Here is a 71,034-nt window from a genome sequence, read left to right as displayed (position 1 = left end):
TCATCAAAGTATGAGCAGTGATTATATTAAACTCTTTTGAGAATAGGAAAGGAGCTATAGGGGGGAGGGGTAAAGTGGGAGGGGGCAGCATGAGCCCAATGTCCCTGCGTGGCTACCATTGTGTTCATCAGCAACCAGGCCACTCTAGAGGAAAATCACCAACCACTGGAAAAGGGATATTTTTTCCATCTTCATAATGAGAGAGACTAATCAAACCCAGCTTCAAATCTGAAGTGTATTAAGGACCCAATTAATAACTTGGATTCAAGCAATTGCTTCAAATTGGAATCTGCTAAGTGAGGAAAATGAAACATTTATTAGCAATGGTGAGCATTACCTGGAAGGGAGAGGAAATCCGGGAGGTGGAGAGAGATGTGGACGGACCTCCCTCTGCAGGGAGGGGAGACTGCTGATAACCCAACCAGGGCCAGGATCGGCAGTGCAATGTCCAATGGGGAAACTACTTCCAGTGTGAGTCTCAGGTTTAGGAAGACTGTGCACTGGGTCTTTAATTTTTGGTTGAACATATTGGTTTGGTCTCCTCACCCCACCCCCACTCCACCACACCCTCCTAAACACACCAAGAGGAAGGCCCTGAGACAAGTCTTCAAGGGCAAGAAGGGGCAGGCACAAAAAGGTGTGTTGTTAAAGCAGCCACCACAGGGGCGAGACGTCAGGCAGAACACCTAACGCAGAGTGAGCCACATCGTCACCTTGATCTTAGCCACATCTGGAACCTGTGATTGTTGTGCGCAGAGTGGTGAAGGGAAATTAAAATTGCATGGGTCATTACAGTTGCTAACCGGTTGATCTTTTTTTTAATTTATTTATTAATTAAGCACAAATTTTTTGACAAGGTATTGTGCAAAAAGGGTACAGTTACATAGTAGGGCAGTGTGTACATTTCTTGTGATATATTACACCCTGTTTTTCTTTCCCTTCCCTAGGTCAGGTAGACATATATACAATACACAATGTACCAAGAATAACCGGTTGATCTTGAGATGCAGAATGTTCTGAACTATTCAGGTTGGTCCAAGATGATTACTAGGGAGAAGAGAAGGGGGAGTGCTGAGATGTGTGAAAGACTCAGCTGGCCATTGCTGGCTTTGGAGATGGAAGGGGAAACCATAAGCCAGGAAAAGTTGGCAGCCCCAGACAGCTGGAAATGGCAGTGAAAAAGTCTCCCCAAAAAGCCCTGACAACAACTCCATCTTGGCTCAGCAAAACCTGCTCCAGGCTTTTTCTTTCTTTTTTTTTTTTTGTTTGTTTGTTTGTTTGTCAAGGGTCTTGAAATCACAGCCTAGGTCCTGTCCCTGAGCTCTTTTTGCTCAAGGCTAGCACTCTACCACTCGGAGCCACAGCACCACTTCTGGTTTTCTGGTGGTTAATTCAAGATAAGAGTCTCAGGGACTTTCCTTCCTGGGCTAGCTTCAGACCGCATCCTCAGATCTCAGCCTCCTGAATAGCTAGGATGACAGGTGTGAGCCAGAGGAGCCTAGTTGTTCCAGACGTTCGACCTCAGGAACCTCAGGTATTGTCGGTCATTAGGTCTGCCAGATGTGTCACCTTAGCAGTAGAAACTAGATGCTGATGGCTTCAGGAGACTCTGAGAAGTGGCACACGCCCACCCAGACTTAAAGCGGCCTGCGTGGAGAGGGATGGCTATTCAGACACACAGCAGGGTATAAAGAGGACAGAAAGCCCACTACTGAGGGCTTGCAGTATTCTGGACACTGCTCTAAATCCTCCTTTAGGCATTGCCTCAGAGTCAAGGCTTCTATGTTTTCTAAATAATAACCTGAAGGCCCAGAGAGATCAATCAACTTGCTCAAGGTCACACAGATGCCACGTGGCAGGGCCAGGGTTTGCCTTACCCTAGGATGGAATCAAGGCTTTCCTAGCACTGTGAGAAGCAGGCCCAGGGACAGGAGTAGGAGCTAGGACTCAGGTGAGGTTCAGGCTGCCTCCAGATCTCCAGCCCCCTCCCAGCCACCCCTCCTTGCCAGGGGAGGGGTCACAGGGCCTCGTTTTTACCTAATAGATAAGAGAGTGCTTTAGGGGTTCCCTGAAAATGCCACCCTGAGCTGGAGAGACTCCTGCAGAACATTTGCTGCCCAGAAGGGGGCTCATGAGAGGACCCCCCCTCCCCGAGTGGGCATGAGGAGGTTGCGCTAGGGCAGAGCTAGCACCAGTGGGTGATGGTAACAGTTCAGTGTGAACTCCAGAGAGCTCTGGAACTAGGGTGGCCCCTCTGAATTATCCTAAACTGAGGCAGGATTGTGGGCAGGTCTTTACAACTGCCTCTGCCCGCCCCCCACCCCCTTGCAATCAACCAGTCTTTGGGTATGAGAACAGGCTCAGCCTTGGAGCAGGCAGCTTTCTGGCAAATTCCAGGGCAGGATGTAGCTGGGAGCTGTTCCAACACCTACAGTCAGGCATGAGGTCCTGAAAATGGAGTCTGTGCAGAGGCCAGAACATAGGACCTAGTGGAGGGGGCAGGGTCTCCTTGTCACTCTTGGTTCTAATTGGCTGGTCCATAGGGCCCTCCTGCCCACCACCACCCCCCCGATACACACCTCCCTGGAATGGTACAGGAGCACTGGCTGCCAGTGCTCAGGCCCTAGGCCACCTGAGTGAGCAGGCCTATCCCCTGCAGAGAAGCTAAGAGAAACATCAAAGCAGCAGCTTCCAACTTTCAAGAGGCTTTGAAAGGCATTTCTCAGAGGAAGGTACCCAGGAAGATGAAAAGTCCTCCTATTGAAGAATTCGAGGGTCTCAGCATCAGAAACAGAGTGGGTGGGCGCAGGGATGGGGAAAAGTCGAGTGCTTTATGTAGCCTGGCAGTAGAATAGAAAAGCCAGAAATGGGACCACACAGAATAAAAACACATTGCTGCAAATCCAAGCAGTTAAAAAAAAAATCTTAGTTCCGGGGTCTGTAAGGCTGCCTGTGGAGAGAAGGAAGTGCACAGGGCCCCAGCTGAAGTCTGAGTAAAGATTAAGGAAAAGATTAAGGAGCTCCTACTTACCAAGGCCTGGGTGCCACCGCAGTCCAGGTGTAAAGAGGGGATGGGCGGGACCTGCCTCTGCCCTTGGTGCTGAAAGCCTGGTGGGCGGAGCCAGGCAAGGCTGCAGGGGGAAATGCTTGGGCTGAATTGGGGCAGTTTGCCATCTAGGGAGCCTTATTTATATTTTATTACATCTTTGTTGGATGTTTTCTTGTAGATTACCTCAGACCCTTTGGGGAATAGTGCAAAGCAAAATGAGTAAATACTTTGAATTAAAGCACTGGGGAGACCACATCCAGAGACAACGGGAGTGTTCGAGTAGTCTGAAGGGATTAAGAGGATCGAGGTTCAACGCCAGGGCAGGCAAAAAAAAAAAAAAAAAAAAAAGTCTGTAAGTACCCCCAGGAAAGTGATAACAGGGGTGTGAAGCTGTCATCCTCACAGCGCCTGAAATGTAAAGAGGGGGATCACAGTCCAGGTCGGGCCCCTGGCAGAAACAGCATCCAGTCCAAAAAATAACCAAAGGATAAAAGGGTTGGAAGAATGGCTCAAGAGACAAGGCACCTGCCTAGAAAGTATGAGAATCTGAGTTCAAAACCCTGTCCTGCTGAGAGAGACAGACAGAGAGAGGTCTCCAGGTGTATCTATCACTTAGATCATCATCTTCCTCAGCTCCTCTGAGCCTGGCACTGTGCCTTAGAGAAGTATTCAATTCTTCCTATGTCTTCCTGCTGTGGAACCCTGGACATGCTGCTTACTATCTTGAAGCTGAAGGGAGACGAGCAAGGGGGATGTGTATAAAACCTCTTCTTTCTTCCAGAGCTCCATCCACCACTACTACACACTCAAACCAACCCTCTCAATGGTGTGCAGTCATCAAGCACCTGCTGTATGCTAGCTCCTTGGCGTGTGTGATCTCTCGGTGGTCCTCGTAGCTCTTCCTGTTGTGCCAAGTCGCAAGACCACCACCAAGAAGACCACCGAGACTCAGACATTCCAAAATGCAATAGCAAGGCAAGACTTTATTCAAGCGGGCCGTGGCCTGGGGCCTTGTCCTACCCACCGACACAGTGGAGGTTAGGAGGGAGCCCCAAGCTGTGATAACACAGGGCTTATAAAGGCAAAGAACAAAGTTACAACAATCAGGTGTTCAAGCAAGCAAGATTAGGACACAGGTACAAATCTGATTGGCCCAGGGTTCGAGGCACCCCAAGGGTGGTCAGAGTTAAGCATTCCCAGCGGTTAGAGTTCTAGACCGACTGGGCCCTAATGGGCTTATCTTGGGTCTGCTCACAGGGCCTGCTTATCTCAGGTTCACGTGGTAAAGTGGGGTTCACGTGGTAAAGTGGGGCCTGACTTCAAAGTCTGGCACTTCATTCCTAGCTACATCTGCCTGAGAAAGGGTTATTAGGCCCATTCAGAGATGGGGAAAGCTGAAGTTCAAAGGTCACAAGGCCGAAGACAAAGGAGGAGACAAAGCCAGGATGGCCAAAGGCTGTGCTCTCAACACCTCTCCAGCCCAACAGGTTTTCATGCGTGCAGGCATTTTTACCATAGTCATGTATCATCGCACTAGTGTTTACAACTGTAACTCTAGCACTTAGAAGGCTGAAGCAGGAAGATCGAGAGTTCAAGACTAGCCTGGGAATCATAGTGAGACCCAGTCCGGAAGGGCAGGAAGGGAAAAGAAAAAAAGAGGAAAGGAAAGGGGAAGCAGGAGGAGGGGGAGAGGGAAGAAAGGGAGGGTTGGAGGTAGGGAAGTGGACAGAGTAGGGGGAGGAGAGGAAGGGGGAGGAGAGTGAGGGGGAGGGGAAGGAGGAGGAAGAAGAAAAAGAAAAAGAACCTGATCAGCAAAGCCACAGATAGGGAATCATTTCCCAGCGCTTTACCTGCTGGGAGAGAAGCCTTTTGCAGGGAACCCTGGCTCCCCCTAGTGGCCATGAAGGTCATCCGCACCGGGCTAAGATGGTTCCCAGCCAGAAGGGAGGTCTCAGGCCAGAGGAAGGTCAAGTCCCTCCAGCCAGAACAGCCTGGGCACTGCTCCTGAGCCAAGCACCAGGCTGCGTATCAAACAACAAGCGGTGCTGGTGGCAGAATCTGTATAGCGCCCACGATGGCCACGGGAATTTCATTAGTTCAGAATGTGAACGCTTATCAAATTTCCTTAACCCCTAAGGACTTTGGTAACCAGGTTTAAATATGATCTTGGAGCTGGAAATTAATAATATTGCTATTGACATTATATGGGGCCTTAAAAGTGCCCTTAAAAGCTTTTCCCCCAGTTTCCCATGTCTAAATAATTGATAGTTTTTAATAGCTATTGTTGAGCACTAGCAGCCCCTTATTAAGGCACTTAGCAGAGTTTTCTGCCTCATTTTGCCTGGGAGGGAAGGGAGAGTTTTCTGCATTTTCAGTAATCACAATGATTTTCGGCAGTCCTGGTGTAATTCACCAGCCCGGAGCCAACCACCACCCCATAGACAGGGAGGGAAATACAGTCACAACCTCATCTCCAGCTGTTTTAGATCTCCAAGCCACGATGCTCTATTCTCTGTGGTTCAAGGTGCCTTCCGGGGGGGGGGGGGGCGGGCAAGTCTCATGGCATGTGAAGAATGGAGATAGGACATGGCTGGGCAGAGGTTCCGTGCTCCTTAGAGACAAACCATGTTGGAGCCACAGCTTAGAAAACCTACCAGAGGGTGATATTCATTTAACTAGAGCTGCCATAGGAAGGACTGACTTGAAAGAGGTAAGAAAATTCTCACCAAGGGCTGGGAATGTGGCCTAGTGATAGAGTGCTTTCCTACCATGAAACTCTGCCTGGGTTCGATTCCTCAGTACCACAGAAACAGAAAAAGCCAGAAGTGGTGCTGTGACTCAAGTGGTAGAGGGCTAGCCTTGAGCAAGAAGTTCAAGGACAGTGCTCAGGCCCTGAGTTCAAGCCCCATGACTGGCAAAAAAAAAAATCTTGCCAAGACCCAACCTGGGCCCAGTTACTGCTGGGTATCACAGGAGAGAGAGTGCCAGCAACTGGGGGTCCAGAGGAGCAGCCCTGGGTCTGTGTGAGGCACTAACTGGCTGCCCCACAGCTGCTTTGGGACAAGAGTAGGCGAGGAGCTGTGATCAGAGGCTACTACCACAGGCATCTCAAACACCCACCGCTAACGAAAGGGAGAAGCAAATTGTGGTCTGTGGTCTATTTATTCAATGGAATACAACTCAACACTAAAAGCAAGTTATGGATCTGTGTGACAGAAGACATATTACAACAGTTCTACCAAATCCAAGAACAAACAGCATGTATGATGCCAGCGAACAGTGGGTGCCTCCACATGGGAGACAGAAACTGGTTGAGAAGGAGCCGGGCTGGAGTGGCTCACGCCTGTAATCCTAACTACAGGAGGCTGAGATCCGGAGGCTCTCGGTTCTAGGTAGAGGAGTTGGGCAGAAAAGTTCACTGGAGTCCATGTCCAAAATAGCCTTCAAAACTCAGGGATGGAGTTGTAAGCTCAAGTATTAGAGCAACAGCCAAGCAAGTGAACGGATCAAGCCTGAGGCCCATGAACTGAAAAAGAAAACAAAATGAAAAGGAAAGAAAGTTTTCCTACAGCCAGCTCTACACAGCCTCCTTGTCTATACATGGGAATAATAATGGCTCTTAGCTGGTACATCAAGGCTATAGGCAGTGTGAAAATTCATGGGTGTGAAGAGTCTGCTTCCCCACTAGACTTAAGAAAGCCTTGCAAGTGTTGATTGTGTGGAGATCAAGAGTGGCAAGGACAAAAAATAAAAAAATAAAAACCTTCAATGGCCTGGCACAGACAGAAGCAGAGGGCCCAAGCCAGACACCCTGCTGGCACAGAAAGACACAGGAGGATCACCCAGTGATTGAGGTTAGACAGTGTAGCCCTGGCCAGCCAGGAGGCAGATGGACAGACAGACAGATGGACAGACAAACAGACATGAAAACCAAGTGGAAGACTATGTAGCAAATCAAGCAAATGTCCATGCCAGACATCAGAATGGAGTTTTCCTACAACGGCCTCTGCACACCCTCTTTGGAACTCTGGGGTGTCCTGAGTGTGACTGAGTCCCACCCCACTCTGCCAAGCATGCAGGGCCCCTCCCAGGCTCTGGGTTCCTGACAGCCCCCGGGAGCTCTGCCCCCTGCTGGCCCTGGCTGGGATCACCCCTCTACGGAGCAGCCAGGACCCAGGTCAGACTTTTGCACGAGCCTTGGTCATCCCCATCAAACGTGCCGAAGGCCCTCCTCCTCCACAGATGACACTAATTAATTTGTGATCCCTGGCAGGGGGTCCGGCACATCCTGCATCTGCCAAGCTAATTATGAAATCGCTCTTCCAGGCGGCCTTACGGCTCCGGGTGATCCCAGCACAGGTACCAACAGCTGGAGGGAATGACTACCAAAAAAATGAAACCTCAGGGCTGCTAATGATGATAACAATAATTGTGCCAGCCAGTGTTTAGGGAGCTCCTGTGAGGTGCCAGGCCCTCACAGAAGTTATTCTCCACCTTTGCAACCCGGAGCATCATTTCCCAAACCAGGAGGCTAAGTAAGGTTCAGAGAGGGCAAGGGATCTGTCTGAGGTCACACAGCCAGTTCGTAGCAGATCTAAGATAGGAAAAGAAAGATGGCTACTTCCAAAGCTCATGTGCTGACAATACAGCACACTTCCTGAGGGGATCCTTGCCCTACTGTGGGGAACTTCAGTGTTCCCACAACCAAGTGATGTTAAGCCTGGTGCTTCAGCCCACGGTCCAGCTTATCATCCAGGCCCTTGGCTAGTTGGGCCTCAGTCATCAAGGATCCGCCTCATAGGGAAAGAAGCTGGGGCCAGGCACTAAGGCGAAGAGGAAACAGACTCTTGTGTTACCACCAAGGCCAAGAGGAAGGTTTTAGGGGGAGGGGACTAGCGGGGGGTATTTAGGTCTTTGGGATTGTGTCTTTAAAGGGGATACTGAGACTCTGGTCACTTCCCCCTTGTCTTTTACTCCTTGGCTTTTGCTGTAAGCAGTTTTGCTCGGCCACACCTGCCCACCAGGATGTGCTACCTCACCCAAACAAGCAGGCAACCATAGCCTGAAACCTCCTAAACTGAGCACTAAAATACACCTTTGGTTTTCAGTGCGAACCACCTCATCTATTTCATTATGGAGACAGGAAGCTGATGCACACAGCTGGAGGCCTGAGCTACCACCCCAAGGCCAGCCAGGACCAGGACCAGGTATGAAATCCTCCCTTCCTAATTTCTCTTAGTTATGGCTTTTGTTTTCCTCCACTTGTATCTTCAGCCTGGAAAGGAGAAGCCCATGGAGAAAGCAGAACAGAAGAACTTGTAAGGCACTCCTAGAAAAACTAGGCCAAGCTAATAGCCCTCCAGAGGCAGGCTGGAGGGAAAGCTATGATTATCCACATTTCTCCATGGGCAGCCCTATCACCTGACCTTCCCCAGCCCCACAATGCATTGCGCCATGACGTCTGTGGATCACGAGATCCCCAGCCCCAGGCCAATTGTATCGAAATCTGAAATGTAGACTACCAAGTTCTCCAAGGTCATCCCAAATAACCCACACACTCAGCCCTTCTCTCCTAATCAGAGGGGTTGCCTTCTCCCACCCACCCCCACCCCCCCACATACACATCATTCCAACAGTCCCTCTGCAGATGAGACCCCAAGCCCCATTCCCCCTTCCAAATCAACTGGCCCCATAGGCAGAGAGCGCCTCAGCTGGGCATCCCAGCTCTCTGGCCCGACTCCCATTATTTCTTGTTAGTTGTGTGTGATGAGAGTAATAGGTAGAAATTTCATACCACCTTATTGCAGAGCCAGGAATACCTTATTACATTTTTAATAGCCAATTATATCCATCTCTAGACCCTACATCCCATGGCTGTAAGAAACTTCGTCTCAATTTCTTGGGATGGGTGAGGTGTGTTTTGGGGCAACCTAAGTGGTAATAGCTCTGGTCTACAGGGTGCTCTGATTACCTTGGCTTTATAGCCCACTATTGCAGAACCATCTTCCCTTCTTGGAGAGGCTGAGTCCAGGCCCCTTAGGATCCCCAAGGTCAGAACTTTTAGAGGACGCACAAAGGCAGCTCCCCTGTGCCTTTCCCCATGTCCCCAGTCTGCCTTCTCCACAGCCCCCCTTCCTGAGCATGCCCACTTCCAGCCCCTCTTCTCTTTCCTGGACATGGGAGTGGGGAAAGGAGACAGTAAAATTGATCTACCTAGTCTTGTTAACTCATTCCATACGTGGGCATGCTTACAATTCTTCTATTCCATACTGTTTTATGAATGAGGGAGGGAGTGATTTTTGCTGGTCCTGGGGCTTGAACTCTGGGCCTGGGCACTGTCCCCAAGCTTCTTTTGCTCAAGGCTAGCACTCTACCACTTGAGCCACAGTGCCACTTCCAGCTTTTTCTGAGTAGTTTATTGGAGATAAGGCTCTCATGAACTATCCTGCCTGTTCTGGCTTTGAACTGTGGATCCTCAGATTTCAGCCTTCTGAGTAGCTAGGATTACAGGCATGAGCCACCCACACCAACACCAGCTTGTAATCTTGAAGTAGTTGTACAAAGGGTTTCAACTCAACACTCAGTTTGTGAGCACAATGCATCCTGACCAATATCACCTCTTTCATCCATTGGTCTCCCCATCTCTTCCCAACCCCACCTATCCCCTCAATTTATCTGGTTCCATTTTCTTTGTTTTTATTTGAAGTGTGTGTGTGTGTGTGTGTGTGTGTGTGTGTGTGTGTATCTTTTTTAGAACCTAGGCAAGCTCCTGCCACTGAGCTGCATCCCAGCCCACTGGCTTCATTCTCACACAGGTACACGGAACATCATTATGGCTACACTCACCTGCCCTTCGTCTCCCCATTGATCTGCCCCACTCATTTCCCTCTACTCTACTCTGCATTTTTTTAATTAATGAAGTGCTTCTTAGTCCACTGGCTTCAACAAATGAGTAGCATAACATGTAATGCCATTTAATACCTTTAACACAATAAACAATAGTGAAGCAGGGACTGTCATTTGTCAGACACTGGTGCTATGCCAGGCCATGCAACTAGAAACTTCCACCCAGGAGTGATTCTCATTCTCAGCTGGGCACCACAGTGGCCAAGAAGGTGTTTTCAAGAGCTGACATCCAGACTTCTCTCCCTAGACATTCTGGTGAAATTGAAACTGTTAGGACTCAGGATGGTCTAATCACCCTTAAATAAACCACCAGGTCTGAACACCACTATTAATTCTCCCCAGAGTCCTGTAAGATGGCTATTATCAGTGTCTCCACTCAGGTAAATGGGGAAACTGAGGTCCAGAGCTCTTAGAAAGAGGCAAAAGGAGAGGATGTAGAGGCAGGGGATGTCCAGGCTGAGGCCGGAAGTAAGAACAAAAGTCAGACAGGACTGAATTCTGCAATTTAAAAAAAAAAAAGAAAAGACAAAGCTGTTGCCCTATGAATAAAATATCATCTGGGGGTAGAGAAAGGTAGCTCTCCTGGCCCTGGATCATCCTGCTTTTAATTCCCACAACTGGAGGTGGAGTGAGAGCGGGGATGTATAATTAGCAGCTGTTATTACATTAGTGTGTGTGATACATGCTGATTAGATGCCATTAACTCAGAAAGAATTGGGATGACTTACACCCTAACCTCAGGCTGGGGGAAGCCCCACATCAGCAAGGCACAGCAAAGATGGGGTAGGGGTAGCGGATCCCTGGCTGAGCCTCTGGACCTCTGAGTGGCCAAAGCCCGCTGGAGACATCCCATAGCCCACCTGCCACTCCTCCTGTCCCCAAAAAAGAGTGGTTTTCCTCTCTTGTCAGGAGCTATGGCCCCCCTCGGCCTGCCAGATCCGCCTCCCCTCTAAGCATCATTCCAGGGCAGCCGCCATCTTTAATTTTCCCCACAGGGATCTCATTAGGAAGACATTCCATGTGTTCATAAATTCAGGACACTTTGGGGTTCTGAGCAGCTGGTGATTGCAAAGCAGCATTTCCCGGGGCACAGCAGGCCAGCCCTGTCCAACATTGAGAGCAGGGAGGAGCTCGGGTCTCCTAGCTGCTCCCCCTTTAAAGAGTTAAGTCTGGGGCAGGGGGTGGGGGTGGGGGGTATCTCCCTTAGGGGTGTCTAAGCCAGCCATGATTCTGTGCTCCTTACAGTGTCTGAAAGGCCAGATTTCAGCTGGGCTCTGGTGGCTCACTCCTGTATTCCTAGCTATTCAGAAGGCCGAGATCTGAGAATTGTGGTTCGAAGCCAGACTGGGCAGGAAAGTCCTTGAGACTCTTATCTCCAATTAACCACTAAAAAAGCCAGAAGTAGAGCTGTGGCTGAAGTGGTAGAGCTCTAGCCTTGAGTGAAAAAGCCTAGGGTCAGTGTCCAGGTGCTGAGTTCAAGTCACAGTTCACACACACACACACACACACACACACACACACACAGATTCCAAGGCCCTGCCCACAGCCCTGCTGAATCACTGTGGGAAAGGATGTGAGCCTAAGGGCCTACATTCTTGACATTCTTCCTCTGCTTCCTAGACTGGACTCGAACCCTGCACTCAAGGGAACTCCACCGCCAGCTTAAAGGAACCTACATCCTTAACAAGCTTCTCAGACGATTTTTTAAATTCATACATTGGTTTGAAAAGCCTGCCAAGGAAAGGTCCCACTCTGAGCAAGACTTTAGTAGCACTGCCTGATGGAGGAGCTGGTTGAAACACAAAACCAGGCAGGCAGAGTCACCATTCCCCATTTTGTGAGTTGAGGGAGCTGATCCCCAAACGTGATCTGATGAACTCCAAACGAATGCTGTGCCCTTACAGTCTCCACCTCCCTCTGTCCTAGGGAGGAATTCATCTTCCCCCATTTGCACCGTAGAGGGCAAAGCCCCAGGTGGACCCAGGTCAGCACACCCCTCAAGCTCCCAGGATTCTGGAAGGGTCTCCAGGCCCAGGCAGGGCTGAATGGAATGCGGGCAAACCTCCCAGTCACGTCCACGGGGCCAAAGACAATTGCAGTCGAGCCTCTTTCTGGGAGAGACTAATATTTATTCTGCATGTTAAGTAGCTGCGGCAGCTGGTCCACAGCGAGCGCGCAAGCCCTGCCACCCGCCCGGCGCCTGATCCAGCCAGAAAATGGACTTTTAACAGTCAGCAAATGAATGTGTCAAGCCCAATCATTCCACAGCCTGCAGGAGGGGAGGGGGGACGGGGGAGGGATGGCTGACCTGGTGGCACAGCTGTTCCCCACAGCACCCGGCTCTTTCCTGGGCATGGTAAATCTGCTCGGCCTGAGACCCTTGGCCTCTAATCTCCATACCTCTTGAGGCCTGGCAGAGGCCTCAGTGGCGTAGAGGAGACGTTGTCAGGGGAGAGTGGGGATGACAACGATGGGGACCGGGTGGGCCAGTTGGCCTTGTACTTGACTTGTCTGCTGGACCCTGGGGTAGAGGAAAGGGGAAAGTACAGATCTCCACAGGTAAATGAGTGGGGGGAGGGGGTGCACTTCCAATCCTGCCGGAGACACCACTGCACTCCAGCTGTCCCGGGAGCACTAACACTCAGAAGACTCCTGGCTGGCTTAAAAACTCAAGCCCAGGGGCTGGGGATATGGCCTAGTGGCAAGAGTGCCTGCCTCGGATACACGAGGCCCTAGGTTCGATTCCCCAGCACCACATATACAGAAAACGGCCAGAAGCGGCGCTGTGGCTCAAGTGGCAGAGTGCTAGCCTTGAGCGGGAAGAAGCCAGGGACAGTGCTCAGGCCCTGAGTCCAAGGCCCAGGACTGGCAAAAAAAAAAAAAAAAAAAAAAAAAAAAAAAAAACAACTCAAGCGCAGCTGGAGGCTCTTTGTGACACACCCACTTTACCAGCTCAGTCACACCTGCTTGTAATCCTAGCTACTCAAGAGGCTGAGAGCTGAGGACGGCGGTTCAAACCCAGCTGGGGCAGGAAAGTTCGTGAGACTCAAACCCAGCTGGGGCAGGAAAGTTTGTGAGACTCATCTCCAACTAGCCACTAAAAGCCAGAAGTGAAGTGGTAGAGCACTCGCCTTGAGCACTGAAGCTCAAGGACAGTGCTCCAGCCCTGAGTTCAAGTCCCAAGACCTGCATACACACACACACACACACACACACACACACACACACACACACAAAGGTTACTGATAAATGTCAGAGCCCACTGACGAAGCCATCTCTCTCTCCCTCTCTCTGTCTCTCTGTCTCTCTGTCTCCCTCTTCCTCTCTCTCTCTCTCTCTCTCTCTCTCTCACACACACACACACACACACACACACACACATACTTGTCCTCAACCTCTGACATCCATCAACTCTCCCCTGACCTGGCCTCCCACAGCCCCGGCTACCCTGGCCTCAAACAGACCAGGTATATGTCCCCTCACCTGAGCAGACCAAGAGCTCCCCACTTCTGTCGGGCTACCCCATCTGGGGGCCGCTAGAGATTTGGAAGTTGGAGTCTCTCCCCTGGCAAGAAGATGACACGAATGCCATAAAGAGAGTAGAGCCACAAAGTCCCTGAACTGAACTGCCACCATCTCCCTCAGCAAGACCTGTCACCTGGTGGAGAAGTTCCTCAAGCAGAACTCCAGGAAGCTTGTTCACATGCATCCTCTCCACACCGGAGGCTAGAGAGAGCATGGCATCCGCGCGAGGGGCCCCGTCTAGTGCTTTGCTCTGTCCCACTTGGGGCCAGTCATTAGCACAGTCAAGGCGGTTCTGCAGGTGTAGCCTGGCCCTCTGGCCGAGGACCAGCCAGGGAGCTCCCTCTGCCCCCACCCTTGGAATATGCAAAGCAGGGAACTCCACCTGGCCCAGATCATGGGAGAGACTCCATTTGTGCTTCCATGCTTTCAGAGGACCGGACACTTGAGCCCAGGGCCTTGAGCAAGACAGACCTAGCTCACCACTGGGAGGAAGCTGACAACATCTGCTTCTTATTATAGGCTTAGCCTCCTACTCTGGCAGCTTAGGGCAAGAGATGGTGACTGTCCCTGTCTGTGGATGGCCTAGGGGTCTCCCAGCCCAGCCAAGCTTTCCCTTGCCTGCTCAGACCCAGAGTCACCATCTCCACATGCTCACCCATGTGCATACATGTACAAACACTGTGCACACTCAGTTACACCCGCTTGCACGCCCAGCCATATGCACATTGATACAAACCTTGCACACAGGCACATATGCTTGTGCATGCCAGTCCTGTGTACTGGAAAAACCTTGAACTAGCATTCACAGATTTATACACACGCCCAGAGCGCACGCTCACAATGCCTGACTTCCCAATTGCACCCATGGCTTATATTTAAGGCATTTTCCTGGCTCACTGGTGAAAAATAAATTTTGTTTCTCACTTTCCAGATCTGCTATCATCAACCTGGTGGCAATTTCCATTTTTTAAAAATGATACCCAAGAAAGAGCAAGAAGCCAGAAAGAAAATGAATCTCAGTCCCAATAGGTGAACAGGAGCCAGGGCCTCCCCAGTGCACCTGACCACAAAACAGCCTTGTCTTTGTGGCTGGGATGCAAGGTCATGAGCTGAAAGAGACATTTGAATGGCTGTGTTGGGCTAGGGCTGCGATCAATGAGCAGGAGAAATACCAGGGGTGGGAGGTGAGGGGGGTATGGCCCATAGGAAGCAGACTCAAGGCAGCTAAGGGGGAGAAGGGAAGCAGTAGAGAGGGTCAGCAGGTGGCAGTGGAGTTCATTAACAGACACAGGGACACTCCATGTGATCATGAACATCACTCCAGAGGTGTCACCTCTAGAGCTCAAGAGAACAAGGGGGTGAGGAGAGGGAGTGATCAAGGCCACTTGGACCTTGTCTGGCAGTTACATCTCTATAGTCAGGACTGGGTAGTTTGCCAAGTCTCAGAGCACTAAAATGAGAGCAACCAGGACACACCTTGTGTTTATCTTTGAACGTGATGTGAAGATAGTCACTGTGTGGTAGAGCTGTTAGGCCAAGCTCCAGCCATGGGGTATCTTTAACACCAGAATTGATGTCTCCATCCAGCTAGTTCCTTCTGAGAGCTGGGAGGAGAGGGTGTGTCCCAGACTTCCCTCCGTGGCTTGTTGGCAGGCATCAGCCTGTGTCTTTTCCTACTGTTGAGTATATATAACCAAATTCTCTCTCACTCACTCTATGTGTGTGTGAGAGAGAGAGAGACAGAGAGACAGAGAGAGAGAGTCCTCAGGCTTGAACTCAGGGCTTGAGCTCTGTCTCTGAGCTTTTATGCTCAAGGTTGTCACTGTACCACTTGAGCCATAGCTCTACTTCCAGTTTTGGGTGGTTAATTGGAAATAAGAGTCTCATGGAATTTCATAACTGAGCTGGTTTCAAACTGCGATCCCCAGGTCTCAGCCTCCTGAGTAACTAGGATTACTCGTGTGAGACATTGGCAAAAGGCTCAAATTGCCCTTTTTTTTATGAGGATGCCAGTCACACTGGGTTAGGTACTGCCTGAATGATCTCATTTTAACTTGGTTACTTCTGGAAAGATCCTATCTTCAAGTCACATTACATCTTGGGGTTCTGTGAGTTAGGACATCAACATGGAAGAGCCAAGTCCTAGCCCCAGAACAAAAAGCTTTAATAAGAACACCGAACAAGATCCTGGGGTCGAACTTAATACTAGTGGATTATAATGAGTCACGGTGACAGCCAGACCCTACTAACAGAGGGTCTGGCCCTAGCCAGCCCTAGTAGTATTCGCAAAAAAAAAAAATCACAGCTCTGCACTGTGTTTCCAAGTTTTGTGCTAGAATCGCTCATTTATTTTTCTTGCAAAAATAATCTTCCTACAAGGATGAATAGCTTCATTTGTGTCCCTAATTGAGAATCAGCAGTGTGTTTCCTATTCGCTGGGCTCATTAGAGTGAGGTCCATGCGGGCTCGTTTCCACAAACTTGGTGAGCACAGACAACCTCTTAGGAAAATCAGAGTTTACAACTTGAAGTGAACAGACACAGTTTCCTACCCACATTCTAATAAATTTACTTTCCTATAACAAATATTCACAGTCTCCAATGTAAAAGTCTACAATCCTTGCAACTATTAAAATAAACCTTTCAATATTTCAGGAAAAGTTCCTTGTCCCCTTAGGAAATAGACTTGAACAGAAAATCAACTTTATGATGACAAGATACAGAATAAATACAGATTTAACTTGTGTTTCATGGTAACTGGTATGTAAATATTTGCCTTGCTTCTCTCATTTATCTAAATAAAGGCTAATGGCCAATTCAGGGTTTTACATTCTCAGAGTGTTTGGAGCCTCTCAAGGTAGCTATGGATGAAGCTAGAAGCCTCTGCTCTCAACTTTTAATCAAATCTGATTTAAAAGTCTTTGGAGTTTATCTCTTTTTCCCCCCCCATTGCTGAGGACTGAGCATAGGTCCTTGTAGACAGTAGGCAAGTGCTCTACCATTGAGCCACCTCCTCAGTCCTTGGAGCTTAGTATTTTCAATTGTATACAGCTGTTAGGAAGCACTATCAGAGTCTCTTCTTAAGAAGCCATGAGCTTCATGGAGCTCTTGGGGCAACTTAGATAAAGGTGAGGCTGCTTTGGAGCACAGATGGCAGATCTGGTCCATTTGGGCTAGACTAGCCTCGTGACCTTGACTTCTCAATTTCCTCGTCTGTCAAGTAGAGACCATAAGAATATAACATCATTAGATTGTTGTGAGTTTTAAATAAGGTAATATATTGGGGCAGGGGTAGTCGAGGCTGTGATGGGCATCTATTTCAGAAACAAAATCCCTCTTGCCCCACCCAGCTGTTGGGCAGCTCTCTGGTAGTCTCTGGGGATTGTGTCCGCTGCAGAAAACTTCCTGACCCACGTTGGGCCTCCTTGTAGGAATATCTTACATCAGTGATTGATCAGTCCATTTCTTGTGTTGTCCCAACACAAGCCAGTCCCAAGGACCACAGGGCTGCAGAGCTACTTAGGGCTGGCTGGGTTCTTTGGTGGGATAAGACAGAGCTCAACTGCTCCCTCTGCTGGACACTGCTTCCTCTTCCTGCCTTCCCCCTTGTGTTGAGCCCAGCACTGCCCCACCACTCCCTCTCCACACACACCCTGCTCTCTGAACTGACAGAAGCCTGCTTCCCCAGGAAGACACAGACAGCAGTATTAGGAGTGGATAGCACAGAGGATGAGCCATTAAAGTGTAAGATACATTGAAAGTAGAGGTAGTGGGCACAGGAGAGGCAAACAGAGTCTCCATCTAAATTGGGTAGAAACTTCTAAGATGATCTTGGAATGGATAAAACATAATCAGATGGCATGCCTCCAGGCAAGGGGAACCCCCCCCCCAACCTCCTGGGAAGGAGAGAGAGAAGGGAATGGGAGATCACGGGCTGTGCTGCACCTCCCTGCCCAGACGCAGATGAGAAAGGTAGAAAACGGGGAAAGTTCACACTGTTGGCTCAGAGGATGAACATCTGGGACAATCACAAGAGCAGGGGAGCAGACACGGGAAAAGCTCTAGCCTGGGGCCAGATGCGAGCTTTCTGTTGACAATTTCAAATGCATGACATCTACCGGGAGTGTCTCTACTGTGATCCAGCCCACCTCAGACCAGGCATGAAAGGACCAGCCATATACACCCTAGCGCTGATCACTGGTGAACGCAGACTTGTACCCTTTCTCCTCCACCAAAAAGCAGATATCCAGGCCAAGTGTGGTGCCTCCTGCTTGGGAGGCAAAGATCAGGAGGACTGAAATTCAAGGGCAGCTCAAGCAAAAAAGTTAGCAAGCCTCCAGTTCTTAACCAGTAGCTGGGCACAGTGGTACATACCTGTCACCTCAGCTATACAGGAAACATAACTAGAAACATCACAGTCCAGCCTGGCCCACAGAAAGATGCAAGGCCCTATCCAAAAAATAACCTAATGGCTGGGGTTGTGGCTCAAGTAATAGATCACCTTTCTATCATGCATAAGATCCTGAGTTCAACCCCCAGTACCACCAAGAAAGAAAAGAGGAAAGAAGGGAGGGAGGAAGATAAAGAGAGAGAAAGGAAGGCAGAGAAAGAAAGAAGAAAGAAAGAAAGAAAGAAAGAAAGAAAGAAAGAAAGAAAGAAAGAAAGAAAGAAAGAAAGAAGGAAGGAAGGAAGGAAGGAAGGAAAGAAAGGAGAGGGGGAGGGAGGAGGAGGGAGGGAGGGAGGGAGGGAGGGAGGAAGGGAGGGAGGAAGGAAGGAAGGAAGGAAGGAAGGAAGGAAGGAAGGAAGGAAGGAAGGAAGGAAGGAAGGAAGGAAGGAATCCAAAGATATAAGACTAGTTGTCCTAAGAAAGGGCTTGAGATGGGATGAGATCCCAGAGTGGCTACAGGTTAATTCTGTGTAGAGGAAGGAGGAGAAGCATCTCCAAATGGGTTCTGACAGATGACTAGAAGTTCTCCCATTACACCAAGGGCAAGTGGGATTTCCAGGCAGAGGTAATAGCATAGGCACTGGTACCTAAGCACAAATAAGCAAGGGCTGTTCAAGTTGAAGCTGGGGCTTGGAGTGGTACATGAGAATTGACTTGAGGGGAAGTTGGGGAGACCACAGAACTCTGAGTTTGGGGCCTCTAAGTGAAAGCCAGGAAATGTACACCAGTTTGGAAAAGACAGAAAGCTCCCCGTGGAGGAAGCCAACGAGATGAACACGTTCTTCCCTCCTCCACAGCTGTGGGGAATGGCGTCTGCTTCCAGTTTGATGCTTTCAATGGAATGTGCTTCTCACTGTCTCCCCTTGTTTGTGTATCAACATTTGGGGTGGTCGCAGCAGTATCCAAACGACCCATCCAGCTGCTTGCCCAACAGCAGACGTACAGCCACGAGCCACAGCTGGAAGGCAGGCTACGCTGTGGGATTTCCAGCCATCAAAGGGCTCCAGATGTTCTCCGCCGATTTCTTTTCTGGGTGCTGAAAAGATGCCCGGTCTTAGCAAAGAGCTGCTAAGCCGATGAGGATCTTGGAGTGGCTTCCTTCAAAACAGGAGGATGACTGCCATGCAAAGATTCCCCGGGAAGTGTTCCTGGGAGAGACACCTGCCAGGTGGGGGAGGGCGGGGTCTCTGTGGGCCCAGAGCTGAGGAGGCTCCAGATTGAGCCTGGGTCACTCATAAGAGCCATGCGCCGACGCAGGATCAGGGAAACGGAGGCCTCCCATCTTTCGTTCCACCTGTTTCATTTTAGCTTTTTATCTTTTATTTTCTTTGGAGGGGTGAGTGTCGATACTGGAGTTTGAACTCAAGGCCTTGCACTTGCTAGGCCCAGGCCATCTACCGCTTGAGCCACAACCCCAGCCTTTTTTTTTTTTCTTTCATTATTGTTCCAATAAGGGTCTTTCATTTTGGCCCAGGGCACACTTTGGACCTCACTGTTTCTACCTATGCATCATGTAGCTGAGATTACAAGGGCATACCACAATACTCAGCTTGTTGGTTGAAATAGGGTCTCACTAACTTCTTGTTCCAGGCTAGCCTCAAACCATGATCCTCCCAATCTCTGCCTCCTGAGTAGTTATTTTTTTCTTTCTTTTTCTTGTTTATTTGTTTTGTTTTTGTTGCCAGTCCTGGGGCATGGACTCAGGGCCTGAGCACTGTCCCTGGCTTCTTTTTGCTCAAGGCTAGCACTCTACCTCTTGAGCCACAGTGCCACTTCCGGCTTTTTTCTATATATGTAGTGCTGAGGAATCGAACCCAGGGCTTCATGTATACGAGGCAAGCACTTTACCACTAGGCCATATTCCCAGCCCCTTTTTCTTTCTTTTTTAATGTGCCTAAACTGGAAAGTTTTTGGATATGTGGCATTTATTACATTTCTAACCCTCCTGTCCAGACTTGCAGCATTTCTATTACAATTATACAAGAAGATTATTTGCTCCTCTGTCTCTAGGAACTAGATAGAGACTGACACTCTTTCGGCACAATCAGGTGTGTCTTGCCAACAGGAGACATTCCGTCCTGAAGCTGGAGAGCCTGGAACTTTCTTCTCCTCCCCTCCTCCACCTCCAGAGTCAGGCCTCTGAAGGGAACTAGAAAGAAATCCAGGCAGGGGCCCAATGCAGGAGAACGTGGAACATCAGGAAAGTGGGAAGTGGGGGTCTAGAAGACTCAGAAGCAGGAGAGAAACTAGAAACTTCCTCAGAACCAGGGCCCCACATCTCACAATAGAGCCTGGAGATACCCAAGTGACCAGTGAGGTCACTCCAGTGGGGTGTGTGAACCATTGGTGCCCTGTGGCCCCCCCCCCCAGCAATAGTCAACCTCCTCTTCCTTGTCCCTGCCCTCTGGGGCCTCCTTCTTCTGCACACGTGTGTCTTTTCAAATATTCGCCGATGACCTGCTGCACAAGTTGCCTTCACATGGATCCTCACAACACATTCCAAAGCTGGGCATAAAACTCCCCCACAGAACGGGATGAGATGGCAGAGGCACCGAGCCCCAGGGCGCGCGCAGACCGACCCGCACTCGCTGTGGCTGGAGGAGTCGCCAGTCCCCCACTCCTGCCTGCTTCCTGTTGCCACTCCTTCGATCCCCTCTGTCTCCGAGGGGCTGGGACAGCGTCCTGATGAGGCACCAAGGACACAGATTTTGGAGTTAAGTGGGCCTGGGTTCAAGGCCTGCTCTGCCACTGACCAGCGTTGGCATTTGAGTAGACGGTCCAATGGCCTCATCTGACAGGAACAAAGTGGCCTCAACCACATGGTGGCTGTTTTGTTATTCGCACTCTCCAAGCCACTTGTTGTCAAAGGCTTGGTGCCCAGAGTGAAGTCACTCAGGTGGCGGAACCGCTAAGAGGAGAGGTTTAGAGGGGGGATTCTAGGCCCCTGGAGGGAACTGTGGGCCCCCGGTGCTCTCCTCTTCTCTTCTGCTTCCTAGCTGATGAGGTGAGTGGATTTTACTCTACCACATCCTCCCACCATCATGTAAGGCCTCGACACAGGCCCAAAGCAATGGAGCCAATCAATTGATCATGGACTGATGCTACAGAACAATGAGCCAAACAAAACCTTTTTTCTTTATCAGTTGATTACTTCCGGTGTTTTGTTACAGTCCTGGGAAACTGAGTAACTGGGCTCCACTGAACAGCCATGGTGAGACAATGAGGCAGTGTGGGTATAGACCCTTGCATGGGGTCAGAAGAGTCAGCATGGTGAGCTACATCACACCAATGACACAGCACAGGTGAGATCATGTGACCTGCCCAGCATTTCATCAGCTGAGCTGGACTTAGATTCAGGTCTCCTGGCTATGACATCAGAGATGTTTTCCTCTTCCTCTATTCTTTCTAAATTGGCTTTCCAAACAAAACAGGCTGAACAGCCTAGAGCTCTTTTTTTTTGTTTGTTTTTTACAAAGACCAACCAATGAGATCTGGACCTATCTGTAGAGCATTCTTACCTCCACTCCCCCAGCTCAGGAAGGGACCTGAGATCAGTAAACATAGCTTTCTGGCCATTCCCCTGGGGCCACCTGGCCATCAGCCAGGAGCAAAACACTGCCAGGGCACTTGGGAAACCTATGCATTTAGCCATTTAGGAAATGTCCACTGATGCCCTCCAGTGTCCCCAGGAAGAAGTCCAATAACTCTCAGTCTTGGCATTCAGAGCCCAAAAGAAACAAAACACTACATTTAGAGAGCAAAGGAAGAGTCAGGGATTTCACTTTTCACACTAAATGAAGTGGGCCTCCTTCCATCGCTTGAAGCACCCCAGTACTGCCCTCTAGTGGTGGATCCAGCACAGTGGCCATTATTCACAGGACAATCTGGAGTCAAATTTTAAATAAATAAAAGTAAAATGACAATGCAGTATCTCTTGCGAATAATCCCAGCAACTGTGGAGGCAGAGATCACAATTCAAGGCCAACTCCAGCAAAAATTTCACAACACTCTATTTTGACCAGTAAAAAGCTGGGTTTGCCTCTGGTCCAGAATTGTAAACAAAATGCTATGATCTAGCCAGCCCAAGAAAAAAAAGGCAAGACTCTATCTCAGAAATAACCCAAAGAGGGGCTAGGAGTTTGGCCTAGTGGCAGAATGCTTGCCTAGCATGCACAATGGGTCCGATGCCCTGGGTTCAATTCCTCAGTACCACATACAAAGGAAAAGCCAGAAGTGGCGCTGTGGCTCAAGTGGTAGAGTGCTAGCCTTGAGCAAAAAGAAATCAAGGACAGTGCCCAGCCCTGAGTTCAAGCCCTAGGACTGGCAAAAAATAAAATAAAACAACCAAAGCAACCCAGCACTAGTAGCTCATGCAAGTAACCCCAGCTACTTAAGAGGCTGAGATCTGAGGATCACAGTTCAAAGCCAGCTCTGGCAGGAAAGTGCATTCGACTCTCATCTCCAATGAACCACCAGAAAACAGGAAGTGGTGCTGTGGCTCAAAATGGTAGAGCACTAGCCTTGAACAAAAAGGCTCAGGGACAACACAACTATAAATAGATACACACACACACACACACACACACACATATACACACACACACAGCTCAGAAGAAATCTCTTGACATCAACATTCATGTATAAGACATATTCACACGCAAAACACATGTGGTGACTGGAACACACACACACACACACGTAAGAACACATGTTTGTTAATACAGACCAACAGTGCCCAAGTCCACAGCATTCCAGGAGGACAACCAGGAGACATATCTCCATCTTACCACAGAACTGTCTCTAAAGGTGGGAACCTTCCAGAATTCTCTCTAACCAATCTCCCAGCTTCGGGTCTAAGCATAAAGGCTACTCAGAGGCCACAGGTGCTAAAAGGTGGCCCACTGGTGAGGGTGACACAGGGACACACACAGAGCCAGCCCTCTAGCCAGGCAAGGGAGATTCAGAGCCACCTGTTGACTCTCCCGGGTGAAATTTAAGACCCCACAACACAGTACCACCTGTAGTCCAGATTAAGCCCTAAACTACAAACAAGCAGACAGACACCCATGGGGAAAAGGGAATGAGAGAGACAGCCAGAACAAGACCACAATGGAATGTGTCAGATGCAAAGTAGAAGCTCAAGACTGTTTGTGAAAAGCCCAGACCAAGGAAACACTCTGGGGCTTGCTGTAATAGCCCCCAACAGGAAAGAACCCAAGTAAGAATAGAGATGTGACTGAACAAAATGTGCTTATGCCATGGTAAGTGGTACAATACAATTCACGCAGCAGTTCCCAAACCAACCACTAACACCTTACAGACAAATGAATCTCACAGGCAGAAGAACATAGACACAGGAACCTGTGGGATTATGTGAGTGTCATATAAAACCCAGTGATTAGCAAGTGGAATCTGTGTGTTTAGAGTTGGGTAGAGTTGGTATGGATTTGAAGGGCATATGAGGGAGTATCTGGAAAACTGGAAATAACTTTTTTATTGTTTACTGAGACAAATACTTAGGATGTGGGAATTTTATAAGGAATTTTTTAAAAAGAGGGAACCCACTGAGCATAGTGGTACAAGCCTGTAATCCCAGCTACTCAGGATGCAAAGGTAGAAGCATTACAAGTCTAAGCCTAGCCCTGACAAACTTACCAAGATTCTGTCTCAAAATAAAAGGGGGTGGGGGGGAGTGAAGCATAGTTCAAATGGTAGAATGAACGTTTATTGAGCACCAACACCTGAGTTCAACCTCCAATGACAAAGAAAGAAGGAAGGAAAGGGAGGGAGGGAGGGAGGGAGGAAGGGAGGGAGGGAGGGAGAGAGGGAGGGAGAGAGGGAGGGAGGGAGAGAGGGAGGGAGGGGTTGGGGAAGGGCACTGCAGTCTAACAATCCAACAGGTAAGGTTTTTAACCACCAAATGCAAGAGGCTTTGCAGGTGAGAGCTGGGTTGCACCTGCTGGGCTTTCCCTGCAGGGGGCACTCTTCTTGCCCACTTGCTACCCGCTCAGCCCTCTACCAAACAGTGACAGAACAACCCCAGTAAGGGGGCTTCACAGAAGGCCATTAGGAAGCATTTCAAGCCAGACAGGCCCAGCTAGGAAGGAGCCACATTATTCCTTCACCCAGCTCTGCCTGGGGAAGAAATCTCTCTGGATGCTTCTCCAGCTGGGGACGTCAGCTGAAAACATTACACCTCTGAAGAGCCTCTTATCCAGTGACTTTAATCCTGGACATTCAGAATACAGGAAAAACATACTCAAAGGTGAACACTGTTTCTGTGGCCACCAAATCTCAGACCACCAGAGCCAAAGAAAAGACATGACAAAGCCCAGCCACTCCATTTTATAGATGTGAAGGCTGAGGCCAGAATGGACAGTGACTTGGCCTCCTGCAATCACACAGCTATTGATACCCTAGCTAGAACTGGAACACGGCCTCCTGATACCCAGCCTGACTTGGGCCACCCACCCCATTCTCTGGGCCCTTTAATTGTATGCTCTGTGAAATCAGTGTACTGGCCTTGACCACCTCTCGGGCTTCCTTCCACATAATCATCCTGTCACTCTTGGATACAGGAAGTGAGGGAGGGATTTCCAGGACCAACTCAGTTTACTCTTATTGGAAATAGTTGGAGACAGATGATATCTATGCAAGGAAGAGTCCCTGAGATCTGAGCACACTTCATTCCAAAAGTCCTAATCCACCATCTCTAAGTGCTGGGCTCCCAGAGAGGAGGAGGAGGAGGAGGAGGAGGGGGGAGGAGGAGGAGGGGGGGAGAGGAGGAGGGGGAGAGGAGGAGGAGGAGGAAGAGGAGGAGGAGGAGGAGGAGGAGGAGGAGGAGGAGGAGGAGGAGGAGGAGGAGGAGGAGGAGGAGGAAAGGTCCACAGCTGAAAAGGTGTTAGGTCTGCAAGCGCTAGGCCCAGATTTGCATAGAGGGAATACATAGCCATGACAAGCAAGTTGGAATCTAGAAGACTTGGGGTCAGCTAAGTTTGGCCTCAGAGTGGCTCCTGCCATAGAGAACCAAGGGAGAAGGAGGTGTGAACTCATGAAATAATTAGGAGAAAGTACCACTGATTCCTTTTGAAGGATGGAAAAGGGAAACAAGAGGGGCTGGGGATATAGCCTAGTGGCAAGAGTGCCTGCCTCGGATACACGAGGCCCTAGGTTCGATTCCCCAGCACCACATATACAGAAAACGGCCAGAAGCGGCGCTGTGGCTCAAGTGGCAGAGTGCTAGCCTTGAGTGGGAAGAGTCCAAGGCCCAGGACTGGCCAAAAAAAAAAAAAAGAAAAGGGAAACAAGAAAGAAGTTGAATGACAGGGCTGCCTGTATCCTACCTCTGAGAACATGGGCCAAGAAGCAGGTTTAGGTAAAACGGAATGGGGAGCTATTGGGTGGCCAGGGATGAAATTCAGCGCAGTCCAACAGCAATTAGAAGTCTAAGCATCAGTTAAAACATGGGAGAAGGGAAGCAAATGCATTTTATCTCCTGTGCCAACTCTGACTGGCAGTGAATCTTCAGAAGAGTTCTGAAGCTACGTGAGCTAGGATAAGTAACATCAGATGCAACAACACCTAGTTCCCTAATCTCAATGACTTAGCAAGCAGGACAGATGGGGCCTGGTGCTGGCTGCTGGCTGACCCCTAGAAGCTGGCTGTCTGAGCTCACCTCACTCTCCTCTTCCTAGACATGGCCGGAGATCCCAAGAAGAAGAGGAACAGGCACCTCGCAGGGGGACTCTCTCCATGGTAATTTCCTGCTGGGAATGGTTGTGGGACACTTTTGATCTAGGCTCCATTCAGCCACCATGGCTTGCACTCAGGACAAATTCAGGCTTCACATCGAGTCGCAGGGTTATGGGCAGCTTCTCCGTGCCCACATCTCCAGAACACTTCCTCACCCAGGTCCTGACATGTCCCTCACTGAAAAGATGTGTACCAAAGACAGGCCAAAAAGATGCTGTTTGGGGTCAGCTCAGATTTCAACAAAACAAAAGCTCTGACTGACTCACGGGGTGGCCGCAGGGCAAACTCCCACCACTCCACGTTGAGATTTCTGGCCTCTGCGGTGTGCATTGGTGCTGCTGGGCAGGAAGCCTGAGCTTACACAGGAGAGGGCTCCCATGCCCTGTTTGAAGCCTTCTTACTTCAAAGACCAGGCTCGTGACTGTCATCCTAGCTACTCAGGAGGCTGAGATCTGAGGGTCTCAGCTAAAGCCTTCCCCGGGCAGGAAAGTCCATGAGATTCTTATCTGCAATTAACCACCAGGAAACCAGAAGTGGAGCTGTGGCTCAAAGTGGTAGAGCACTAGCTTTGAGCCCAGGCCCTGGATTCAAGCCCCATGACTGACAAAAAAGAAAGAAAGAAAGAAAGAAAGAGGAACATGGTCTGAACAACGGAGACTCAAAGTCACATGTGCACCTGAAAGTCAGGGTCAGGCAAAGAAGTGATTTCCCCCCTCCCCCGTCCTGAAGGCTCACCCCCCCCCCCCACAGTGTCCCCCATACCCTGCTTGCACTCCAGTGGCCCAAAGATTTTACACTCTCCCCACCTCTGCCTCAGCTCCCATAGATCTACACTCCTCAGGCTGCCTCCCTGAGCCTCTGTTCTTCCACCTCCAAAATGGGCTTATCCTCACCTGGGCAAAGGGTCCTGAGAAGAAAATACAATGCGAGTCTGCCTAGACCAACACTTGGTACTTAGATCAAACCCAGCCTCCTATGCTCACCCTGGCCCCTCCCTTCCCTTGTCATAGCAGGTAAGCAAGTGAGCTATTGGGCAAGCTCCCCCTGGAATGAGGGTGGGACATCATCTGGAATGTTAACCCCAGGGCAGCCCACCAGGCCCTCCCAGGAGGGCCTGTGAAAGGTCAACTGATAAGCCCAGCTCTGGTTCCATAGGCACCGTCACCACCCAACTGTTTCAACAACTTGCATTAAGCATTTTTGTCATCACACTCAAAGAACGCAGATGATCCTGTGGGCATTTCCACCCAGATCAGAGTCAGAGTAGGAAACTTGTCCCCCTGAGGCCAGGAGAAGACCTGTGGCTGATGCAAACAGGGCCCTTCATTTGCATAAAAGCATGCCATGACTGATGAGAAGAAAGACTGGGTCATGATTGGTGGAAGCACATCCCTTCATTGCATAAAGGATGGTATGACTGAAGATATGGGAAACTGTGTCACGATTGGTAAAAAACACAGCCCTGCATTTTGCATATGGAGAACCGCCATGACTGATGAAGTCACCCTTGTCACATCCCCTTTCTAGCTGCATAAGCTGCCTGCTCAGCTCACATTGTGAGTAGCCAAGAGTGACCCTTCTTGTGCAGGTGTTACAACAGCTAGTCAAATAGCTGCTTTTCTTGCCTACTTTTGATCTTCATAATCAGTGCAGCAACAAGGAAACCAGAGGAGAAGGAATAGGGAAGGAATAGGCAAGTCTTGCCTCATTTGCACAAGGTCCTTGGAGCCACCCCACCCCCAGCATTTCCAAAAGCCAGAGCCATCCTGGGTAGAAACACAGCCGTGGGGGACTTGTGTTAGGAATAGCATCAGAGTCAACAGCCAATCCGCAGCAGCTGAAGCAATAGGAGCAAAGCAAACATCTATGGCTGATGGGGGCCGGTTGACGTGCAGGACCCCAGGCTTAACCCCAGAAGCACAGGGACCCTTGCTATCAACAATTCTGGGAAGCCCTCTGGGCTGCAGAAGCCCTGCCTACTCCTCCTGGGAATCAGGAGCTGTAAACACTTGCCACCTGGCTGTTCAACACCTACAATGTAACAACAGTAACACTTTTTCCTACAGGACCAAGAATCCTGGCACACAGGACCCACACAAGAAGTGCGACACGCGGAGGATGACACCTGCTGCCCCACACCATCATCCACTGCCACAGTGGCTTACAGAAACCCCGTCGAGGGCCCAGAATAAACCTACCCATGATTCCTATTCCAGATAGAGCAAAGAACCCTAGCCAGATGGCTTCTAACATGGACCTTGTGCCTGCTCTGTCCAATGGGAAAGAAGTTCTAGGCATTCGTGCCCCTGCTGTAGGGCTGAGGAAACTGAGGCTCCAGGAGTAGAAATAGTTCCCTCCGGGTATATATGGTCAGGCCAGCATAGAGCCAAGGTGTGGGCTCAGGCCTACCTGATTCTGAAGCTGAAAATGGGTGGCAGGCAGGGTTCCCAGGAAGGTGACACTGGGGCACTGTGCCAATCAGCACAGCCCCTGGAAGGGCCTGGATTTGGTAGGAAAAGGAAGGAATATTGAGCAACAGGAGCCTTTAATTGCCCAAGCAGGAATGCTGTTTACAGGCTCTGAGGTACAGACGGTAAAGGGAACTGAGACTCCAAGTCTCACAGCCCAATAGAGGCCTCTCTGCACCAAGGTGCTGGTCTTCATAAACAGATGGGTTTGTGACACTTGTGACCAGAGACAGGACATCACATGGAGGAATAACACTGCCTTTCAAATTTGCATGTGTCTCTGGACACCTACCAAGAAGAAGGTGCAGAGAAGAGATGCTTTTGTGAGATTCCTAGTCACAATGATGATGATGCTAATAGTCTATGGTAAATGCAGTGGGGGAGGGGGGCAGCCTCCCAGATGGAAGAGCCAGGCTACAGAGCTGGCTGAACACCCTGGCAAGCCCTGTTTCATAAAGCAGAGCCCAGAGAGGCCAGCAGTGGTGGTGGGAGGAGCTTGGTCAACAGGAGTCAAGGACCCTGAACTCTGAGATTGGGAATGGGAAAAGGGCAAGTTCAAGGGTTCCAGAGCATTGACTCTTCCTAGGACTGCTGCTGCCTAGGGCCAGTGGCATGACGTAGAGCCAGATACCTGGCAGCGGGGTTGGGTTTAGGACCTGCAGAGGGAGCCCAAAGTTCATTCGCACACCCCCAGGATACCACCACTCATATATACAGCATCTGCTATGTGTTAGGCACCTGGTGAAACTCCCCCCGCCCCGCCCCCCCGTGTAAAGGCCAAGGCTGTTATGGACTGGTGTGGTGGTTGGCAACACTGGCCCTTGCCTCTGACCCAAGGCTCACCGGAAGTACTTCCTGCTTCTCAGATGAGGAAACCCAGGCACAGAAAGGTCAGCGTACCTGATCCTGATCGTTGCAGCTTTGGGCATGGTGGGTGATGTCACCCAAGAACTGAATTAGAGCTGACTCCCTTTGTTCTTCCAGGATGGTCTCAGCAATCAAGAGGCCTAAAGAGACCTCCGAGAACCCCCCTCTCTCCACATCTACTGTCCACCAGGCAGCCACTGTGTGGCGGCTGCTGCCATCCTTTTCACAGCTGACAGGAGTCTCAGGCCAGGCGCAGAAATGCAAAGTGGGAGCAGGGAATCCACAACCCCCATCCTCCCCCACCCCACCCTGGCAGCTGCCTGCTCCAATTCTCCCTAATGCATATCACTTTCCCACTTATTTATTATCCAAGCCACCCCAAAAATTTATGCCACAGCAATGCCACAGCCGTAGCTCAGCTGCCCGCACTGATTTATTTGAGCTGAAACAAGCCTTGGAGGCCCAGAGTGAAAATCTATCATAGGCTGAAAAGAAGCTGCTTGGAGAGAGGATTTCTGGAAGGCCCCTGATGAAGCTAGAGCCACTCTGGGTGATAGACCTTGATCTCCAAGGCTTGGGGACCCCAAGTAGTGTTGTCCACACGAAAGAGAAGCAGAGAGCAGGACAATGGTCTCCTTCCCCTATTGACCTCCTCTTCCTAAACGAGGAGACTGAGGCACAGGAAGATTGGGATTCCCCCAAGCCACGTAACTCACTCTGAGTAGATGACACTTCCCTGAATCTAGTAACTGGAGAGAGATGCCTCCAAAAGTAATTGGCTACGTTTCAGAACACACATCACCAGATGACCAGTCATGAATCAGGACTCGTCTTCCCACCTGAGCAATATCATTTCATTCGTGAATGGACCCATGGATGAGACCCGTGCTATGTCATACAGACACATGTACAACAGCTGTAAATTTCATAACCTTTGTGCTGAAGCACAAACCCTAAAGGAGCATAAGGAATTCATCACAGGTCCTAGAACTTGGAAATAAGTACAGTGTTCATCTCCGCCATAGTAGAAGCCCTGAAGAATGATAAACAGTACTGCAAGCCCATGAGTCATGCTTGTAATCCTAACTACCCAGGAGGCTGGGATCTGAGAATCACAGTTCAAAGCCCAACTCAGGTAGGAAAGTCCATGACATTTCTCATCTTCAATAAACTACCCCCCCCCCACACACACACACAAAAAGCTGAAAGTGGAGCTCTATATCAAGTGGTAGAGCACTAGCCTTCAGGAAAAGAAGCTAAGGGACAGGGCCCAGGTCCTGAGTTCGAGCCCCAGGACCAGCACACTTACATGTACACGTGTGCACACACTACACAAAAAATGAGTAATACCAGGAGTCCATGATTCATGCTTATAATCCTAGCAGAGGCTGAGATCTGAAAGTACAGTTCAAAGCCAGCTCAGGTAGGAAAGTCCCTGTGACTTTATCTCTATTTAACCACCAAATGGCTCGAAGTGGAGCTGTGGCTCAATAGGCTCAATTTTGCCTTGAGCAAAAATGCTAAGGGATACTACCTAAGCCCTGAGTTCAAGCCCCAATATTAGCATGAGTGCATGTGTGCACACACACAACTTGAACCCCTTCTTTATTGTCACCCCCCTTCCCCCTTCTCATCAGGGTCTTGCCTAGCCCATTGATTCCATCAGGAGACAATGGCTGTCTGAAGAAGTCTGTGATCAGCTGCTAAGACAGCATTCACAGAAGAGAACAAAGACAGGCCCCTGGTGCTGAGCTTCCTGAGGTACAAGTCCTCACATTTATTCTGTCCACCCAAGTGACTTTGACAAAAGAACTCCAGCCTAGGAGGTGCCCTGAGCTAAGAGGCAGATCCTCTTCCTTTCTCCTACGGCCTTCTTTCTTTCCATGCCTGAGCTCAAGCCAGTCCCAAGATCCTTTCTGAGCTCCTGTGTGGCCCCCAGGAGCCAGCTGGATAGGCCACAGTGCGGTACCACATCTCTGTGGGGTACCTGGCTCCAAGACACGGCCCCTCCTCCAGCCCCCTCTGCTCCACCCTGGACTGGGACCTCTAGCCCACCAGCTCCCAGCAGTCTTTTCTTGTCAGACAGGCCTGCTTGGTCCACGCATCCCATCCCCCTCGCCCTGGACGTCCCTCAGAATTTGGTCAAACAAATCAGGCCCAAACAAAGGCCTTACCAACCCCTGAGGACAGGCCTCCTTGTGCTGCCAGGGCCAGTCTCCATCATTTCCCACCCCTCCCCTCTGCCCCTGCCAGGTATCCAACCTCTCCATGCCTCTCCTGGAGTCAGGAGAGAACACTCATCACCTTCCCTTAACGGTGAACCCAGACACATCATTCCATTCTCTGTCTCAAAGGACACCTTTTGTAAAAACAAACAACAACAACAACAAAAACAACAGATGCTGGCCCCCCAGGTAAGTCTGTGTAGGTAACAGTGATTGGCTGTAGTTGCTTTTGCTTCAGGCCACCCTTCCCCCTCCCACCCCCCATCCCCACAAGCACCCAGCCCCACCCACCCACCCCCAACACACACACACACACACACACACACACACACACACACACACACACACACGGAAGCAGAATTCACTCAGTACATTAATGATGCTGGTCAGTTCCCATTCATTGCCACTAGATGGCGATGTCCTGGACCATCTTCTCTAAAGCACAGCTGGGAATCGAATATTGAACAAGATGTGCTGTGCTCATTGAATTGACATGTTAAGTGGAAGCCCCTTTTGTAAAGCTACTTAAAGATAAGAAAATGAATGAATGAATTAATGATAAAAGCTAATGATGGCAACAAAAAAAGTACAGACAGGAGAAAGGGAAAATGTAGAAGCAGGCCCTCCTTCCTCTTCCCAGTGACCTCACTGGCTACAGCCTTTAATCTCCCAATGTGACACCATCACAAGGGTCTAACCATGGCCTTACCTCCTAAGGTGCCTCCCAAGCCCAGGGTGACCCTGAGGACCTCTTGGGAGACTCTGAAAACCATGAAGTGCAGCCTCCATCCAGGCCACTGAGATCAGAACCTCTGATGTACGCACCAGCCATATCACAAAAGGAAGCATAAACAGTATGACTACATTACAGGGTGGCCTAGGGTAAAAGCAAGACCCTGTCTCCAAAAATTAACCAGAGAACAAAGAGCAGGAGTGTGGCTCGAGCAATAGAGTGTTGGTATAGCAAGCACAGAGCCTGCCAGTCAAGGCCCCTATCTCAAAAACAAAATGGCTGGGGGCTTGTTAGAACTCCCCATGTTCTTAGGCATCCAGGCTCGGGAGCCCCAGTAGTGGCAGAAGCCAGGGAGAGGACAGAAACAAACCCTAGCCTGGGAGAAACCTGTGAGCGCAGCCCAAAGATTGCCTCCTCCACCCCCTACTTCCCTCCCAGTGACCTAGCTACCCCCCCCCAAAGTCCTGCCCAACCCTTTCTTAATATCAGTACAGGGCGGGGGAGAGGGTTCTCAGAAGTTATCAATCACGTAGAGATTTGTTACACAGCTCTGTCTCGCTGCCTGTCGAATTCAGCTGACATGGCAAGTTGCCATTGTGTCACAAGAAGAAACTGCATCCAGGGCAGAGGCTGAGATCAGAACCAGGATTTCCCCAGCTCCAGCTTCTACCTTCCCCACTGCCCGCTGCCCTTGAAAGCCATGTTTGTCACAGCTGTTTGGAGACTAAAAGCCCAGGCTTGGTGATAGCCCCACCCTGTGAGCCCTCAACCTTAGTGCAGGCTGGGAAGGGCCCTTGGATTTCAGCGCTTCTTCTGTTCTCCTCTGTAACACGGAAGGTGGGAGGCTGCGGGGCCCCAAGACCCCAGCCTGAGCGGTTAGTTCCATCCATCTGACAGTCTCAGGATTCGTTCAGGCCATCGTGCAGGTCAGAAGGCTCACCTAAGGTGACGGAGGGTCAGGAGATGGCCAAAGGCCTGGAGAAGCAGAGTGCTGGCATCCTGGGGTTGCCTGGTGCTTGGCCTACAAGCCCCGTGCTGGGTCCATTTCTGTTTTTCCCATCAAGACAGCTAGCCCGCCCCACCTTCCTGCCTCACAGAGAGGCCAAGTGGATTGTGCAGCCTGGAGACGGGAAGTTTCGGCTTCTGTGGGGCCGGATCTGCCAGACTCAGGCCCATCTGCAGATTCTTGGTCCTGCACTGCCCGCTCAGAGCAAGGTCTTGCCCTGTCTGGGCCTCTGCCGATGGAGGAGCCAGAGGCCTAGTTCACACACCACTCACCACTAGGCAATTCCACGTGGGCACGCGCCATCCATTCTCAAACATGCCCCCGAGGTTCACACAAACAGCACACACGCTCATCTATCCCCTCCTGTGCATGCACAAATCCTCACACCCTGCAGGCGCCCCTGCAGAGGTTCCTCTACTGCATCACTGCTATGCTCAACATCTATGGAGCACCTACTGGATACCAGAGACTGCTGCATGCGCTTGACATGAATCTACTCCTTCCAGCAACCAGTGAGGAAAGTGCACAGCCATCTCCTTTTGACAAGAGGGGGCAAGGATGGCTGGAAAGTAAGTGGAAGAGGCAGATGTTCCCAGCAGGGTCCCCACAGGGCACCATGCTGAACCCGTGTGGTGTGCCCGTGCCACTTTCTCCATCCTCAGAGCTCCAGTGCCCTGCTGGTGCTGGAGGCGAAAGTGAGCCACATCTGGAAAAGAGCTCTGCCCCACCCCCCACTCCAGAAGGCTGTGGACGGGACAGGCATTGTTCTCCTGTCCTGGGAACGCACCCCCCAACTCGCTGCTCCTTTCCTGGCCTTGCGCCCCGCCCCACCCCCTCCTCCTGCTTCACTCCCAGGACTGCATCCTCAGCTCCTGCCTCTAGCCCTGCCCCCAAGGCCCACACAAGGTAGCACAGTCCCCCAAGTGCCTGCATGAGGGTGTGATGGGCTGTCCCCCGGTCCTCTCAAAGCCCCTGTGCCTGCTGCATGTCCAGGCTTTCCATGCAACCTATCCCAGAAGCTCAGTGCTCCTGGTGGGATGCCTTCTTCCCAGATCGGCCTCTACGCCTCCCACCTTGCAGTTCCCTCTGCCTGTGAGCCGTTCCCTGTCTGCGCTTGTTAAGCTCCCACCTACTATTTCAAAGCAGCTCAGGGACCCCAGCAGCCCCCCACCAGCCTGCCCACCTTCATGTGACTTAGGCTCATCTGACAGAGCGGGACAGGGCAAAGCAAGTCCATCTTCGTGTCACCCAGGGCCTGCACAGAGCTAGCTGGCAATGCCCGGGCATCGTTAAGTAGGGCTCCTTAAAAAACAAATGAGTATAGCACATTGGCAAACAATAACAGGTTATCAGGAAGTAGAGGGCTCTGTGTTGAACTCAGAACAGGAAGATGGGGGGTTGGAACATTGGCTCCACTACTCCAGCCACCATGGCCTTGGACAAGGTACTCTGCCTCTCTGAGCCTCAGCCACCTCCCAAGAAGAGCATCTCCAGCTTGCAAGGCTGTGAGAGCAACGGGCTTGGACACTGAAGAACAGGGGTGCAGGTGGAATGATCCAAAATGTGATGGATGCACCCACAGGGCTCTGGAGATGGAGGGAGGCTGGAGGGAGAGGTGGGGTGCTGATCTGAGCCAGGCACGGAGGGGCTGGAGGACTTGGGCTGGCAGAGGGGAGAAGGGGGAATGTCCTGGGAGGTGATGGCAGAAGCTCTGAGTCAGGAAGGCACAGCGCTCAGCCTCAGGTTGGAGCCGAGTGTTCTGTGGGTCTCTGCAGACACACAAGAGCCAGGTCTGAACTGGCCAGGGCCACACTGGACCCAATGCTGCAGGAGAGGCAAACGATGCCACCCTTCAATGCTGCCATGTGCGTGATAAGCTCAGAGCCCGGGGCAGGGACTGCACCTAGGAGGGCACTTGGTAGGGGCCTGAGATGAAGCTGCCTCTGGTATCTAGAGCAATTATATGAAAAAGAAGGAGGGAGGAAGGAAGAAAGGAGGAAGAGAAGGGGGGAGGGAGGACTCTGTGCTGTGACAAGCACAGAGATGAGGCACATCTGCATGGGAGAAAGGACTTGGGTAGATGAGTGATGGAGAGGTGATAAGGGGTGTAGAGGAGGTGAGACCAGAAAGGAGAAGGCTGAGGAGGGTCTGCGAGCTGGCGGGGGGGGGGGGCATGGGCCAGGGGAAGGAGCTTCCCACCTTCTTGAGACTGAGGCCTAGAGGGGAAATTTTGCTCCGTCAACAATAATCTCTGAGATCACTGGAGATTTGAAAGCCTGCTTCAGTTTCCCCACCTGTATGACAGAACTAACAATGGCTGTTTGGGACTTTCCCAGGGAACTAAGTGAGGAGCTCCTTGTTTCCCCAAGTGCCCAGAGAGGCTGTGGTTCTCACACATGAACCCAGAATCCTATCACCTAATGGACTGCAAATATGTAGATCCTGGGGTCCCGCTAACCATTCTGCCTCCATTGACCAGGGCCAGAGAGCCAGCATCTATAGTTTGTCCCTATACTCACCCAAGGGACTCCAAGGTGGGTGGCTTCGAGATCATGCTTAATGGGTCTTGGGACGGTCATTGATTTCTGCTGTCCCCAGTCCTCCCCAATAGCTCTGCAAAGACCATTTCACAGGGGAGAGAAGAGGCTCAGGGAGGCAGATCAGCCACCAGAGGTCACACAGGGCACAGGGGTGATACTGACCTGGGTTTGCCAGCCCCCTAGCCTGTAACCCCCTTTTCTGCCTAGGGGCTTTCCCCCTGACAGAGGCTGGACAGAGTCCCCTGCCTCCCCTCCCCTCACATTCCCATTGTTGCTTTCCCTGCCTGCCCAGGGCTAATCTAGCCTAGCAGATCATCCCATGGTTTCCTGCCTGCCCAGAGCTCCCTCCTTCTCTCTCTGTGGCACTTCCTGCCCTGTGCCCCCCTGTTACTTGCTTAGCTTCCAGAGGGATTGAAGCAGGGACTGGGAAGTGCCAGAAATGAGACACAGGATCCTCGGGGAGTTTGTGGGGGACACTAGCCACTCTTCTGGGGTGTAAGTGACCTTGTCCCTGAGGCCTCCAACCCCAGCCCTGGGGCCTAGGACACGTGCCTGTCTGACCAGTCCTTGTTTACATATGACAGGAAGGGCCACTGGCAGGATAGAATCAACTTCCACAGGGCCTGGGAAGACAAAGGGAGTTGGCAGAGGGTGCCAGGACAGGCTATGTCCCCATCTACCCCCTGTGCCAAGTCTGAGAGGCAGTTGGCACAGAAGGGTTCCCATGTGGGCTGCCCACCCTGCAGGCAGAAGGCAAGATGGATCCTTTGGGAATGGGAAATGCTGAGCTGATGTTGGTTCATTCCACCGACGGTGATGAAAGGGTCACATCTCACCAGGAGCCTGCCCGGGGATGGCCCTCCTTCCAGCAGGCCGCCCTTCTCGCTCCTATCCAATGCTTCCTCAACCCACAAACATGCCACCGTGGCTTACAAGGCCTTCCTGTGCCCCTGCTCCCCCTCAGGGCAGGACTGTGGGGCCATTCCTTGTCGCCTATCCCCACCATCAGCCCCTCTGGTTGCCTGTTTAATGTGCTGTGATCCCATTTTCCAAATCCAGTGGTCAAATCTGAACCATCTCTGTACTGAGACTTACCCAGCTGACCCACCCACTGTCCCATGCCTGGCTTCCTTAGCCAGTTTATTACTGTTCTCTCTGCTACTGAGCCACAAACATCTTCTGAGGGTGGGGGACTCACCCCCACCCCCAAAGCCGATCCACACCCATGACTTCAGACACCAGCTCTAAACTCCTGACTTCCCAACCTCCACCCCAGGCTGGACCCTGCCCCTCTCCACTGACCAACCCCACATTTCACTTAGGGAGTCTACCGGCCACCTCCAAGGCTGCCAGCAAGCTCCACCCTTCCCCTCTCTCCCCAGTGCTCCTGAGCAAGGCCCTCCCTCCCAGGGTCTGCTTGTGCCCAGCTAAACAACAGAATAAGCTCGGGACTTCCCAAGCACTCACGCACAGGAAAACAGGGCAACTCATCAGACGCCAAATTCCAAGGCCTGCCCAGAGACTGGCCCAGGGAGGGACCCAGGCATCTGTGGTTTTGCAAAGCTCTTGTGACTGGCTCTGGAGAGGAGAGAACTTTGGCCTCTCCCCGCTCAGGTCTCTAGATTCTCAGTGGCTCTGGCCTACTTCAGTCTCATTATCTCCCAAGCCCCTCTTTGGCTCTTGTTTATCTCAAGGCCACCATGTCACAGCTGGGGAAAAGCAGACTCAACAGGCCCAGGGTCACATGACAAGAAGGTCACTTGTCTTCATCCAATGTTCTGAAACCCAAATGGCTCTACAGAGCCAGGCTGGAAGATGGGATATTAAAACTCACATCCGCATTGCCTGAGAAAAGCTGACCTGGGGCAGTCTGGCACCGATTGCTTCTGTCTGTTCACAATCCCCACCACCTCACCCCTCAGAGGTCTAATGCCCTGAGGTCAGCCCACCAAGGGGTCACCTTGGACAGTGCAACTATAGCATGACGCCTGATTTCTGATCTTGCTATATCCCAGCTGGTAGATAAGTATCTTAGGCCCCTTGAGCCCCAGACCCCCAAGCTGTAAAGTAGAGGTGATAGCACCTGCCTTGGGGGTTCTAAGGAGGGTTAAATGTATAGAGCAGAGGCCTGGAATTGGGGTGTGATTGAAGCATGTTCCAGGCAAGTCCAAGGCTAGGCCTGTGCGGGGACAGCCTCGCAGGGCCTCTGGGCCGCCCACCATGGGGCGGCCTATCTGCAGGCAGCCCGGCCCTCACAAAGGAACAATAACAGGAAACCATCCCCGGGGAAGTGGGCCAGGGCAAGCTGGAAAACCTGAAGGGGAGGTGGCCATGCCCCCTCCCTGGCTGGGTGTGGCCCCCTCCGAAGTGGAGCTCCGCGCACGCTCGCTCACCACACTCGGCCCTGGACGGACTGCTGGACAGAGCAGAGAGACACCTCCGCTGGTGAGTGGGGCTCCCACCCTCTTCTCTACTCTTGCTGTGGCTGTGGGTCTAGGACTGGAGGGTCCTGGCTCCCCAATCTGGCACTGGGGCGGGGGGGGGGGGATGGGGGAGAATGCCAGGAGACAGAAGTTCCTCCTGGGCAGGCTGGGTCTTCTCTGGGGTCAGAACAGAGCTGGAAAAGGTGTCCCTAGCAGTGGTGCTGCAGGCATGAATGGGCATCTTGGGGCTGAGGGGAGAGAAGGGCTGGGCTCTCCCGTAAGTGAAGTGGGCGTCCCGGGGCCCACTGGCATCCACCATGTTTAGAGAAGGCAAAATTCAGATTCCGCTCCCTGCTGCCCAGCAGACCCGGTGGAGAACGGGCTCCGGGCCTTGGCTTCCAGGTGCCTCTAGGGAAGAGGATTTACAAAGGCCTGACAAACACACACGCGCGCGCGCACACACACACACACACACACCCCTACCCACAACCTCTCGAGGCATAGAGTTGGGATTTAGTGGGGAGCCCTGATATGGAACTCCAAGCCTCCATCTTCTGTTGGTGGCCCCCATCTCAGGATCGGTAACTTGAGACTGGTTCTGAGCACTTGGGGCACTGTCTATGAAATCCCCTCCTTCTCTTGCCCCCCCCCCCAGGCCATGATGAAGGAGAAAGCCTGGCTTGGAGATGGCGGCCCTGGGCACAAATCACCACCCTGTCCCCCACTTCCATGTGGCCTCAAACAGTTACCCCAAGTCTCCAAGACTCAGAACCCTTGTCTGAACAATGGGAGTGGCAACTCCCATTTGCTCTGAAAGCAGGGGGTGAAGCATGTAGAAGGTCCTGAAACAAAGAGGCCCCTTATTTGGCTATCTGCAGTCCACGGAGGTAGACTCTTCATAGCTCAGTGAAGACAGCAGCAGTGATTTGGAGAAGAACTGGGGTGGGGATTTGAACTCAGACCCTGTTCTCAGGAGCTCAGGCTGTTTCTGGCACCTACCCTTTCTCGGGGTCTCAGACTCTCCTTCCTGGGCTTGGCTATAGAGGAGGATCAGTAAGGACTCACGGTGGAGCAGGTGACGAATGCTTTTGTCTGCTCAGGCAGAGTCACAGACCGCCCATCCCACCCAGAAAGGGGCTGGACACCCAGCAGGAGTGAGGTGGACGCTCACCTGGTCACTCCTACAGCCAGCCTGACCCGGCTCCTGCGGCGTGCAGAGCACTTGGCTCCTTGCTCAGTGCACACAAGTAGTGCCCAGGCAGGATGCTGGCAGATGGAGGCTGATCCAGGCACAGAGGTCACCTGGGAAGCTCAGAGGACTAAGGAGGCTGGAAAAGGCCAAAGCACAGGCCCAGAAGCCTCGGCCCCTCCCCTGCCTGGGCTAAGCCCAGCCGTGTGTGGGTGGGAAGGGGGTGGCCTGAGGGGCCCCCAGAAGCTTTGGAGCCACAGAGTGGCCTGCTGGTCCTGAGCCCAGCTTTCTATGCTGAGTGCCAGCAGAGGCGACTGCCTGCCTAGAAGGGGTTAAACTGCCCACTCTGTCACTTCAACCGACCATTGTGCAGAGAAACAAGGGCCGGACATGGGGGCAGGAAGCCAGAAGGGCCACACTGATTCCCCAGATGACTCAGAGCTCTGTGGCCGTCTTGGGGGACACACAGTGGACGCTATGGCTGTCATTCCAAGAAAGGTCTCATGCCCCTACCTGCATGGACCCATTCCTATTACCTCAGCCATTTCTCTGTACCCCTCCACTGACCTAAAGCTCCCGGAAGGCTCCTATTGGATAGCTGGGGTTAGGTCACACAGCTGGTACAAAGTAGAAGCAGGATAGGAGTGAGGACTGCCCTCCTGACCCCACAGCCTATGCCGCAATGCATGGTCCAGCTCAGAGAGAAGAAAGTCAGGTAGCTCAGCCACAGAAGGCGGCACAAGGACCAGCCGGAGCCCAGGGATGTTAGAGAGAGAGAGAGAGAGAGAGAGAGAGAGACATCCAAGAGACACAGCCTGGCCTGAAGAGCTTGCTTTGGGCAGAGGAAACATAAAAAGTCTGGTAGGGAAATCACAGGCAGCTTCCTGGAGGAAGAGCAGATCCAGGGATTCTAGGAGGCACTGGGCAGCCCTTCCACATCTCCCCACATCTCTCTAAGACAGAGGACGGTCCCTGGTCTCACTCAGGGACCTCCAGACCATCAGCCCCTGGCAGGCACACAGACCGGCTAGAGGAAGAGGGGGCCATGGGGGCCCAGCAGTGAGTGAGGTTTCCTTCTGGGACAGAACAAGGAAATGAGGTCAGATGAGCACTGGTCAGTTAGAGCCACGGCCATCAAATTGAAGGGGTGGCTACATGGGGGTCAGGACCCTGCCCAATTGCTGTGCACCTCCTGTGTGCTGGGTTTGAGATCCATGGCCCCATCCAATCCTCCTGTTAGTGTAGGCAGCTACCTTTGCCTCTGTTACAGATGAAGCTGAGGCTCAGAGAGGGCAAGGGATGGGCCCAAGGCCACACAGCTCAGAAACAGACAAGTTCCAACAGGCAGACAGGAAGGGCTCACTGCGTGTCCCTGCCTGTCTCCAGAGTTACAGTCAAGGCCACAGAGCCCAGAGCGGCTGTGAAAGGCCCCCTAGCATATGTGTTCTCTGACTGAAGTCGGGAGCTGCTACATATGAGTTGGAGATAGACCGGAGCCCAGAGATTCAGCATAAATTGGTTCTAAACTCTGTCTGGTCTGTTGATATTTCTACCAGAAAGACTGCATTGAGAATTCATTGAATGGGTTCTAATCCACTGGGAATGAGCACTGTGATTGATTGGCAATGCCTGCCACCATTACAGGAAGGGAGTGAGTGGAAGCTTATGAATTCTGTTTTGCCAGCCCTGCCAAAGGGAGGCCCTAATCTCTAAAGAGAGGCTCTGCTCCTGGGCTGGGAATATAGCCTAGTGGCAAGAGTGCTTGCCTCGTATACATGAAGCCCATGGTTCAAATCCCCAGCACCATATATACAGAAAACGGCCAGAAGTGGCGCTGTGGCTCAAGTGGCAGAGTGCTAGCCTTGAGCAAAAAGAAGCCAGGGACAGTGCTCAGGCCCTGAGTTTAAACTCAGGCCCAGGACTGGCAAGAAAAAATAAAAAATAAAAAGAGAGGCCCAGGTGAATCCACATTATCACTGTGAACTCTTATGAAGGATAATGTTATTACCTCGAAAGAACCAAAATCCTTACAGTGTCCAGAGAGCCGGTGGCTCACCCTTGTAATCTTAGCTACTCAGGAGGCTGAGATCTGAGGATCATCATCGAAAATCAGCCAGGGCAGGAAAGTCCATGAAACATTTATCTCCAATTAACTACCATATGGCTCAAGTGGTAGAGTGCCAGCCTTGAACAAAAGAGCTCAAGGACAGTGCCAGGCCCTTAGTTTAAACCCAGTACTGGCACACACAAAAAGGAAGAAAAGGGCTGGGGAGGGGCTGGGGATATGGCCTAGTGGCAAGAGCGCTTGCCTCGTATACATGAAGCCCTTGGTTCGATTCCCCAGCACCACATATACAGAAAATGGCCAGAAGTGGCACTGTGGCTCAAGTGGCAGAGTGCTAGCCTTGAGCAAAAGGAAGCCAGGGACAGTGCTCAGGCCCTGAGTCCAAGGCCCAGGACTGGCACAAAAACAAACAAAAAAAAGAAAAAGAAAAGGGCTGGGGATATAGCCTAGTGGCAAGAGTGCCTGCCTCGGATACACAAGGCCCTAGGTTCGATTCCCCAGCACCACATATACAGAAAACGGCCAGAAGCGGCGCTGTGGCTCAAGTGGCAGAGTGCTAGCCTTGAGCGGGAAGAAGCCAGGGACAGTGCTCAGGCCCTGAGTCCAAGGCCCAGGACTGGCCAAAAAAAAAAATAAAATAATAAATAAATAAATAAAAATAAATTTTTAAAAAAAGGAAGAAAAAATACTAATAGAGGTGTATCTGGCCATGTGATGGCCAAGAAGGGCTATCAGGGGACAGGTAGGGGCTTGTTTGCGTTAGACCACCATTGTACTCTCTCTGATCACTCTAGGTGTTATCTGAAAATACACAGTCTGGTTGGGAAATCCTCAGTGTTGAACTCATACCAGGAGCAAGACCAAACCTGGAGGCTAAACCAGGATGACAGGCAACAGTGGGACCACAGACCTGGCCATCGGGAGTAACATGGAGACTTGAACCCAGAACCTATCTGGGCTGAGATGCTTGCTTAGGCCAGGAAGCAGAGGCTGTGCTAGAAGCAAATTGCAAGCAGGGCATTGCATGGAGGAGGTGACTTGGGTTTGGAAAAGCCTAAGATCTTCACCCACCGAGCCCAGTGAGGCAGGGCGTTGCAGACAGAGAGAACAGCCTGTGCAAAATGCCTGTGGCTAAGAGGAGCAGCACTGTGCATTCCACAAACCCCTGGCTTTCCTCCTTGTGACTGGAGGGACAGAGTGAAGGAGGGAAGAGCTAGCCCTGTGAGGAATAGCGATAGGGGAATGGAGACAAAGAAGTATTCTCACAGTCCTTCAGGAAGACAGCAGTCCTAGCACCCCCATCCTCAGGAGAAGGTACCCCGTCTGAACTGAACTCCAAACCAAGACAGAGCTCCAAAAGGCCTGCAGCTCCTAGCTGCTAAGCCTCACCCCTCCCCTGACATTCCCAGGCTTTTCCCTTTACCCTCCCAGGATCTGGAGCTGACAAGGCCCGGCTGTCAACACCGGAGCTCAAGTGGACAATTTGGGGGTTCCCCAGAAGCGTCAGGGGATGTGTGAGTCCCACCTCCATCCTAAGTGAGATTAGAGCTCTAGGGCAGTGAGGAGCTGTCCTGGGCCAGCAGTCTGGGGGCAGCATGCCCCCTGCATGTTCAGAGCCATCTCCTCCCACTGCCCTGCCCCTCACACCCAACCCAGAGCCTCTGGGCCAGAGTCCGGGGCCTGCAGGGAGCTGGGCCGGGCTAAGCATTCAGGGCAGCCTGGGAATCGGAGGCTCTCCCTGGGGCTGCGTTCAGCTGCCACATCTAGCTAGTAGATCATGAAGAGCAGAGAGACACAGGGGCCTCTGCTGAGCTGGCCTGGGCAGGGGCCTGTACATTGGGACATAGGCTTGGGTGGGGTCCTTTGAGATTGGGGATGGAGGGAGTGGGGATGGCCTAGTCCCATAGTATCCAGAACATTCTTCTATCCCTTTCCCCACTCCCACGCCCACAGAACGGGCCTTGGCCCTTGGAGTGGTCAAATGCCCATGATCAGGGGAGCGCCAGCCCAGGGCACTGGCCTGGGTCCCACAGAGGGGCTCTAGCTTCCAGCATCTGTTTACCTTTGAAGTCAGGGATTGCTCCGGGTCCCCAGAGAAGCTCCGGCCCCTGTTCCTCACACACACACCCATCCTCCTTCTCCATCCTACAAAGCTGAGCCCACCTCACAGCTCCCTCAAGGCTGAACCCCCAATTCAGATGAGCCATAAAAAGGGACAAGGAGGGCTTTGCCTGGTATCCTGGGGCAGATGAGAGAGAAAGGCAGGGCCCTGTCCAGGCACTACCGCACACCCTGGGCAGTCCCCACACACAGCCCAGTGTAACAAGGATGATTTTCATCCTCCAACCTCCATATGACTCCTGAGGGGGTCATGGGAGACAGAGTTCACTTTCTGCAAGGGAAGAGCAAGTCCCTGAGTGTTCATGCCGTGACTCTGTCATCTTACAGCTCTCAAGAGGGCTTCAGAAAAGTGGTGACACATAACTCAAATCCAGGAAAGGGGGAGAGAACATGTCACAGGTCTGTGGGGGTAGGGGTTCCCTAGAATTAAAATCCCATGAGGGGACTCTGCATCAAGCACCTGCTGACTCAGCCCAGCTAGAGGATTTCCGGTGCCCAGGGACTGTCTTTAGAGCCAGCCTTTAGTTGTTCCTGGACCCCAGCCTAAGGCTCTGTATAGCAAGGTCTCGGAATTTAGGAGACATCAGTAACAGCCCACAATGAGCTGTGGGTCTCTGAGTCTCCATCTCCTCATCTATGGGCCTAGAATGATCCTTCCCCAATCCTGGAGGATTCTGGGAACAACATGAAAAGGGAGGGGCTAATCTCAGAAAACCAAGCATTGGAAAAAACTGGCTGTTACTTGTAAAGACCCAGCACGGCAGAGACAGAGATGATGCATGAAGTGCTATTTGGGGTGGAAGTTCCCCACCTCTAGCCGCCCTGTGGCCTTGGGATGGCTCGCTCCACCTGCCTGAGCCTCCATTTCCTCACCTGTAAAACGGGGCTACCACCTGACAGGGTTGTGGCAAGGATTAAATGAGATGCACCAGGAGAGGGGCTCAGGGCTTTCAACCCCATCCCATCCTCACCCCCATCCCCACCCCTGGCAAGAAAGAGAAGCTCTGACACCCTCCTGGCTGTAGTGTGGGACAACAATGGGATTATGCTATCGGGTCCCAAAGGTAACTGTCCTGCCTACCCCAATAGCTCACTCCTATAATCCTAGCTACTCGGGAGACTGAGATCTGAGGAATCAGATTCCTGCAGAGATGTCTATGAGATTACTGTCTCCAATTAACCAGCAAAAAGATGGGAGTAGAAATGTGGCTTAAGTGGTAGTGCACCAGTCTTGAGTGGGAAAAAAAAAAGCCAAGTGAGAGAGCACAAGGCCCTGAGTTCAAGCCCAGGGCACGCACACACACACACACACACACACACACACACACACACACACACACACACATGAGCCCCATGGCCATAGCCTGAGATCTATGAACTGACATTGCTCACTGAAGTCCAAGGTCATGTGTTATTGTTTGTGGGAATGGCAGCTGCCAGCCCTGGGAGCCCTTCACGTGTATGCCCAGCCCCTCTGGTTCCTAGGTGAGCCCAGGGGGCTTCTTGGGGCATCAGCCTTGAAACTCCTCCCTTCCTGTGGGCCTTACACATGAGGCCCAGATGTTGGCTTAAACATCTCTGAATGGGCTGGCACCGTGAGGCCCTGGTCTAGCATGCTCAAGGCCTTAGGTTCTAATCCCATGTCAAAAAAACAAAATTTTCCCTAGGGATCTTTCCTAGTCTCCCTGTCTCAGCCAGTTGCCCGGACTCTCGGCTGTGACCCTGTTTTCTTTTTGGTGCCAATCCTGGGGTTTCAGCTCAGAGGCTGGGCACTGTTCCTGTGCTTTGGTACTCAAGTGGTACTGTTCTACCACTTTGTGCCACAGAGACATTTCCTTTTTTTTTTTTTTTTTTTTTGCTGTTGCTGTTGTTTTAGTAGTTAGTCAGAGATAACAATCCTCAGCTCTCAGCCTCCTGAGTAACTGCAACTACAGGCGGCGCCCAGCTGCTGTGACCTCTCCGAATTCTCACTTGCTTAGAGTCATAGTTTCCCACAGGTGAGCTGTGCACACTGCTGCAGGGCAGTTCTCTCTCTCTCTCCCTCTCTCTGTTTCTCTCTCTCCCTCTCTTTCTTTTTCTCCCTCTCTCTTTCTCTGTTTCTCTCTGCCCCTCTAGCTCTGCTGTGTCTCTGCTTTTCTCTTTCTGTCCCTCTCTGTCTCGCTTTGCTCCCTGTCTCTGACTCTCTCTGTCTCTGTCTCTCTGTCTCTGTCTCTGTCTCTGTCTCTGTCTCTCTCTCTGTCTCTCTCTCTCCCCTCACTCTGCTGCACCCCAGTGGAGCCTGGGCATAGGCATACAGCAAGCGTTCAGCTCTCACCACATCCTACCCAGACTCCTGGGAGCGTCCCCGACTTCCCCCTAGTTCTCCACTTCCCTTCCACTGGTTTGGCTTTTCCCTTTCCCACTTGTCTCTCGCTCGAGGGAGTTCCGAGAGCCAAAACTTGCGATTTCTCTATGGGCCAAGAAGGAAAAGAAGGAAATGAGCCAGGGTGCCTGTGGCTGGCCAGGTGGGGTCAGGGGTGACTCCGGCCACCTCCCTGAGTCAGAACAGACTTCCTGGACAGGACTTCCAGCCTCCCCCTCCCTCCTTTTTCCTTTGTTCTCTCCTTCCTCCTGCCTAGAGTCCCCCACACACACATTCCAAGGGCCCCCAGGTCCCTCCCACCAGGACCCTCACTGGTCAAAATGGCTGAGGAAGTTGGAGCCTCAGGCAGGCATCTGACACCTGTGCCTTGTAGGCCCACCCCTGTTTCCTGCAGGGACTAAGACTGAGCCCAAGGGCAGGAGCACTGACTGCTAGAGTCAGCAGACGCCCAGTCTAGCTGGTCCTCCTCGCTCCGAACACCCTGGCGCCAGGGCACCAGAGGAAATGCTACTAGAGTTTAGAAATTTCCTGTGATGTCCAGAGGCCAGCCCTCCCTTGGGTGGGGCAAGGGACAGCAGAGGGGGTAGCCACTCCCTCCCACTCTCCCAGAGACCTTGTGTCTCTCTCTCCAGGCCCTCACTGCTTCCCACTCCATCCCTTGCACCCTTCAAGAAGCTGCAGGTCAGTAACAGGGGACCGGGGCTGGGGGCGCCAATGGGATGAGAGCTGAGGAGGCCTGGTGCAAACCCAGGATGTGGGCAAGGAAATCCTTGTTCCTGAGATTCAAGGATGAAATCAGACTTCAATCTGTAGATAATCCATATTCCTAATCTATAGAGTTGCTTGGAAAGCGTAAAACCTGTGCGGTTGCACTGTGCTAGCACTTCCAAGGGCCCCAGGCTGGGTTTAATATTCTCTCAGAGACTTGAAAGGGTTTGGGGGTGCTATAGCTCAGTCATTGCCTTGCCTAGCATGAACATGATGTCTAGCTCTGGAATAAAGGACTGTTTCATTTCCATTTTTGCATCGCACCTAAAAATTATGAAACCAGTCTTATGAACCCAGCTTTTCACCCTACTCACCCCTTCTTATGGGCTCTGGGTTAAGATATTAGTGGGGAGGGGGGTTCTTCCTGAAGACTGCAGTGCCCCAAAGCTGCCAAAGTGGCTTTCAAGCCAATAGGGTTGGGGGGGGGCATCTATGAATTCAAAGGAGCTTTTATATCTTACCCTAGCAGCCGCTGGGACCCGGGAAGGCAGTCAGAAAGAACATTGGGTTCAGACCGACTTAGTTCAAGTCCTTCCTCTGCTCTTGACAATCTCACGACCTCAGGAATGTGACCAAGACTCCCTTTCTTAGTTCATTTGTGATCATATCAACCTCGAAGGCTCATCCTCAGATTGAATGAGATTAGATGAGACGGACGGATGGACAGACAGGCAAATAGATATGCTTGGAACTGAGTCAGGAAAATCGGAAATGCTCCAGAGGGTTAGCAGTTAAGTCAGACACTGGGTTCCCTTCTCTTGCACGCCACCCCCCCCCCCCACACTTTTAAATCCAGGGTGGACTGAACGCTTCAGGGTCTCGGTTTCCTCACCTGTAAAGACGGCAATAACCAGACTGCTCCCTGCAGAGTGCTCTATGAGCTGTACTGGGATTGACATTGCCCCCTCTTCCACACACCCCTCCCGCAGCCCCCTGGGGCTCCGGCCCATGTGCACTGGCTCCCACCCAGCCTGCATTTATGTAGTGGGGACCAACTCTGTCTTGCCTCCCTTCCCCAGACTGGTGTGCGAGAGTGGGGGGAGGCGGCTCACTGGGTCAGGAATGGGGTGGGGAGTAGCTCACCCCAAGAGCCATGGCCACCATGCCCTGATGAGTATCTCCTCTTTCCCAGATCTGTGCCTCCCAGGAGGACTCCAGGGTCCACCATGCTGGTGGCTACTTTGAGTACCTACCTGGGCCTGCTGGTGGCAGCAGCCATGGCAGTCCCAAACCCTCCCCACCCAGATGGCTTCCATTTGCGGCCCACCCATCAGCGCCAGAAAAGAGACTGGATTTGGAATCAGATGCACATCGATGAAGAGAAGAACGTCTCGCTGCCCCACCATGTGGGCAAGGTAAGGTGTGAGTCCCAGCAGGGGGACAATGGACTGCTGGCCTCTGTGACAGGGGTAGACATGGGGAGGGACGCAGAGGCAGAGATGAGCGCTTGGGGTGACAGCAGTGGAGGAGGGTGTAGTGCAGATGGTAAGCGCGGTGTGGGCCTGGAGGTGTCGATGGTGATAGTGACCGGTGGTGGGAGAGAAAGGAGGGAGTGTGGAGGGAGTGATGGTGATGATGGGATGGAAATGGTGATAATGAGAGTGACGGGGGAGGGGGGAGGGCAAGGAGGTGACGGTGGTAGTAATCAGTGCAGTAATGGTGATAAAGAGAAAGGGAAAGTGAAGGGAAGCAATGGTGAGGGAGGTGATGATGATGTTGGTGGTGTTGGTGGTGGTGGTAATGGTGAAGGGAAAACTGAGGGAGGTGAGGGTGGAGGTGGAGGTGATGGGGTGGGGATGAGAAAGTGAGAGGTAATGATGAGGGTGGTGATGAGGGTGGTGGTAGTGGTGGTAAGGGTGGCAGTGATAGTAAAGAAGGTGATAGAGTGTCACAGTTTAGAATGACAGTTTAGTGTCCCTGTGTGTGAAGGGCTTTGTGGAGCCTGTGGTGCAGTGAAGAGTGGTAGGTGTCACCTAGTAGAAGGAAGTCCTAGCTGTGCCCTAGCAAAGGACTTAGGGACCCGGTTTCCCCACACACGTGCCTGCTTACTGATGCCACAAGGTGAATGGCTTTGCTCTGCCACACACATCCCTCTGTGACACACCCCCTTCCCCAGGCCCAGACCACAGGGCTAATCCAACCTTAACTCAAACCTCTGAAACCGTGAGCTGAAACAAATCCTTCCTCCTTGTCTGTGGATTACCTCGAGTATCCATTGCCACTGCAATGGAAAACTAACACAGATAGCTGGTTCTGAGTAGTGGGAAGATTCGTTCACACGAAGAAGTTGGGAAAGTTTGAAGACACGGACTGCAAAAGGCTTAGCGTGCTATCACTGGGGGTTGATGTGTGATTCTGGTGGGAACTCAGAAAGCCCAGAAGCCAGTGAGGAAGAAGAGTCTCAGCACATACTGCCTCGTGCAATTTCAGATGAAGGGGAGGACTCTAGAGGGAACTGGACTCAAAGCTAGTCATCTTACATTCTAGCAAAGAACTCGTCTACATTTTGTTTGTGCCCTCAGACATCGTGAGAGGCTGGGTTTAAAGGTGGAAGGCGAGTTTTATCTGGCAAGGAAATTCCCAGCCAGTTCAGCATGCAGTCTATCACATAGGTATTGCTGGCAGTCCCTGACAGGGTAGAATGTGAATCTGTGAGGCTGATGCTATCGTGGGGACCCCAGGAAGCTAAAGATATCAAGAACATAGAAAGTCTAATGAGGGGGCTGGGGATATGGCCTAGTGGCAAGGGTGCTTGCCTCGTATACATGAGGCCCTGGGTTCGATTCCCCAGCACCACATATACAGAAAATGGCCAGAAGTGGCGCTGTGGCTCAAGTGGCAGAGCGCTAGCCTTGAGCAAGAAGAAGCCAGGGACAGTGCTCAGGCCCTGAGTCCAAGCCACAGGACTGGCAAAAAAAAAAAAAAAAGAAGAAGAAGAAAGCCTAATGAGGGGGCTGGGGATATGGCCTCGTGGCAAGGGTGCTTGCCTTGTATACATGAGGCCCTGGGTTCGATTCCCCAGCACCACATATACAGAAAATGTCCAGAAGTGGCGCTGTGGCTCAAGTGGCAGAGTGCTAGCCTTGAGCAAAAAAAAGCCAGGGACGGTGCTCAGGCCCTGAGTCCAAGACCCAGGACTGGCAAAAAAAAAAAAAAAAGAAAGAAAGAAAGTCTAATGAGGAAAGCCACAGGGAGTGAGCAGAGTCAGCCCAAGAAAGAGGCCATGCAGGCTGTAGGACATGTCTACCCAGGCCCTTTGGAGCTCATGACACACACACACACACACACACACACACACACACACACACACACACACCCGTGCCCAGATGCTGAACGTGGAGCTACAGAATCCAATGTTGCCCTGATGGATTTCCATCTTGCTTTAAAGTCCATCCTTTCTTTCTAGTCCTTACTCTTGGAATGTCCTGTGCTGTTATATCACGGAAGCATGTGATTTAATTATGATTTTTACAGAGGCTAAGCACTTGCCTTGAGTCTCAGAGGAGATTTTAGACTGTGATTCTTGATCGAGAGAGGAATTAAATGCATGTCACCTTGGGAGATGGAGATGAGCCTTTGGGGACCAGAAGCAGAATGTGGTGGTCTGGACCCTTCATGTCCTCCCAAAGGCCATGGATAAAGACTTTGTTGCCAGACTGGAGAGCTAAAGGGAGGTGGCAGAAGCTTCAGGAAGTGAGGCCTAGTGGAAGGAAGTTAGGTAATTGAGGACATGCCCTGTGAGAGAACATAGGGGTCCAAGCCCAACCCCACTCCCTCTCTTTGCTTCCTAGCCATGGTGAAATGAATTCACTTCCTCTGTCACACATAATTCTCTGCCTTGCTATGGACCCAAAGCCAGGGGGTCAAATCAACCATAAACCAAAACAAACCTTTCCTCCTTGATTATCTCAGGTATTTTGTTACGGCAATGGAAAGCTGACTAGCACAGGAGGTGGTGGTGGTAATGAGAGTAGTGGTTGTAGTGATGGTGGTGGTTGTGGGGATGAAGAAACAGAAGGAATTCGTGATGGTGGTGGTGATGGAGATTGTGCTGGTAGAAGGGAGAGAGAACAGTATGGTTCATCTTCTCCCAGCCATTGCTTCATGAGTAGGTACCAGGGTTCATGGCAGGGCCAGGCCACCCTCAAAGCTGAGAGACCAAGTTGGCAAGAGCTCAGGATTTAGGACCAATCCAGCCAAGACTTCCATTCACTGTTTCCACCTGAGAGATCAATAAAAAGGCCTCAGTAGCCGTCTACCAAATTGTGCTGGTGACAAGATAGATCATCCAGGCCATGGTTCGCCATTCCCGAAGTGGGTTTTAAACCTCCTCAAAACCTCTTTTCAGCAGGGCATAGTGACCCGTGTCTGTAATTCCAGAACTCAGGAGGCTGAGGCAAGAGGATAGGAAGTTCGGACCAGTCTGAACTACAGGGAGAGGCCCTGTATCAAACAAAAACAACGCTTTCCCAGTGACCTCACACAACTCTAAATTCCAGGACACTTGTCCTGAGGTGCCTGAACTTTACACGGGGCTCTGCCAAGGACTCTGATCCACTCACTTTATCTGCCTTTCATGTAACCAGCCCAAAGCCATCTTCTAAGAGCTTGAAATTGAGTAAGTGTTACATTTTTCCACCCTGAGGGCTGGTTATGGGTATCAAAACCATCCATCCACTCTAATTCATCGGAATGGTCCTTCTGATGGAATTTCACACATAGTAACAGATAAATGGACCAGGTAGTTTTGAAATTCTGATTTAAGGAAGGCAGTTCTGAGTGCATTAAAAATCTCACTATGTCAGCTTCTTGAACTTCTACTATAAGAAATATTAGACCAAGCTGAGTGCCAGTGGATCATATCTATAATCCTAGCTACTCAGGAGGCTGCAGTCTAAGGACCATTGGTGATAGAGAAGCAAGCTGGAGAGGACCCTTGGGTGGGAGAACCTTGTCTCACCATGGTAACAGAACACACACACCCCAGCCAAAGGAAGTGAATGGGACCCTCTGAGAATGGCCTTCCACCGCCCCACCCACACCCGCCCATGTCCAGGGACTCTTTCTGGCTAGCCAGCCAGAAAATATCAGTCAGGGTCACGTGTGAACCCCCAGAAGAACCCAGGGCTCCTGAGGGCCAATGCACATGTGAGTCCTGTGTCAGAGAGGAAAACGTCATCACTCACCTATACGCTTCCCAGTAGGAAGACATGAGTCACCTTTGGAGGAGAAAGACTGGCCCTGGGGACAATCTGTGGGTAGAGTGGGGAGAACTTGAGACAATCAGGCCAGCAACTCACCAGACAGTGTCTGGAGTACATGTCCAAGGCTTTTCAACAGCCTGGGACATACAAGAACACCATCCACCTGGTGCCTGGAATGGAGTCCCGGGATAGAGGAGCCACAGTTAGTCCACACACTATCTGGATGTCTATGTGTCATGCCTGTAATCCTAGACACTTGGGAGATAGAGAACCGGAGAATCATAATATTTCAATAAACACAAACAAGACTAGACTAAATGAGATGTGTTATCCTAAAGGAGGTCTTGGAACAGTCAAGGGACATTAGAGGCAGAGTGCTGTCGCTCACATCTGTAATCTCAGCTACTTGGGAGTCAGAAATGGGGAGGATCACTGTTCAAGAATAACTTCAGCAAAACCTGAAGAGCCTAGCTAAAAAGAAAAAAAAAAAAAAGCAAAAGAGAATGGAGGCATGCCTCAAGTGGTCCAGCACTTGCTCAGCAAGTTCAAACCCTTGAGTTCAAACTCAGTAATGCAAATCTTTTTTAAAAAGAAACTTTGGCTAAGCACTGGTGGCTCACACCTGTATCCTAGCTACTCATGGGGCTGAGATCTGAGGGTTGTGATTCAAATCCTGCCTGGGCAGCAAAAGTCCCCATGAGACTCTTATCTCCAGTTAACCACTCAAAAATGGGAAGTAGTGCTCTGGCTCAAGTGGTGGAGCCCTTGCCTTGAGCACAGAGAGGCTCAGGAACATCTCCTAGGTCCTGAGTTCAAGCCCCACAACTGGCAATAAATAAATAAATAGAAACTTTGAACTTTACTTAATAATAATGTGTCAATATTGATCCCCTTATTATAGTGAATGTACCATACTCAGGTATGACTCTGTTAGGTGAAAAGAAGAGTAAGCATGTAAGAACTCTAGGGACTTCCTTCATGATATTTCTGTACATCTAAAAACTGTTCTGAAAATCTAAACTCAAGCCAGGCACTAATAGTTGATGTCTGTAATCCTAGCTACTCAGGAAGCTGAGATCTGAGGATCACAGTTTGGAGCTAGCCTGGACAGAAAAATCCATGAGAACTCCTATCTCCAATTAACCAGTAAAGAATTGGAAGAGGGGCTGGGAATGTGGCTTAGTGGTAAAGTGCTTGCCTAGCATGCATGAAGCCCTAGGTTCAATTCCTCAGTACCACATAAACAGAAAATGCCAGACATGGCACTGTGGCTCAAGAGGTAGAGTGCTCGCCTTGAGCAAAAAGAAGCGAGGGACAGTGCTCAGGCCCTGAGCCCAACCCCCAGGACTGGAAAAACAAAACAAAAGAAAAACTGGAAAGGGAGCTGACACTGAAATGGTACAGCACCAGCCTCGAGTAAAAAGTACCCAAGAGACAACACCCAAGCCCTGAGTTCAAGCCCTAGTGCTGGCACCAAAATCAACCCATCAATCAGTCATCTATTGTAGGAAAATGGAGAGAAGCAAATAGAAACCTGTTCACTTCTCACCACACTCTGATTCACCATCTCCTATCATCCCTGCCTGATGGTCCCACCACACTCTCCAGAAGCCAGCAAAAACAAGCATCTCATTGCCATCTGGGCAAATCCACAGGGCCCCAGGGTAGCCCTTCTCCTGGTTCCCACGCTCTCTGCAAGCCTCAGGTGGAAGAACTAAGGAATCACTTCTGGCCCCACCTAGCCGCTCATCTTGCATCCTGGCCACAAGGCCTTGAATCCTCCTCTCAAGCCTTGCTGGGTAACACAGCTTTGCCCCCAGGACATTCGCCATAACCAGCCACTGCCCCTGCCCCCCCCCTTCCTCCTGGAGGCATAGTGTGTCCTCCCTTCTGGTCCCACGGCCTTCCTACATCTGGCTTCTCAGCCCCCTCCCCTGGCTGCCATTTCTTTCCCCCAGGGGCTCCAATGACTGCTGAAGCCCTGCAGTTTCTAGACCTCATAGGATTGGATCGTAGCCTTCTGGAACCTCCCACTTTCTCCCTGAAACATCAGGCTCTCTTGTTCCGCCTCCAGCTTGTCCATGAGTCCTTGCTGCATCTGAACTCCACATTCTGCCACCCCCAGGTGTCCAGCTCAGTCCCCAGAGCCAGGATAGTATCTGTGTGTCTCTGTGTCCCCACTATAGAGGCTGTCACTTTGTAGAAATCAATTTTATTTTTTTTCTAAGAATTAACTTTGATTGCTGGGCATCAGTGGCTCACACCTATAAACCTAGCTACTCAGGAGGCTGAGGTCTGAGGATCATGGTTCAAAGCCAGCCCAGGCAAGAAAGTCCATGAGACTCTTATCTCCAATTAACCACCAGAAAACCAGAACTAGTGCTATGGCTCAAAGTGGTAGAATACTAGCCTTGAGCTGAAGAGCTTAGGGACAGTGCCCAGGCCCAGAGTTCAAACCCCATGCATGACTGACCCAAAAAAAATTTAACTTCTATCCATTCTAACTTTCTAGAAGAGTACCATTTTGTGTGCCTCAGATACCATTATCTTATTGTCTTGAAGTTCTCTAAGATTTGTTGAACAGAATGTTCAACACTCATGACCTTCTAATAGCCTTTAACTTGTGGTTCTATCATTAATAATAACCAGCATTTAGTGAGAGATGTGTTCAATGGAAAGGCCTTGATACACGTTGTTCTCTAAATTTTATTCTTTGGGACACTAATAGTATGTGTTACAAAAAAAAAAATGTCTGGGTATTGTAAGAACAGTGGGAAATTCTAGGTTAAATAAGGCTCATCGGAGTACTTTTCTGCAAGATTGGGCACAGTAAATCTCCAAGAAGAAGACATTTTATGACCATCCCCAAAGTAAATTGACCAGCACCAGTGGAATGCTGATAAATATTTGACAACTGGCTCTCAGGAGAAGCAAGCCTGCTGCCTAGCATCTGCCAATTTCCATGGTATAAACGCTCTCCCCGCGGCTGCTGAAAGCTGCCAAAGGGCCTCCCCGAAGGCAGAGTTGGGACCAGACTCCTCCCCACTTAGTACTGCCAAGCCACGTACTTTTATGCTGAAGAGAGTGAGCATCTCAAGACTGTGGTGGGATGGAACAGCATCATTAGTGAGTGATTAATGCTTAGTATTTGTTGACCTTTGTTTTTAAGGCTTTATTGGCTCCTAAGTATCCTTGGTTTACTCTTTAACATAACAGCTGTGTTTAATAGCAAGCTCACAAAGAATACTGAACTTTTCAGCCGAATCTCAAAAGCCATGCCAATATAAAACTAGTCCCAGCACAGGACTGGCTGGAACTTCATTGTTCCTGGGACAGCAAAAAAGATCAAGGTTTCCTGGAACACACACACACACACACACACACACACACACACACACACACACACACACACGTCTCTGAGCATCTGTTATATTCCAGGCACTGTTGTAGGCCGTAAGCACTGCTAGGCATCTGATAACACTGTGGTGTGTGCTTTGACTTGGCAGAGAACTGCTCACTGGTGATCAATTGGAGAAACTTGTTAAGTTTAAAAAAAAAAAAAAAAAAACCCCAGTGCCAGCCTGGCAAAGTAGCTCATGTCTGTAATCCTAGCTGCTTGGGAGGCAGAGTGGAGGAATCTCAGCAGAAGGCTGGGGTCCAGGAAAAAGAAAAAGGTCATGAGACTCCATCTCAACAACTCCCTAATACCATCATCCCAGCAACATGGGAAGCACCAATAGGGGGATCGAAGCCCAGGCTCCATCCAAGCAAGCAACTCTTGGAAATAAGTAGTGTGTCAGGAGACTGGCAGCATGGCTCAAACTGGAGTGTGCCTGTTTAGTGTGCAAGAGGCCCTGGGTTCAAGCCCCCGAACAGCACCTGCGCACTTGCATGCAGGCTTCTGCGTGCACACACACACACACACACACACATACACACTTGCACATACACACCACCACACTGCCTGGTCCCAGCATAGTGCCTTTCCCTCCCCTCCCCCAGATCAACTCCAACGTGAACCGGAAGAATGCCAAGTACCTACTCCAAGGAGAGTTTGTCGGCAAGGTATTCCAGGTGAACTCAGAGACGGGGGACGTGTACGCCTTTGAGAGGCTGGACCGGGAGAACATCTCTGAGTACCACCTCACTGCCCTCATTGTGGACAAGGACACCAACGAGAACCTAGAGCCTCCTTCCAGCTTCACCATCAAAGTCCATGACGTGAACGACAACTGGCCCGTGTTCCCGCACCGCTTATTCAATGCATCTGTGCGCGAGATGTCATCCGTGGGTACGTCCCCACCCCCCATCCCCGACCCCGATCTATCCCAGCCTCTTCTTGCTCCTTCATCTCCAGCCTCTCCTCTCACATCAGCCACCTCACTGTCTGGGGTCAAGGGCCAGTGAGATCAGGGCCATGGCTGCAGTGATTCTCTTGTCCCTAAAACCTAAGCTCTGCTTCCATCCAGACTGAGCCGTGATCCTGGTCATGGACTGAGCTGTGGTCCAGATCATAGGCTGAGCATTGATCATCAGAGATACATATCTCATTAACCTTTGGAGCAACCCCACCCAGTCCCATTGCGCTTCACCCCCAGGCCTGACACACAGTATGCCTTTGCATATGAATTATGACTAGCCATACCACCAGGGCAAGAAGAAAAGTCCTGTCTAGGGACCATGTAGTAGAGGCTGGGTCTGAGCCCTGGGCCTGACGTGTCACCAGCCTACACCCAAGCTTAGGAAGTTATTTCTTCCTCAGTCCTGCTTCCAGAGGTGCCAGAAAAGAAAGTCCTCTTCCACCCCTGTCCACAATCCCCAACTAGGGCCCTAGGGCCAGACGCCCCTATCAAAACCTGGAAGATGATGGCTGGGAGCTGGGAGCTCATGCCTGTGATCCTAGCTACTCAGAAGGCTGAGATCCGAGGATCAAGGTTCAAAGCCAGCCTGGGTAGGAAAGTCCAAGAAACTCTTATCTCCAGTTAACCAGCAAAAAAGCTGAAAGAGGTGTTGTGGCTCAAGTGGCAGAGCATCAACCTTGAGAAAAAGAAAAAAAGAATAAAGCTGAGGAGATAGCAGCCCAGGCCCTGAGTTTGAGCCCCAGTGCTGCACCAAAAAAAAAAAAAAAAAAAGCAACCAAGAACCCCAGGAGATGAAGAATATGAATATGAAGAATATTCCTTTACTTCCCACCCTTTCAGGACAGGGAGAAACAGCTCCTTGCTTTCCTGGGTTTCTACTCCTCACGTTCTCCTCCTTTTCCCACAAATGTATGTGCTACCTGTTCCCAGCTCACTAGCCTGGACTCCCCACAGGCAGTAACCCAGGACTCTCCTCTCCCCAGGGACGCTCGTCATCCGTGTCACCGCCGTGGACGCAGATGACCCCACCGTGGCCGACCATGCCTCTGTCCTGTACCAGATCCTGAGAGGAGATGAGAATTTTGCCATCGACGATTTTGGTCTGTGTGACTAACCCTCACGGGTGGGCACAAACTTGACTGGATGGGGTAGGGGGAAAGATTGCAGGCACAGATACTGAGGGACAGCCGGCCTGACACGTGTCACTCACCACACTGTCTCATGGGGTGATGGATATTTCACGTAAAAACAAGGTAGAGGCTGGAGGGAGGGGGAGATGGCTCGAATGGTAGAGAGGCTACCTCGCATGTGCAAAGTCCTGAGTTCAACTCCCAGTACACCTCCCTCCAAAAATGGGCTGGACAGGGAAGAAGGAAATAAACAACGAGAGCCTGAGACATATCTCAAGTCCAGTAACCAAATCAGGAGCTTGTTCCCCAAAACTGTGACCGTGAGGCAGCAGGGAATGCTGAGTAGCTGTTCTTTATTTAGACAACTCTGATTTCCACATCCAGCACTGCCACCCGCCCTCTAGAGACCTGGGGTAAGGATGCCTGAACAGAGCACGGCCACACTGTCGACCTCGTGACCTGCTAAAAGAAAGGCTTGAATCAAATTCAGTAGAATCTAATTTACAAACCGGGCAGCCCAGAATCAAAACAGATTCAGAGAAACTGCAAGTGATGATGATGATGTCATGGCGATCATGATAGCATGAATGGACAGGAAAAGGAAACTAACATACAAGAACACCGAAGTGAGGTCCAGAAATAGCTGATACATGGTTGCCTTATTTAAATAAAAATGAACAACTGGATAGCTGTGATTGTCTGGGGCCTACCTCCTCTAAGTTTTTAGCTGATTTACATACTAAGTTCAGTGGCCGTTCATTACAGGACTGAAAGATCCAAGTACAGAGGCTTTCTAGGGCCAAATTTAGTGTGATTTAGCAAACTAGAAGGAAAAATAAAACTGTCAGGACCGAGTGCCAGAAACAAGGTGGGGTACCCTCTCTTTCAGAAGAATAGCTGTGCCACAAGCACAGCTGCCACTACTATTCTGTGAGGCACCAGGGCAGACATCACCAATTCATCATGCACTCTCCCACTCACTCTGAGACTGGGTATGGCCTTATTATGATCTTTCTGAACACAGAGTTCTGAATGGCTAGTACCAGTTTCAGTCCACAGTTTGGCCAGTGGAGTTGTGGACAGCACTGGCTCTTTCTAGCTCAGGCAGGGGCATTTTTATTTGTCTCAGAGTTCCTCAGGTAATATGGTTCCCTCTGGGACACTTTTTCAGGACGCATTACCGTCAAAAACAAAAACTTGGACCGAGAGAAGCAATCCCAGTACGAGGTGGTAGTGGAGGCGCGAGATGCCCAGGGTCTCCGGGGAGAATCTGGCACTGCCACCGTGCTGATCACTCTGGAAGATGTCAACGATAATTTCCCCGTCTTCGCTCAGGGTGAGCCCCACCCCTGGGACCCTGGATGGGTATGGGGTTGGTTGGGATCATTCAGATTCACTGAGTTTTGGACTCTGGGGGAAATGCTCCAAATCCCTCTTTCTCTCCCCACTCCTCTGGTGGTCCTGAGGTCCCAAGAAGTCATTCAGATGCAGGAGAGGCCCTGACTCCATGCCTGTGTCTCACTTGAGAGGCCATCCAGCTGGCCCCAGCACAGGTTTTCTTATAGGACCAAGAGGACTCAAACTCGTGACTGTGTTGCCACTGTGCCTAAGTCCTACTGTGCAAAACAGGGTGGTATTGCCCAGATACAGTGCAATCAGAAGCCACCTCTTCCACATAGCCAGACTGCCCCAGCTACAAAATCCCTGGGAAACGTCCAGGGATGGGATCTGGGTGCACCCACACACCAATTCTCTTCCAACAATTCCCACCAAGAGCTTCCTCCATTCCCTGGGCAGGTGGGAAGGAAAGGTCAAGGGGCTCTTCTTACTGCCACTGCAAACGCAGGCGCCATTCCGAGGCTTGATCACCCCAAAGACACCAGTCCTCCTGAAGTGGCCTGTGGTGTGTACTGCAAGCTCCCTGAGGACAAGATTTGTCTTTCTTGTCAATAAGGTCTTTAGCAATGACTATTTGTTGGATGGATAGAAGGATGGGTGGATGGACCACTGGATAAGGTGGGCCTTTTAGCCTTGGGACCCAGAATCCCAAAGGGCATCAGTATAATTGCTCTTATCAATAGTTTTATCATGACAATTTCCTGTATCAAAATATGGGAAGACAGCCAGGTGCTGGTGGCTCATACCTGTTATCCTAGCTACTCAAGAGGCTGAGCTCTAAGGATCACAGTTCCTAGCCAGTGAGGGCAGGAAAGTTCATGAGGCTCTTATTTCAAGTCAACCACCTAAACACCAGGAAATGGAGCTGTGGCTCAAAATGGTAGAGCACTAGCCTAAAGCAAAAGAGCTCAGGGATAGTTCCCAGGCCCTGAGTTCAAGCCCCAAGACCAACAAAAATATAAAGTATGTATATATATACATACATATATATGGGAAGATACAAGGTTGTAGTGATTCATGCTTGTAATCTAGGACTCAGAAGAATCATAGCGAGACCCTGTCTTTAAAAAAGGCTGGAAGTGGGCTGGGGATGTGGCCTAGTGGCAAGAGTGCTTGCCTCCTATACATGAGGCCCTGGGTTCAATTCCCCAGCACCACATATACAGAAAATGGCCAGAAGTGGCGCTGTGGCTCAAGTGGCAGAGTGCTAGCCTCGAGCAAGAAGAAGCCAGGGAGAGTGCTCAGGCCCTGAGTCCAAGCCCCAGGACTGGCCAAAAAAAAAAAAAAAAAAAAGGCTGGAAGTGTTGCTCAGTGACAGAGCATTTGGCTAACATGTTCAAGGCTGGTTCAATCCCCAGTATTATAGTATATGTGTATACATATATTGCAATATGCATACGCATATATATACCCCATTAGCAAGATCATAAGAAGGGGTGATACCTTATCAATGTCATTAACCCAGTGCCCTTTGGGATGCCCTATTTGCATCAGACATGTACGTATTTACGGTGCCTGAGGACGTGCGTGTGGGCAGCTCCGTGGGCTCTCTGCTGGTTATGGACCCGGATGAGCCTCAAAACCGGATGACCAAGTACAGCATTGTGCAGGGCGAGTACAGAGACACCTTCACCATCGAAACGAACGCGGACCTCAACAGGGGGATCATCAAGCCCATGAAGGTGTGGGGGCCGCCACAGGGCTGTCACTCAGAAGGCAGCATGGCTATCAAAGGAGAAAGCTCTGAGCCAGACAGAGCACCAGGGTCCTGAGCCTGGGTGTGGTGAACAGTGAAAAGACTAATACTGAGCTCATTATTAAGCATATGCAGGGAGGGGAGTGGGCTGACAATCCCCTGGGGTTCAGATAAGGGATAATACATATGCACATAGCTCAGAGTCCCAGCACCTGTGGGTAAGGAGCTGGGGTATTTATACACCAGAGTTATTACAGAGTTGTTACAGGGCTTCTCCTAAAGGGTTAACACTCGGGCATTTTCTGCCCTGCCCTGTGTCCTGGCCAGTAGAATGGTCTCCAAAGCACCTAGGAAAAGTACAGTGCTCTGTTAATTGTTTCACAGTGCGGGGAGGGGGGGGTGGGGGGGGCGGGGCGGGGCAGGAGTTGGGGAAGGGAACACCTGCCCTGTCGGGGCTTTTTTCACTGGCTTTGTGAAGGATCAATGGGAGTTTGCTAAGCAAGAAGCCCTGGAGAAGCTTCTTGAGCAAAGGCATGTCCCGGAGGACCTGGTCTGTGATTTTCTTGACAGCAGCACCATACCTGATCCCCTGTTTGTTCACAATAGATGTTTGGAGCAGGGCCCGGCCCAGATCATTCAGGCTGGATGGGGTCCGAGAAAGGGGATTGGAACAAGCTGAAGACAGCTCCTTGGTGACCATGGAAATATCACTGGGCCAGGCCACAGCCTCAGTGGGTGTCACCTAGGACCACAGTCACAGGGAGGCCACGCAGATCCTGCCTGACTCAGAACAATGATCACCATACCCCCCCCCCTCTCTCTCACTCAGCGGCTGGATTATGAACTCATTCGACAATACATGTTTACCATTGAGGCCACAGACCCCACCATCAACCTCCAGTACCTAGGCGGCATCTCCAGCAGAAGCAAAGCCCGCGTCATCATCAACGTCAGCGACGTGGACGAGCCACCTGTCTTCCAGCAGCACTTCTACCACTTCCAGCTACAGGAGAACCAGAAGAAACCTCTGGTGGGCTCAGTGATGGCCAGAGACCCCGACGAGGCTCGGCATGCCATTGGGTAAGGGGGCGGTGATCCTGGCTTTGGGGTTCCCTCTGCTCCTCTGAGATGAAGGCTCAGAGAGGGAGCCTGATTTCTCCCAAGACACACATGGCAAGAGGCAGCGGGGGTACCACACACCCAAGCCCTGGGCACTGGTGCCCTTGGCCTGCCTGCGGGCCTCCTACCTTGCATGGTACCCAGCTTAAAGGACCTTTTCTTTGGACCACGGTTACCATGGACACCAATAAAATCAGACTTGACAGACAGAAAACAAGCAACCACATGATATCCTGAAGCCCCATTGTCATGCATATATATATGTATGTGTATATATATATATATATTATTAATTCACTAAATTAAACTAAGACGGGTCTATACCATACAGAGAAACAATACAGAAGTCTGGAAAGGAGATGCTGATGACCCCCACACCCAGATAACTCCCGGAGGGGTTCCATGTGGGCCTGGCCTAACTAATCTTCTTTCCCTGGCCTCATGGGCACACAGATTCATGTATGCTGGATTTGTTGTCACTTATTTCTTTGTGGTATGTGTTTTGCTTTTGTTGTTGTTGAATCACACTGTGCTCCTTTCATTGATGGTGTCTTAGTAGATTTTCTCTTGCTATACAGCCCTCCCATAGGCTAGGTTATTTAGAAAGAACTCTAGTGAGCTTATAGTTCTCTCTTTTTTTTTTTTTTTTGCCAGTCCTGGGGCTTGAACTCAGTGCTTGGACACTGTCTTTGAGCTTCTTTTGCTCAAGGCTAGCACTCTACCACTTGAGCCACAGCACCACTTCTGGCTTTTTCTGTTTATGCGGTGCTGAGGAATCGAGCCCAGGGCTTCCTGCATGCTAGGCAAGCACTCTATTACTAAGCCACATTCCTAGCTGGAGCTTACAGTTTCAGCACCATCCTAACAGAGCAGAGGTCATTGCATGAGCTGGCCAGTTCAAGTCTCTCTTCTGCTTCCTATAAAGGCATGAATGCCACTCTTAGGGCCTCATCCAATCCTCCCAAAGGCCCAGCCTCAGTCAGCAAGGGGACACTGTGTCACATTCTCCCTGGAGTGACATTAAGAGTCCCTGTGCATTCCTTCCAGTCTACTTGATTCCACATGGATCCCGACATGTGCTACCAGCATGTATTCATGTCATCCTTTCCCCCACCACTTCCTTTTTTGTGCTGATTGTTTTCAAGCTAGGGCCTCATTTTAGGCCTAGGCCAGCCTGCACTGCACTCCTTATTGATAACTTAGGATGCCAACTACACACTGCATCCAGCCATTCGTTAAGACAGAAACTAACAAATGTGTAGGCCTCAAACTGCAATTCCCCATGTCTACCAGCTAGGATTGCCAGTTGGAGTCACCATTTCTGGCTCCCTTTTTATTTCTCCCTGGATCTTGCCCACCTGTCTGCACACATACAAAAAAAAAAAAAAATCCAGGCTGTGGGGTAGTTGATTTGTCACTCAGTCACCTCTGAAAGTACTGCTGATGGAATCTCAGGTACCCTATTTATTTAGTCCACCGTCTCACTGCCCTGAATCCCTCTGCGTTGGTGTGTGACAGTCCACACTTGCTGCTTTGGGTGACAGCGTGCAGTGAGCAGTAAGAAAGGGTGGAGACGAAGCCCAGGGAGAGATCCTGAAAGGCCTGAACTGCCACACCGCGGTGGGATGAAGTCAGCAAACAGTAAGAAGTCATGGAGTTCTCTTCCCGGGCAGATACTCCATCCGCAAGACCAGTGACAAAGGCCAATTCTTCCGCATAAACAAACACGGGGCTATTAACAATGAGAAAGAACTGGACAGAGAAGTCCACCCCTGGTATAACCTGACTGTCGAGGCCAGAGAACTGGATTCTAATGGTGAGTGTGGTCCCTGTTTGCCAGAGGACCGGGGCTCTTTTCCTTCCCTCTTATTCTTTCACATCTGCTGTACTCTGGCATTTGGGGGTCTCTAGGGGAATTTTAACACATGCTGGAGCATCCTCAAGTGTGGTGCAGCGTCCAGGGCACCCAAGGCCTTGTTAGAAATGCAGAATCTCAGGCCCCAAGCTGGGGGTTTCACATACAGCATCATTTGAGAAGCATTGTTATAATGCAGGCTGCACAAGTAGTATTGCATCTAGGATAAAAATTACCTAAGATGCTTACTAAACACACAGCTCCTCAGACATCTCCCTGCAAGTCTCACAGGGAGACATGTGTGAGTATCAAGTGATTCTTAGCAGTGATGGCTGGGAAATGGTCCTTTGTGGAGCAGAGATATACACCAGCTCATAAGCTGAGTTCAAAATTTGAAGCCGCTTTCAACTGAAGAGTGGAAATTCTAACTGAAGCAGGGACGAGAGTTGGAGGGGGCAGAGGTGCACCTTTGACCTGTGTCAGAAAATCACAGTCAGGTAACTTGAGGGGATAGGTAGGGTTGGGAGAGATGAGGGAGAATGATGGAAAGAGAGACACTGAGTACAAGACACAATGCACTCATAAATGGATATGTTGAATTGAAACCCCTTTGAATAACTACTTAAAAATAATAAGAGCCATTTTTAAACCCACACAGAGTACAAATGGAAGGAAGAAGGGAGGGAGGGAGGGATGGAGGGAGGGAGGGAGGGAGGGAAAGATAAGGGGAGAAAGAATCACATCCACCCTCCCAGAGCAAGATTCACAGGCCACTGTACCAAGGTCCCAGAGAGACACAGGGAAGGGTTACATTATTTCAATAAGTACATAATTATTTATTAACACATACTAATCAATCCTATTGATGTGGTTAACTTAATGTCTTCATTATAAATTCTATTAATTTAAACCATTTTTAATATAATAGAGTGTGTGCCTCTGTGTGTCTGTGCTGGTTCCAGGGCTTGAACTTGGCCTGGGCACTGTCTCTGAACTTTCTTGGGTAAGACTAGTGCTCTACTATGTGAGCCACAGCTCCACTTCCAGTTTTTTGGTAGTTAATTAGCTGAGCCTCACAGATTTTCCTACCTGGGCTGGCTTTGAACCTTAATCCTCAGTTCTCAGCCTCCTGAGTAGCTAGGATTACAGGTGTGAGCCACCTGTGCCTTTTTAGCCCTTGTAAGCAACCCCTAAGTAAATCTCCTCTACAAGCCCTTCTTTCCTACTGCAAGCCTCTTTTCTGGAGATCCACAGTGCCCTCTGCTGGCAGGATGTGGGATGTCCTTCAGGATGTCCTGCCTCAGCCCATGGTGGTGACCATTTGTCTCCTCCCCACAGGACTCTCCACGGGCAAAGAATCCATCGTGCAGGTCCACATTGAAGTTTTGGATGAGAATGACAATGCCCCAAAGTTTGCCCAGCCTTACGAGCCCAAAGTGTGTGAGAACGCGCCGCCAGGCAAAGTGAGTCTGGCTGAGGGCCAGGGGAAGCACTTGTTCCCCAGAGCTTCACGCTAAGTAAATTATTCCAACTTCACAGATGGAGAGACTGAGGCTGGGGAAGAATGGCTAAATGGTAGATTAGACCAATGGGGACAGGGTGGTGGTAGAAAAGTGGGTTTGGGGAGACTATTTAGGTTCAAACTTCAGATGAGAAGGCAGCCCTGGTCAGGTCCCCATCGCTGAACCCCAGGCCAACCCCAAATCACAGTGACTATCTCGCCCATCTCCAGCTGGTCATGCAGATCTCCGCAATCGATGCGGACATAACACCAAAAAATGTCAAGTTCAAGTTCACCCTGAACATGGATAGCAGCAACTTCACCCTCACGGATAATCGAGGTGTGTATCAGGGCAGTGGGCTGACTCTCCGTGGGATGTGGGGGTGGGGTGAATTTATTTGAGTCTTGAAACACCAAAGGACCAGGCCAACAGATTGGTCTCAGGTCCCCTTATGTATGAAAGTCCTACAAGTCTGCAGAAATAATGAGACACAACTGAGTTTTTAAAATGATCCCTGGAGAAGGTCTTTGCTGTTGTTGTTTTCCTAGTGGTGCTACAACCTTGCACTGGCTAGGCAGGTACACTACTCCTTGAGCAAGGCTTCCCAGTTCTTTTGATTTTAGGTTGTTTTCCCACACAAGGCATCTTGCTTTTGCCCAAGCTGCCCTCGAACTGTGATCCTCCTATATAGCTGAGATTATTATGAGGTGCCACCATTCCCAGCTTTAGAGGGCTCAAATGTACAAGAAAGCAGTGACTTGGACGGAAGTCTGCTCCTTGTGTCAGGCTGCTCTAGGAACAGACAAAGGCAAATGTAATCATTCTTTCGGTGGCTGAGGGGACTCTGGAATTGTTTGACATCCTTTATCATGATGCCTTTTCAGAGATGGCAGAAACAGCCCTGGAAGTTAGCCCCACAGTCCAAGACATTTCACAAGTTCCCCCACCCCCTTGCTTGTGGGAACTTGAAACAGCACAATAATGAGTTGACCTAAGGATTTGAAAGGCCTTTGTTATTGGTGTGTGTTGGGGGAAATTAGGAGAAGGATGCCATTAGTTGCTCTTTTAGAAACAGAGTGGGAATGTTATATTCTGGCTGATCCATTCTTCTAGGCTGGATCAAAGCAGTTTCCCAAACTGAGTTTCTCCCAAACTGGAAGAGAATAGGCTCCGATGGCTGAAATAGGAACGCAAGGGATGCAAAAGGTTTGAGAAGAAGCCCAGGGTCATGGTTGGGCTGGCATCCAATCAAGGAAGGCTTCTTAGAGAAAGAGGCTTGCGTATGCTGCTGACAGACAGAACCTCACCGTGTGGCCGTGGGTCTTTGCAGATAACACCGCCAATCTCACCGTGAAGGATGGACCATTTGACCGGGATTATGCCAAGGTCCACTACCTGCCCGTGCTCATCTCAGACAATGGCATGCCCAGCCTGACAAGCACGAACACGCTGGCAGTGGCTGTGTGCAAGTGCAACGATCAAGGCGAGTTCACCTTCTGTGAGGAGGTGGCCGCCCAGGTGGGCATCAGCATCCAAGCGCTGGTAGCCATCTTCCTCTGCATCCTCACCATCACAGGTCAGTGCCCCGTGGGGCAGGGAGGAGGTATGGGAGGGGGCCATCGGTGCATAAGAGGATCCCACCCGGCCCTGTCCCGGGCCTGCAAGGCTCCTCTGGACCATTGCAAGCATACCCATGTATGTGCGCATGCGCACGCACAAGTGCGCGCAGGAGGGCTCACGCGCATGCGTACACACACACACACACACACACACACACACACACACACACGGCCACAGGGTTCCATCTGCAGAATGTGGGAGTAGAGCTCCACAATTAGGATGCCTGAGGGTAGGATGAGGGGAGAGAGGCGGCCAGGGTTCAAAGCCCTCCCCTACTCTTCACTTCAAACAATAACCTTCCTCCTGGGGCTCTGCCTCAGGGTCCTCCCGAGGGAGGAGGTGTCCCACTAGTGCCGATCCCTCAGCTGATGGCTTGGGGGCCCCTTCCAGCTGTGTAAATTCTCCCACACTCCACCTGCCCTTGGAGGGCCAGGCCCGGGGTGGGGAGGGGGGGGGGATGGACACCCTCAGTACCTGCTCCCAGGGGCTCTGCTGGGCGTGTCCCTCTCTGTGCCTTCTGTGGAAGTCCAGACCCTGAGGAATACTGACAGTCAAGACATTGCGGTCTTCTGTAGAACTGCGTTTAAACCGGCACCAGTGGCTCACGGCTACTCAGGACGCAGAGATCTGAGGATCGTGGTTCCAAGCCAGTCGGGGCAGGAAAAAAAAAAAAATCCCAAGATTCTTATCTTCAACGAACCAGCAAAAATTCTGGATGTGAAGGCGTGGCTCAGGTGGTAGAGAACCAGCCTTAAGCCAAAAAAAAAAAAAATCCAAGCAAAAGCACAAGGCCTCCAGCAGAGAGAGAGAGAGAGAGAGAGAGAGAGAGAGAGAGGGAGACAGACAGAGAGAGAAAGAGAGAGAGAGAGGGGAGAGGGGGGAGGGAGAGAGAGAGGGAAAGGGACAGAGAGAGGGGGACAGAGAGAGAGGGAGAGAGAGAGGAAAGGGGAGAGGGAGAGAGAGAGAGAGTGTGCGCACAAGCTACAATTAGCCTCATCAGCTCCTCCCTCATCAGCTCCTCTCCCAGAACAGAGAAGCCACTTACTTCTTACAGACAAGGAAACTGAGGCTGGGGCATGCCTGCTTTACTTGCATACATAACAGCTGGTAACTCAAGGCTAGAAGAGTGGAAGGCAGGGGGATAGGCTGAGCTCTCTGTGCTGCTTGATTCACCTCTCTGGGGTTCTCAGACCCTCACCCAGCTGTGTCCCCCAGAGCTTCGAGCTGATCTCCACTGTGCCACGGACCATGGCATAGTGGACAGATCACAAAGCCTCTTAGAGCTCAGTCAGCATGGCTGTCCAAGGGGGAGAAAACACAGGGTATGTTGCCAGGTTAGCTGAGCATCTGCTTAGTGCAGTCAGTGCCGTGTCCTCCTCCACCACCGTTACTCCCTATCCTCACGCTGAACTCCACAACGTGGTGGCTGACTCTCGAGTTTGCACCCCACAAATTCCTCCTCTATTTCTGCCCTCCCCCCAGTGAAAGCTGAAAGCAGAGGATGTGGGTGCATGGGGACTCCATCCCCAGGGGTAAAGTGGACTTAGGAGGCGGCTGGGCCACACCCACCCTGTATGCCCCCCCTGGCCCGCGGGATCGGGAGGGGACGGGACGTGGGACCGGGTGCCCACCGGGCCTGGCTGACCATGCATGGCTCTTTAGTGATCACCCTGCTCATCTTCCTGCGGAGGCGGCTGCGGAACCAGGCCAAGGCCAGCGGCAAGAATGTGCCGGAGATCCACGAGCAGCTGGTCACCTACGACGAGGAGGGCGGAGGGGAGATGGACACCACCAGCTACGACGTGTCGGTGCTCAACTCGGTGCGCCACGGCCGAGCCAAGCCCCAGCGGGTCGCCCTGGACGCCCGGCCTCCCGTCTACAGCCAGGTGCAGAAGCAGCTGCGGGGGGCGCCCGGGGCCCAGGGCGGGCCTGGGGAGATGGCGGTGATGATCAAGGTGAAGAAGGACGAGGCTGACCAGGATGGCGACGGCCCTCCTTACGACACACTCCACATCTATGACTTCGAGGGTTCCGAGTCCGTCGCTGAATCCCTCAGCTCCCTGGGCACCAATTCCGATGACTCCGACATCGACTACGATTTTCTCAATGACTGGGGGCCCAGGTTCAAGACGCTAGCAGGGCTGTACGGATCTGATCCCAGGGAGGGGCTGATATTCTAGGACTCCCCCAAATCCAGGGCAGCCTTGGCCAGTTCCGCCCTAGTCACCAAGTCTTCCAGGGAGACACTCCCAGCCCATCACCCCTCCCTCGTAGGTGCCAAAGACCTTAGGATCCCCAGGGAGCAAACTCCAGGCCCTCAATGTATAGAGAGACCTATCCCAGTACCCCCTAAAAAGGCCGCAGAGTGATCATTCTTGACAGCGCGTGTCTTGGCTGTGCTTGAATGATCACATCATCCTGCTGTGTCCCCAGATCACAGATCTAGCTCAAAGACGTTTTCCTGATTCTGAAAAGCTGTCAAGCAAAGTAGCCTGTGCAAATGCTTGTGGAAAGGGAGGGGGGGGCTTTCCCTGAGGTCACTGGACTACACCCCCCTCCACCTCCTGAGAAGGCCCTGAAGGCCCTGGTGCCCGCCTGCTGGGAGACAGCAAGCTAGACACACCTGAAGGACAAGAGACTCTCCGAAGCCTAGTCCTAAGGGAGACACCATCGTACCTGCTTTCAGTCCCCACACCTGCTGTGACCCCTTCACACGCACCCCCAGTGCCAGACCCCTCCCCAGCCCCTCCCCAGGCCCGGCAACAGGGAGGGAGGGGCCCCATGGCAGCTCCTGAGCCGGGATTCCAAGGGGACCCTGTGGGCCTGCCACCACAGTAACTGACACACTGAGGGGTGATCCATTCAGGGAACTGGCTGCTGACCTTGAAGCAACTGTGAATTGATCCTGGAGGGACGGTGGAGACCTGGGGCCACTCCACACCCACCCTCTCTGGAGAAGAGCCTGGGGGGGCTGAGACCCCCAGGTCTGACAGCCATCCAGCATCAACCAGGTTCACCTGTAGGGAGGCAGATTTCCTGGAACAGAACCACCCCCCCATCTCTGTCTCACCAGGCTGTTCATGCTCTCACCTTTTTTCTTTTCTCTCCCTACTTACCTCTGGCTTGGAAAGTCCAAGATGTTGCCCTCAGCAAGTCTGGCCAGTGCTCAGACGCCATGACAGAGCGATGCCAGTGATCTGCCTTTCCACCTCATTGTTGCCACATCTCAGGGAACCAACCCTCGGGCACAGGCTGTGGAAGGCAATGCCCCCCCCCCACCCCCAGCTCTGCGAACAAGCCTTGTGGACCCAGAAGGGCCGAGAAGGAGACACCTGAACCTCACCCCCCACCCCCTACCCACCCCAGCCGGGCAAGGCACTCACCACAGGCAGCTGTAAAGAACAGACATTTGTCTAACCAATCGTTAATTTACCATGATCATCTTTTTACTAACAATACTTACCAGCTTCACGCTCTCTTGGAGAGAGAGAATAAGGGTTTTGTGTATAGTATGCAGGTTTCTGTTTAGATTAACACTTTTAGTTCAGGTTTTTTAGTTAGAGAAACAATTCCTATAACCTCCTATTTCCTGTCCTCATGGCAATCACTCTATAGGCAATGACTATATATTGATCACACTGGTGCATGAGACGTACTGTAATTTTTTTATACTTAAATAAAGGAAAATCTTGAAATCTTTCCATTTCTAGAGCAAAGACAGCTCCAGTGAAACACATATGCATGCACACACATTTCCATGTATGCTTATACACACATATTCATGAATGTGCATATGGGTACATATCCAACTACTTGCATGTGTGTGCATATACATACATACACGTGTGCACACATGTATGCACCCACATGCATGGATACACATGCATGCACATGCAGGCCTGTGTGCACGTGTGCATAAGGATGTGTGAACAACATGCATGGACATATGTTTTTCTATACATATTCATATAGATATGTGTTGGTATAGGCACAGTCACATGCATGCACACATATGTGCATAGATGCGTGCTTTACATGCATATCCATGCACATTAATACACACATGTGCAAACACGCACACACGCGCGCCTGCTGACACCATCATGAGAGGAGTACAGAGGGCAAGGAGACATTTGAGTCACCAAGGAAACAAATTGTAACAGACAACAAAGAACACTCAGGCCGGCCTCTTCTCCTCCCAGAGCCCTCCAAGTCCCAGATTCACATCCTACCTCTCCCTCTTAGTGTAGACAGCAAATAGGGTCCTGAGTATTTGGGACTATGGCACTATTTGCAATTGGAACCAGAGTCTTTCCTGGGCATATGCACAGCTCTACACAGGTGGGGCTTCTAGATTCCTAAGAATACTCCAGAGCTTTCCAGAACCCTCCATGGACAGCTTATTCTTCAGCTTTTCCTTTTCAAATGTTTGGTCATCTTCTAATATGCCCTGGCTGCCAGCAATGGCTAGAAACCTTCTGTGTTAAACCTTTATCACTGGTTGTGTCCAAATCAGGTCAAATAAACAGGACTGTAGTGAGGTCTTCCAGGGAACTGCCAGGCCAGTGAGATAATGACAGTGGTCTGTTATTTGGGAAAGCGCCACCTCCATTCTGCCCTCCCAGTGGTTGCTGGCCTTCACTGTGACTGAATGTTTGGGAATTAAGGCTGCCAAACCTGAAGGGCAGGGGGCCAGAATTAGGG

At 51.1% G+C, this 71,034-nt stretch overlaps 1 protein-coding gene across 2 annotated transcripts; it reads left to right on the top strand.

Annotated features, from left to right (window-relative positions):
- Nucleotides 1-37,872: 37,872 nt before the first annotated feature.
- Nucleotides 37,873-70,031, top strand: Cdh5 (cadherin 5). 2 transcript variants are annotated; one of them, XM_048355430.1, is made up of 12 exons: nt 37,873-37,962; nt 47,578-47,800; nt 55,652-55,940; nt 56,994-57,110; nt 58,312-58,476; nt 60,033-60,220; nt 61,064-61,314; nt 63,027-63,169; nt 64,547-64,671; nt 64,941-65,049; nt 66,041-66,286; nt 67,993-70,031. In XM_048355430.1, the coding sequence occupies exons 2-12, from the start codon at nt 47,612-47,614 to the stop codon at nt 68,508-68,510; spliced, it is 2,340 nt and encodes a 779-aa protein (XP_048211387.1). In that variant the 5' UTR covers nt 37,873-37,962; nt 47,578-47,611; the 3' UTR covers nt 68,511-70,031. The 2 variants fall into 2 exon arrangements, with proteins under 2 accessions (XP_048211387.1, XP_048211388.1); XM_048355431.1 differs by lacking the exon at nt 37,873-37,962 and adding an exon at nt 46,230-46,358.
- Nucleotides 70,032-71,034: the final 1,003 nt, after the last annotated feature.

This window comes from Perognathus longimembris, chromosome 10 (genome assembly GCF_023159225.1).
Source record: "Perognathus longimembris pacificus isolate PPM17 chromosome 10, ASM2315922v1, whole genome shotgun sequence".
NCBI lineage: Eukaryota > Metazoa > Chordata > Mammalia > Rodentia > Heteromyidae > Perognathus > Perognathus longimembris.
Note: the sequence above shows the minus strand (reverse complement) of the source record. Positions and strands in the feature narration are given on the sequence as shown.

Excerpts from the sequence above, each read along its gene's own strand:
- Cdh5 (XM_048355430.1), top strand. The coding sequence starts at position 47,612 with ATGCTGGTGGCTACTTTGAGTACCTACCTGGGCCTGCTGGTGGCAGCA. Across the intron at positions 47,801-55,651 it reads TGCCCCACCATGTGGGCAAG|ATCAACTCCAACGTGAACCG; the intron begins GTAAGGTGTGAG and ends CCCCTCCCCCAG. Across the intron at positions 66,287-67,992 it reads CTGCATCCTCACCATCACAG|TGATCACCCTGCTCATCTTC; the intron begins GTCAGTGCCCCG and ends ATGGCTCTTTAG.